Consider the following 72,089-nt stretch of genomic DNA (forward strand, 5'->3'; position numbering starts at 1 on the left):
ACATCCAGATCTCCAAATTAGAGAGGTATGGATTTGATGGGCAGATCATTCAATATAAAAGGAGTTGTCTTGAAGGTCGCACCTTCATAGTGGCTCTATGTCCCGGTGGAGGCCGGTGATGAGCAGTGTCCCGCAGGGGCCATTTCCTGGGACCAGTGCTGCTTTATATGTTTATCAGCGACATAGACAATGGGATCGAGTGCACCCTCAGCTAATTTGCAGATGACACCAAGATGAGTGGTGCAGTTGATACAAAAGAAGGAAGGGATGTCATCCAAAGGGACCTGGACAAGCTTGAGAAGAGGGCCCACAGAAACCTAATGAGGTTCAAAAAGACGAAGTACAAGGTACTACACCTGGGTCAGGGCAATTCCAGACTTGAGGACAGACTGGGTGAAGAACTCATTGAGAGCAGCCCCGGGGAGAAGGACTTGGGGGTTCTGGTGGATGAAAAGCTTGACATGAACCAGCAGTGCGTGCTTGCAGCCCAGAAGGCCAACTTCACCCTGGGCTGCATCAGCAGAGGAGTGGCCAGCAGGTAGAGGGAGGTGACTGTCCCCCTCTGCTCTGCCCTTGCGAGGCCCCACTTGGAGCACTGCGTCTGGGGGCCTCCAGCACAAGAAGGATGTGGGGCTGTTAGAGAGGGCCCAGGGGAGGGCCACGATCACAGGGTTGGAGCACCTTTCCTGCAAAGAAAGGCTGAGAGAGCTGGGGATATTCAGCCTAAACAAAAGACTCTGGGGTGACCTCATTTCAGCTTTTCAGTACTTAAAAAGGACTTATATAATAGATGAAGAGCAACTTTTTCCAAAATCAGATATTGACAGGATGAGGAGGAATGGTTTTAAACTAGAAGAGATTTAGAGTTAGAAGGAAATTCTTCACATGGAGGGTGGTGAGGCACTGACACAGGTTGCCCAGAGAAGCTGTGGATGCCCCATCCCTGGAGGTGTTCAAGGCCAGGTTGGAGGAGGCCCTGGGAAACCTGATCCAGTGGGTGGCATCCCTGCCCATGGCAAGGGGGTTGGAACTGGATGATCTTTGAGGTCTCTTCCAATCCAAGCTGTTCTCTTATTCTATGATTTTATGAAAATAGATTAAAGCCTAGAGACAGCTTTCCAAAAGCATTTAATTATCTTGTGATGAAAAAACGCACCCAATGTCTTCCATTTATGTCACTAGTTTATGTGATTACATGTATGCCACTTGTACTTAGCTTCCTGGATGCTTTAAGAAATTCTTTTCCAGGCTCGTTCCCTTAAAATTCTGACTGCTAATACCATAGGAACAGGAAATGTTTATTTGACTAACAATTTCCAAGGGGAAATTTATGAAAATCTTGTGTATATTTTCTGTTTTTATCAGGAAAAACAAACAAACAAACAAACAAACAAAAACGTTTAGGTAAAAAAAAATGCAATACAATTTGAATTATTTTATCAGATTTGGTTTTCCAAAAAGTATTTCAAAGTACACCTGACATTACAGTTGCCATGTATTAAGTTGTTTTTCTAGTTAAAAGGTAGGGTTTTTTTGCTTATATACAACTTCTGTGTTTGAGTTTGAAATTGAAACAGTCCTATAAAACCACAATTAATTAACAGTACTGAAAGACAAAGATTTTTTTCCTCTATTAAGATAGTTTTGTTATTCAAATCAATTAGAGCATACACTGGCTATAAAGCAGCAGTTCCTTCTGTATTTAAGAGTAGTTTTACATGACTAACTTCAAAACATTTCTTTGTTTTTCTGCTACTAATTCTATGAGCTCATTGCCACGCAGCAAACGTATTTATTATGCTGTGCAAAGGTTGCAGCCAACAGAGATTTGTTACGTACAAAGTCCAGGTATCTAGGATCCTAGTAATAAAAGCATGGTGTTTCTTGCTGCTTCTTTATAATCCAAATGGGCTCAGAAAAAACAGCTTCTTTATAACTTCTCTGATAAGGACTGGGATAAACAGGAGGTACAGGCAGACGCTGGTTTCAAGCTTGAGTTCATTCACTTACTGACACTAGTTTTAACCTACATGCACAATACTGATAAACACTGGTAGAGTCAGCACTATTGATAAGACTACTTGCTCCCTGTACAAATACTGCACAGGTTTTGCAGTTGAAAAAATTCACAAGAGTGCTTGTCAAAAGTTGTTTTTGGCTAAGAACCAACTACAGTGTACTTCATCTATACAGCCTGTCCTATCTTAGCTCCTCCAAGTCCATAAAGTCTACAGGAAATACAAGGAGATAGAGTTGTAGTCTCTTTAATAAAAATGAATCTGGAGCATCATATCTAGGACAGTTTAATTGTTCTACCACTAACTAGAGACCATAAGTATTCCTATTACTTCATTCTTCACTGGTTGATTAGACTATGTAAAGGAAAAATACAGAGGAGGAATTACTAATTTAATCAGGAAAGTGAGACAGTAAGTGAACAAGTATACAGTCATCGACAGCTGTTTTAATACTCATGCGTCTGACTAAGACTGTAAAGAAAACAACTGACTTCTGTTCCACTCCCAGATAAAGCCTGAGTGTTACCAGGAAACAGTAGCGATTTATTCAAAATCTTATCATTATTGTGTCCATTTTCAATTTTCAGAACTGTCACTGTGATGCTAGCTAATTGATCCCAGAACCGCTATACTCTATAGGTAAGTGGCATCGAAGTCCTCCTTCTTCCAAATAATAGTAAAATCAGTTATTTACCATTTATACCAATAGTTAACAAAAAATGATGTATGAATCATTCAGGATTTTAGTGAAGACATGCTTTGAATGTTACATTGAATATTTTAATTAAAAATAAACATGAATTACAATGTTCTTAGTAACACTATAGTAACTAAAACCTAAGGTGAGAAGGTATTTTCAAGACTATATTAGTCCTTTTGTTCTGAAAATGAAACATTTTGAAGATGAGTTCAGAACACAGAGGCATTTCTATGACATTATGGGCATTTAAAAACATTGACTGAGACAGCTGAAAAGTGTTTTCAAAAGCTGCATCTTTCACACTTGGAGTATCCAAATACAAGATTTTTTTCTTAGATCTTATATTCTATATGATCTTAGGTCAAATATTATGTAAATTTGTGCCATTAACTCTACATTTCCTTCATAATTTTGAGGGTTTCTGTAGTGTTTTTGTAGTTGAGTTCTTAGTTGTTGTTTTTTTTCATACAAGTTCTCTTGCAGAAAAGTTTAACGATTTTGACAATTTTAGGTAGATATCTTATCTGCCTTCTTCCATCTTGATTTCTGGCAGTAACAGAATCCTAGCAGTCAAACTGTGTATAAGAAAGTCCATCAACTATGACAGGAAGTGGAGCACTGAATGATTGATCCCCTTTTCTGGTCAGATCATAGAATAATAGTGTTGATTAGGTTGACAGGGACCTCAGAAGGTCACCTGGTCCTATCACTTCTCAAAGCAGAGGTGACTTCAAAGTTAGAGCAGGTTGCTTAGGGCAAGCTGACTTGAATAATTGTCCTGGTTTCAGTTAGAACAGAGTTAATTTTCTTGCTAGTGGCTGGTAGAATGCTGTGTTTTGGCTTAGGATGAGAAGAGTGCTGATAACACCCCGACGTTTTAATTGTTGCAGAGCAGTGCTCATACTAAGCCAAGGACATTTCAACTTCTTGCTCTGTCCTGCCAACGGGCAGGCTGGGGGTGCAGTAAGAGCTGGGAGGGGACAGACCCAGGACAGGTGACCCGAACTAGCCAAAGGGGTATTCCATACCATCTGACGTCATGCTAAACAATATATAGGGGTGGCTAGCTGGGGAAGGGGGCCGGACTGCTCGGGGTTAGGCTGGGCATCGGTCAGCGGGTGGTGAGCAATTGCATTGTGCATCACTTGTTTGTACATATTATTATTAGTAGTACTACTATGGATAGCACTATTATTATTATTATTATTATTATTATTATTATTATTATTATTATTATTATTTTCCTGTCTTATTAAACTGTCTTTATCTCAACTCACGGGCTTCATTTTCCATTTCTCTCCCCTGTCCCAGAGAGGGAGGGGGGAGGGGGAGCGAACAGCTGCGTGGTGTTTAGCTGCCAGCCGGGTTAAACCATGACAATAATCTTCAAGAATGGCGATTCTGCAATCTTCCTGGGAGATCTGTCCTATTATTTGTTCAAATTCCGTATTGTTCTTTATATCTCTGGAATATCCCTTGTTGTGTTTTGTTTCCGTCAGCTTTCCACTGGTCATTCCTGAGAAGAGCATATATAACATATATGTTATATGGAGAGCTGGGTGATCACCAACCACATGAAGTTTAACAAAAGCAAGTGCCGGGTCCTGCACCTGGGACAGGGCAACCCTGGCTATACATACAGACTGGGCAATGAGATGCTGGAGAGCAGCCCTGCAGAGAGGGATCTGGGGGTTGTGTTTGACAGCATGTTGAATATGAGCCAGCAGGGTGCCCTGGCAGCCAGGAAGGCCAACCGCACCCTGGGATGCATCAAGCACAGCATCGCTGGTCAGTCGAGGGAGGTGATTGTCCCGTTCTACTCTGCGCTGGTACGGACTCACCTTGAGTACTGTGTGCAGTTCTGGGCACCACAGTACAAGAAGGACATTAAACTGTTGGAGAGTGTCCAGAGGAGGGCAATGAAGACGGTGAAGGGCCTAGAGGGGAAGACATATGAGGAGTGGCTGAGGGCACTGGGCCTGTTCAGCCTGGAGGAGAGGAGGCTGAGGGGGGACCTCTCTGCGGTCTACAACTTCCTCGTGAGTGGAAGTGGGGAGGCAGGTGACCTGTTCTCTGTAAACACCAGTGATAGGACCTGTGGGAATGGTGTTAAACTGAGGCAGGGGAAGTTTAGGCTGGACATCAGGAAGAGGTTCTTCAGCGAGACGGTGGTTGCACACTGGAACAGGCTCCCCAGGGATGTAGTCACTGACTGCACCAAGCCTGTCTGTATTTAAAAAGCAATTGCACTGTGCACTTAGTCACATGGTCTAAACCTTTGAGCAGACCTGTGCGGTGCCAGGAGCTGGACTTGATGATCCTTATGGGTCCCTTCCAACTTGGGATATTCTATGATTCTATGATTTATCTCAAGGATGAGTTCATCAAAGAGGACACAGCACCCCAGATGGCTGCTCTCTTTCTAAAACAGCCTCTTATAAAGCAGGCTGTCATAGCTGGAGGGGCACAGTGCTGGCTTATGTTCAACTTTTCTACCAGTTCCTCTCCTGCAGCGCTGGTTTCTGTCAAGTGAGATCCCAGAATGTTCTATTAGTCTCATTCCACTCAAATACAAGGCTCTGTAATTACCTTTGCCGAACTTCACAACGGTCCTGTCAGCCCACATCTCTACTTTGTCCAAGGCCTTCTCAGTAGCAACCCTGACCTGTAGCTTGTCAATTCCTCCCCTCCATTTGCTGTCACCCATGTACTTGCTAAGAGTGAATTCTGTTCCATCCTCTAGGTTGTTAATGGAGATGCTCATGACTGACTAAAACCCTAGATGTAGAATTGACTCACTGAAAAAACTCCTAAAATGAAAGAATGCTCAGTAGAGATGGGCACAGCCTATTAAGCTTAGAGAGTAATATTGGATGGGGCTAGCCACAGCTGTTGCAAAGAAGCTGACTACCTCAATACCAACGGACCAGAGGGTGGCCTTTGTTTTAGATAAACAGCTATTGACAGTTGAATGGATAAACTAATGGTGTAAATGTTTCTCCCTGAGTTCATTAAGAATGTGTGAATGCATCTCTGTGTTAACCAGACTAGCATGTGGGGAGTGAATAGCTGGCTCAACAGAAGAGTATAAAATTAAAAAAAATAGCAAAATAACTTTGAAGACAGCAACAGGCTTGAGCAGACTTCAACCCAGTTCGTTCCCAGTGACTAGGGATTTCCAGCATTGTGACAGTTGAGCATAGAGACTGATAATGGGAATTACATTTGTAATGTAATGTACTGTGATCCAACTGCACACTGCAATTGCTTGTACAGAGATTTCAGTACATTTATTGCATTTCTAAATCAAAATCTTGTGAACAATCAAGTATCTTTCAAGAAGTAAATCTGATATTAAATGTTACAACCCCCATGAATAGAATATTCAAATGAGTTTCAGTGAGTATTGGACTCTGGCAGTGCTGAATAGTTTCAGGACTGGTACTGAGCCCCAGGGAAAGCCACTAGTAACCAACCACCAATAGTGGACTATATTGTATACTAACTACTCTCTGAAGCTTACAGTCTAGCCAACGTTACAATGAACACACCCAGAACACACCTCCCCAGTTGTGTCTCAAGTTGCTATGGAACATTATTTTGAAACCTTGCTGCAGTCTAAACAAAAAAATAGCCACTTCTTGACACTATGCTAACTTTCTTCCAATCCTTAAGAAGTGACTGAAGACTTATAAAAATCAGCATTAAAATCACAGAGACCTCCTCAAGCAGCTTTTAAAAAAAATAATGTTTGGATGCAAGCACATCCCTATGTGCTTATTTGAAAGTATGCATTGTAATAGCTGACATTTAATATCTTCATTAGTGGCTGTTAGAGTGGAAAATACTCGAGCATGACCTTATTATAGTCACCTAGCATACTTTCCCAAAGTGAAAATAAAATATTTCTATAAAACTTCTGCATATTCTGCATTGTTATTTACAGCATGTCTTCACTGACCATGTTTGTTGTTTAAAACTTCTAAAATTGTAAGTCTCCCAAACATGTTTTTCTCTTTATCTTTTTGCTTTCCTTATGACTTTTCTCTACTTTCTAATTTCTCCGTCTCAGCCATTGCTGTCACTTCATTTTTTGATTATTAGCTCCCACTGTATTTGTTCCTGTTGTATTTTCAATCCTGTGTGACTGTCTGCATTGTGGTTTTCTAGGACCTAGTATGCTATGAAAATATACTACTAATGCTCTCCTATGTACATTTAAAAGTAATTGGCTCATGATTGTTCTCTAATTTTAAGATGTTACTGGAAAAATTATGTCTCCGTTGTTTTGCTCATATTGAAATCTCCATAAAGGTGCAACTTGCTCTCCTCTTAATATAAAATAGCGTTATTCTTTTAAACTCCACTGACAGTAGAAGTTTTGTTTAAGTCAGCTACAGTCACTGCCATGCTTAGATGAAAAGAGCTTAGTGTGAGGAGAATGGGCTATAACAGTCTTATGTGACTATCTGGCCTACTTTTAGTGCCTCCATTTCTGTCAGGCCTCACAGAAGTAGCAGGCTGGATGTGCTGCTAGCTTTTATGTGCTGTTTATTGGAGGTGGATGAAGTCCTCTTTCCAGTCATGTGACAGGCATGTAGGTAGTCTAATGATTAGTGAGATATTGATTATGATTAGTGAGATAATGATTAGTGAGAAACTAGAAACTGAAGGCAAGGAACAGAAATGCTGTCATCAATTCATGCAGACTGCTCCCTGTTTTTACCCAAATTTTAATTTGATCTCATGGAAGCCTCCTACTTCCAGTCACTATCTACGTTACTTTTCTGATATAGGCCTATAGGCAATGAATATATGCCTATACTATACAGTCAACATGCAGTGCACTTCATCGCAAAAATCTGCTGTTTCTGAGAAGCACTCCAAAACTTGTTAGATGTTTTTTGTGTTTGCGGTACGTCTGATCCTGAGATTGATTCATAGATAAACTACGGGGATGAGGAGTACCCACAGATGTAAAGAAAAGGTTTTTATATTAATCTAAAATTTTTCAGTGTAACATTGTTATATCTTTTGATTAGTTATACATTTTATCTTCAATGATTCACTCCCTGAAATAAGCATGACTGACTTTATTGATTCCAAGTAAAGGTTCATGTGAGAACAGTCACATAGACTAGCATAATTACACCTTAGCCTATATTTCTGCAGACCTGTTTGTGAAGCTTGTTTGCAAAATGTATATGACGCTTGTTTTTTTTGTCTTGAAAATTATCAAATCATCCATACCTTTTAGGCTTGTTTGCAAGGATCCTTTTCTCAAGTCACTGTTTTATCAGGTGTTAAATCGGTCTTGAAATTTGGCCTCAATCCATCTGGACCAACAGACTTAATTAGCACATATTTATGTTTCATCATTTTGTAAGAGGGAAAATAAAATAATCAGATAAATATAAATTTCAAAAGCACATAGGAATTTCTTTAATATTTAATCTTTCCTACAGCAGGCATACTTAAGAGATGCTAATTATCAAGTTTCTAAATTTTGAAACAGCTGGAAATAAAAATGTAGAGTAGGATTTTCTTGTTGCAAGTTGCTCTTAGTTTGAAGAAAATGACAGTCACTTTACATGTTACTAAGTATCACTAGTGGCTAATTCTATAAGAATTTTTCCTGTCCAGGCTGAGAAAAAAAAAAAAGCTTTCAAGACAAAACTTTAACTCAGTTTGTCCAGGTGGATGTGTGCTGAATTGATCTTTGAGAACCACTGGTATTCCACCACTGTGTCCGAGCCCTGATCCTCACTTAGCACTTGATTTGGGTGTCAAACTTTCTGATTAAACTCCAAACTATAACTAGAGGCATTTAATATATTAAATATTATATTATATATTATATATTATACATTATATTTTATATATTATATATTATATTATAAATATTATATATTAAAAGCTATAAGTAAAAATAACTTTATCATAACTGGGTGTCTACACACTTGCGCTTTCAAAGGTATTTATGGGACCACTGTTACTCTAAGGCACATAATGTGGTAAATAAGTTTGATGTGGCAGCAGTAAAGAAAAAAAATGTTAGTCTGCTTGAAAAGAACTGTGAAGATTCAAGATGGGGACATGATACCAGGAAGACAGTTTGGCATTTAAAATGCAAAGTAGAAAGGCTTTGTCTAAGAGAAATCTAGGAATTCTACACAGCCTCAAAAAAAATTAAGCTGTTAAGTTTGATGTAGCTTCAAAATCTGTATCAGTGCATTATGTACATTTTCAGTGCTGAAATTTCCTGGTTGCACTCACCTCTATCAAAGCTAAGGACAAAGGCAGATCAGGTCAGAGTTCTGAATCAGTCTCATAGCTAAGGTGACAGAAACATATCAATTAGTCTTCATAGAAAATATAAAACTGGAACAAAAATCCTACTAAGGCTCTTTTTCCTTCATTTAGCTCAAAATCTCCCCAGTCTCTCAAAGCTCTTAGCATTCTTCTGGATTGTAAAGAAAGTAATTACTTTTTCATACTTTTGTCTGATTTTCAATTTTTAATGTTTTAATTGCTCCCAAATATGTATTTGTGTTTTCTACAGAAAACAGCAAAAATATTAATTTGAGAAAAATATGAACCTTCAATTGTTTTTTTCACAGAAAATCTTTTGGTCCAATTATTATTTTTTACCCATTTATGAATCTATAACTCAAAGAACCCAGTACATAATCTGATTTTCAGTCTAGCTATTTTGTGGGAAGTTACAGCAGCTTTTCTCTCATGTATGCTGACACTGCAACTGAAGGTATGACTGCAGTGGAGAATGGTTTAAGCAAGCATCAAATACACTATTTGGAGACTGTGGGTGTCAGAGCAGGCTAGCAACTGAAGTACATGCCTAAGCTCCCCAACGTGATTGCACAATCCATAATGAAGTCTGTGCAATTCTATCCTTCCTACTGTTTACCCATGTTATCACATTTAAAGCTACTATGTTTACAGATGTGCTTCTATTCAATACACATTTACATTCTGATTTTTATCTTGCTGGATATGTGCTTCCATTGGCATACAGTTCTCAAATAATTTCATATTTTGTCAATTGCTTAGTCAAGCCTTAAATGGCAAAAATATATTTTATTTACTTCAAAAGATTCCTGATAAGACTTTTTAGAGGTATTGCATGTTGTGTAATTCTTTGGGGGGGAAAAAACGATAAGAATTATTCAAAGCAAACACTTTAGGGCTCAGATCAACTGATAATGCTCAACTGCAGACCACACTGACCCGTTCAACTGAAAGATCATCCTGACACAGAACACATGAAAGAAAATATTTTCCATGGACCACTATGACCATTTGCATGAATGTGACCTCAAGCTCCCCCTACCTTTCCCAGTCCCTTGCATTATCCCATGTAACACAGAAAACTGCAGTAAACAACCTGTCAGTTAAGCTTCAAAGCAATTTTCTTCAGACACAAGGGAAATTGGGGACCTACAAATATTGAGTCCAACTGCCCAACCACTTCAGGGCTAAAAGAAAAAAAAGCATGTTACTAAGGGGATTATCCAAATGCTTCTTGAACACTGACAGCCATGGGGTACCAACCACCTCCCCAGGAAGCTTGTTCCAGTGTTTGACCACCCTCACAGTAAAGACATTTTTCCTAATGTCCAGACTGAACTTCTGGCAGAGCTTTGTGCTGTTCCCTCTGCAGTCATCAGCTACGGAGGAACAGAGACCAGCACCTCAATCTCTGCTTCCCCTCCTTGGTAAGCTGCAGAGAGCACTGAGGTAACCTCTCGGCCTCCTTTTCTCCAAACCACACAACCCAAGTGTCCTTGGCCTCTCCTCTTAGGACATGCATTCCAGCTCTCAATACCAGCTTTGTTGCCCTCCTCTGGCCACTTTCAAGTACCTTAACAACCCTTTTAAACTGAAGAGAACAGAACTGAAACCAATATTCAAAGTGAGGTCCCACAAGCACTAAATACACTGGGAGAAACACCTCGTTTCACCAGATGGCCATGCTGTGGTTTAATACAACCCAAAATGCAGTTTGCCCACTTGGCTGCCCTTCTTTTACATTAGTCAGGGTGGTGACAGTGCAGTTTGACAATGAAATACCTAGAAAAGTCACTGTGTACCTTTTCTTGTGGGAATTAAACTATGTCCTTAGATATCTGCACAGAGAGTCTACTGTGCACCAAGCATGTCAAGCAGGACCTGAGATTATTGTCTGCCCCTGCACCCAGTTGCTGTAATTCAGTTGCACCCTCATTACTGAAACTTTCTCAGTCTCTAAACCAGGCTGATGTCCATCCAAATCTGTTGCAAAATAGTCCCAAGACGAGTCTATGATCACGCCTAGGACTTTTTTGAAAGAGTGTTTGTTGACCCGTGACAGAGGACTACTCCACACATAAGAATCATCAAAAAATAGTCAGACCTGTGATATAAAATTTGGACCTTTCTGAATGTAATGAATTTAATCATTTAATGAATTTAATCATTTAATGACAGATGAATCTGTCACTGATTTCCATTAGGGTATTTTTTTCTCTGCCTACTGAAAATAACATGTACACATTTCAGAAAATATTATTTAAATTTAACCTTGAGATAACATCTTAATATTTCAAACATAACACAGGTAATGAAGCATCCCAAAAGATGTTTAGATGTAGAGCTTAGTGATATGGTTTAGTGGAGGACTTGTTAGTGTTAGGTCAGAGGTTGGACTCCTTGATCTTGGAGGTCTCTTCCAACCTAGATGATTCTGTGATTCTTGCTTTTAATTGTTAAAGCTCCATCCACAGAATAGATAGAACCATGTAGTGGCCCTGCTACATTAAGTATGTCAAGGTATGATCGCGGATTACATCAAATGCAAGTAAAAGCACTTTAGTGATATTGATGTTTAGCAGTATGTGGGAATTAAAGAAAAATTAATTTTGTGCACATATGGCCTGTACATGAACTATGCACAACTTTCCCTTGGAAATGTGGTCATTTTGAAGATGACTGTCTCTCTCTGTATTTGGAACCCGTTCTTAACGTAGAAGTGAAACACGTTGTTAATGATATCCAGTAGTGCCTTATGATTTCTTAATAAGGTAACAGGGAATGTTCTAAACTAAGAAATCGATATAGAAAAAAAGTACTATTGTAAGAATTTATATGAAAATCCATGGGGTAGTACTGAAACCATGTTTATTCAGCCTTTTTAGCCACTGTTTTAGTTGTTGCTGTTTTGAAACCAAGGTACAATGCACTGGTAAACCTCACAGCACATCTGTGAAGAGCATAATGAGACCAGGTTTTGCACTGAGGCCATTGAGCTGGTACTAAAAACCTAGCATGTACATGGCCTGAATGTGTTTTACATGGCTTAGATTGCATGTAAAAGTAAAGTATATGAAGCAGAAATCTACACCTGCCCAGAAATACCACTTTACATGACAGAGATGGGAAAACTTAAGAGTAGACTGAATGCTGGGAAAAGAGCTTAGCACAAAGTCTGGACTGGGAGGTGCGACTTACATAATTTCCTGAAAGTGGCCAAACTCTGGGTCAAGAGTGAGCGAATTTCACATTAAAAAATCATGCTACTGAGTACATTCTATCTTTCAATAATGTTACTGTCATCTTTTGAGTCTTGATCCTATATTCAAATTTGCAGATGAAAAATTCAAAGAGATTCATCAATCTGTGCAACTCTGACTGTGTAATCAGACATTGAAGTGTTAACTTCATATCTATTTTTTGTGCTTTAGGGGACAAGAAACTCAAAATTAATCTGTAACAAAAACAATGAAAAGCCAATCAGATACCAAAAAAAAAAAAAAAAAAAAGAGAATATATTTCACTTTCCACACAGTATTAGTAACACATGTAATACTTTTTTTGTTGTTCCTTAAATATATGGAGTGAAATCCTGGCCCCAGTGAAGTCAATGGGACTTTTGCCATTGGCTTTAATAAGGACAAAATTTTCCCCCGGTGCTGTTGTGATTTTCAGCCTGTCTTTGCCCCTTTAATACTTGTGATGACAAAATCCTGTAGTTGAATTCCAAGGATGGATCAGCACCCTGCAGCAATTAAATCTGCTGTAGTATATCATCCTTTTCCAGTATTGTCTGAAAGACCCATCATGCAGAAATACATTTTGCATTATGCTGTATAACTAAAATTTAACAGAGAATAATTAAAGAACAAAAAATGTTTTAAGATGTTTTAACTTAAAATCTATGTCTAAACTAACCTCAGTGGGTAAAATAACATATGCAGACATTTCAGGGAACAGTATGCTTCCTGCACCTATCCAAAGGTAAGATTTGGCCACTCACTAAAAACAGAACTGGTATTAAAGGCCACACACATACATGTGAACATCCTGGTTCTAGTATGAGAGAACAGGTTGTGCAGAAAATATGAAAAGCAAGTACATGTTGTAATGACCACTGCCATTGTTTGCACTTTGACTGCAAATTTCATGTAAATGACTGATGACAAACGCCAGAAAACACCTTTAGGGAATTCATTCTGTTTGTAAACAGAGACAAGATAGAAAATATTTAACAAGATGGATATAATGATTAACATTGAAGTCTAACACTGCAAGGCCTTTAAGAAAAAAGAACAAACATGGAACTAGCTTAAAACCATAGATCTCGGCTTCAAAAAGATGCTGAGCACTGCTACAGCAGGAATTAGAGATGATCAACATTCCTGAATAAAAAGGTCTTTTACAGATTATAGACCTGAACCAATGAGATGAGGAAATTTAAATAATCAAAGCCTTTTCCTTTATTATTTTATTTTATTTTGTTTTATTTTATTTTATTTTAATTTTTTTCATGTTTTAATGAAAAGTGTGTGCAGAGATTACAGGTAAAACTGCCATCCTTAAACTTTATGCATCCAGTGGATACCTTCATAGACAGGGTCTGAGCCAAAACAATTATTTGGTTAATACTGTGGAAAGTTTGATTTTAACTTGAATGTGTAAAATTCACACACAGGTCTGCTCAAATTTTAAGTGAGCATGAATTAAGACCATACAAGTGTCGTCAGACCTGCATAACCCAAAACATGTACCTCTTCAGACACCCCACGGTGTTCATTAAATTCTGCAAGAGGCTAAACTTCCTTCTTCATATCCTGCTTGTAGGGCTAGAGCCAGAATTAGTTAATCGATATGGACCATAAAAATGAATAATGTTAAAAACCTGTTAGATCATTCGGTTTGTCTTTTTAGAGAAAACTAGACGACTGAGAGGGTTCTTTTCTACCTTATAGTTCTTGTGATCCCACGACTCACAATTCACCCATCACTACATGCAATAGATTGTTCTGATTGCATCAGAATTATTATTATTACTCAATATTTCTGATGCATTTCAATATTTTAATGTTAAAATATTATTCAATAATAAGAGAATTGCCATCACACATGCAACATAATTCTTCCCTCAGATAAAACTGATCTCAGTATATAAAAAGTCCCAGATGTCTTGATCTACATGTTTTAGAAATGCAGAATTTACTACGAGAAATAGAACTTTTGAATCTGAAGAACTAAAATCATTAAAGTTCTATTTTGAAGCTGATTACTCCTCTTCCTGTAGCGATATTCAGCCTCTCCATTAGCCTTTCTCTTCCACTGCCATGATGAAGAACTGGGAATTTACCCACTGGAAGCTAAATGTAGATTCCCTGTGGGTGCTTCTACATTAAATTTAGTTTAAAACAGGAGGTGAATCTCCATCCCCACTTACCTCAGTTTTATCAGCACTGCAGACCTGTCTCAGTGTGTGCAAACTTGAATGCTTTGGAATGAAACTAACTCAAAAAATTATTTTCAAAATTCTAGTGGGCATCCAGTCTATGTGACCACACTAGGGCTTACCTTAAGTAATTCCCCTGGCTTTTAAATCTACTTGATGTGGATACTGGGTCATCAGCACCAATCACCTCTCTTCATAGATCTACTCTGAGCATGCCACAGGAATTGCTAATGTAGATGGAGACTGAGATTCTCTCAACCCGCACAGCAGATTAAGTTAATGAGGTTATGTGATTCTCCTTCTATACTTCGCCCCCGTGAGATCCCACCTGCAGTACTGCATCCAGGTCTGGGCCCCCCAGCCCAAGAAAGATGAGGACCTGTTAGAGCAGGTCCAGAGGAGGGCCACAAGGATGATCAGAGGGCTGGAGCACTTCTCCTGTGAAGACAGGCTGATATAGCTGGGGAATTCAGTCTGGAGAAGAGAACACTCCAGTGAGACCTCATTGAAGTCTTTCAATATTTAAAGGGGGCTTGTAAGAAAGATGGAGAGGGACTTTTTACAAGAGCATGTAGTGATAGGACAAGGGGCAATGCTTTTAAACTGATATAGATTTGCATTAAATATAAGGAAGAAATTCTTCACTCTGAGGGCAGTGAGGCACTGGCACAGGTTGCCCAGAGAAGCTGTGGATGCCTCATCCCTGGAAGAGTTCAAGGCCAGGTTGGAAGAGGCTTAGAGCAATTTGGTTTAGTGAAAGAAGTCCCCACTTGTGGCAGGGGGGTTGACCTTGATCTGTAAAGGTCCCTTCCAACACAACTATTCTATGATACTCATACACAGCTCTACATTATGTTAAACTGACATGGAAGACGATATAGTGGCATGCCCTTACTACACAGCACCATGGAAATTGCACAGGAAAGAAACTCATCCTAACCACTACTACTGGGACTTTATCTACATAGCTGTACTGGTATGGTGTAGTTAGTACAACAAAACTCATCTGCTTTGGGTGGCCCCAATTAACAGAAATTCTACTTTATGCTTTGTTCCATTGTTCAAGAACAAGTCTCAATTTGCTCTTTCAACTGTAAAATGGTTGTATGGTCTGATACATGGGCATATCTCCTCCTTTCTCTAAGAGTCATTGCCACTGAAAGTAGAATGTGCATTTTAAGAAGCAATAACTACTACCTACTGCTGTAAGTATTTCATGAAAGCTGTCTCCATGCTCTGCTTTTTGATATGCTAAGTTAATGACTATCTTTGTAGCAGTAACTATTCAAGATACATTAATAACAATATAGAAAAAGTATGATGTGTGATTGACATGTCATTTACTAAAATAATTGAAATGAAAGTCTGACTGTGTACTAGGTAAATAGGTATAGCAAATTAAATATATTTCAGAGTTAGTCCAGGTTGCCTGAAAATATTTCAAGTGGTTTCAAATTGTGCAGTTAACGTGATGACCCTTCGAGTGAAACTCTGAAGAACGTGCACTCTCATAGTTCATTATAGATCAGGCTGAATTAATCACTCTAGTGCTCCTTCCTCTACTGAACTAACACAAGCATATTTTCAAGCATTCTGCTAAATTTGTGGTTGTTCCTGCCACCTAGTGGATATCACTCGAGTTAACAAAAACATAAAAAGGACCCATTGAGGATACACTTTAAGAAGAAAATAGAAAAAAGTGCACAAACTTTTGTTTTTAGATGACCATTTAGAGTCCTGCTTAAAAAGTCTGCTCACTACTACAAAAACAAAACAAAACCATAAAAACTTCTGGATTGATTTCAGAGACAAAGAAAGAACAAACAGTGGTATACTGATCTTGAAGTATTGAAGGTTCTCAACAACAACCTCACCTTTTCTGGAAAAGCTAACAGAATGATGTGATTATTTTTATATCACCTGTTTCTAATGTAAATTTAATAATTTAAAACAATAATCCTGGGTTTACCTAAACTGGAAACAGTGCTCCATCTTCTGTGCGATTAATCTTAAATAAAAAATAAAGGGGTTTTCTTCATTTTCAGAATTTTGTAGTATCTTGTATTTCTGCTGTTGCCACTACCTGTCTGTCACCTACATATTCCCTTTCAAAGACACTTTCATAAAAGACAATCACAAATGCTATTAACAGGAATGCTATTTTGCCTTTTGAAAAGCTTTTTTTTTTTTTTTTTTTTACACATACAATAAACAGACATCATTGGCTGCATTTATTTTATTATAAATGCTGTTTTATTTTCAAGTTTTCATGAGACTCTGAAATCAGAGGGCTGGAATCAAACCATGCAGAACAAGTTCCTCCACCCCTAAACTTTAGTATGTAAACTCAGTAAACAAATTCTATAGAAGACAATTTCAAAGTGCTTTGTTACAGCAAACTGTCCCTAAAAATGAAAAAGTGTAACAGTCATATATTCTAATAAGTTCTATGATATTATTATTCAGAAATAATCATAACAATAAAGGACAGGTCCCAGAAAACAGATTAAAACTAGAATGTGTATTTTCTAATTCTCCTCCTCTCCCCCAGTGGAATCAAAGCAGTTATGATTTTTACGTAATTCTTGCTGAATATCAGGTGCTTCAGAATGAGATTCAGTCCAGTCAGCATATAATTTACAGAATCATCATCCGAAAGGAAATGTTAAGTATAGGATGAAGTCTTAAAACATTTTCTTCCCTTCAGCTGTGGACATATTCCCCTCTTCTCGTAAACCATAATAACTCCTGCCTTCCACAGAGGTAGGTGGTTAACCAGCTCTCCCCCCCACTCCCCACCCCCCTTTCCTCCAAGGAATTCAGTGAGGTTCACTCTTATTTTAAAACTCTCACAGAAGAGAAGCTGACAATTCCTCACCTCTTCTTATGTGGTATCCTCCTGATGGCAATGTATCTCCAGGATTTTTCCATCTGCTCAAATCAAATCAAATCAAATCCACATTTACCACCCACCAAGGGTGCTTTAGGAAGGCTGCAGACTACTGAGACTACTGTTGGTGTTCAGACTGGGAGATGAACGTCTATGCCATCCACAAGGCATCCTTAGGGTAATGTTTCAGCATCCATGTTATTTTTTTAATAAAGGATAACATTGTTTTATGTTCTGTCCCCTCCAGGGAGAGAGAGTTCTGAACAGTAGAGTATTTTCAGCTGTTGCTCACCCCCCGACATTGTTCTCTGTCTTGGCAGACAGCTGGCAGTAGAACTTCATTTATGATATTGTGCTAACATGTAGCAGGAAGAACAGGTTTGCTTTCTTTATAGCACACTTCCATCCATCCACAAGGAAAACTAATATCCAGTTCTTCACAAGAAACCCAACATGAAAGCATACGGAACACAGTAAAACAGTCAGATTGTCATCTCTTACAGAATTAAAAGAGCGTACATACAGCAATCTCATACCATGAGCACAAAAAGCTTTTCTAGTGAAAAGCTTTACTTTTTCATTAACTGTTTTTAGGGCCTATGTAACAGTAACAGCAAAAATTTCCTGAAGAGAAGACTAATACTCTGGCCTTACATGAGGTGCTTCCTTGTTAATTACTTTGATATATACAAAATACGTGAGGCTCACGTCAGGAGTTTCATCTTATAGACATTTTTTTATTCAAGACTTGTTAACAAAGAAAAGCCTCACAAGTAAAAGATAACGTTAATTCTTCTTTCATATTATTTTACATTGTATTATTTTACTTTTATTTCTGTCAATGTGATATAAATAAGCTCGCCAGAATTTGTTTACTTTCCATACTGGATAAAACAGCAAAAATATGGTTACCTCACAATAACAATGAGGAAGGAAAGCATAGCTTTTTGTGGGAATAACAGCAATACAGCATTTGTAAAGATCAACAGAGGAAGAACTGAAAACGTAGAGCTGGATGTTCCACTTACACAGTAAACAACACTGGGAAAACTACTTCAGATTTAGTACCAACTGACATGCAGTTTCAGCAGTATTTTAAAACATTCTCTACTCAAATGTAAAAATTCAGTAGATTTTGCAAGTTTTTCAAAGTTCACTGTAGGGATGTTATGGGTTGTATCAATACTGTTATTTCTGCTTTTGGCCATTATATGCTTCCTGAATGCTTACAAAGGCCTCTAGTGACACTTCACGTCTCAGAAATGTTATTGGAGGAGCTAATTTTTGAGATTTTTAAATGTTTTATGTACACCTGACACTTTTCAATGTAGATACCAAGTATAGGAAAAAAAATTATACCAAAGCAAACCAAAGAGCTATCAAAAAATGCCACCCTATATCAGAAAAGACAATTCCTTCACTGGTTGAAGTAATGCAAAGAAGTTCTGTAACAAAGGCATAAATAGCTGTTTTCTGTTCCCATAATAAAGGTGAGAAAGCTACATCATCTAATCTGCCCTGACAGATTGTCCAGTCATCTTCTCTTTTCCTTTCCTCCCAGCCACAATGGCACAACTTCAAAAAGGAGGGACAAACTGCATTCCACCATGCATAACTGCACATGGTTAAGGCGCTCTGCAGGGAAGTGGCACACAGTTTTTAAACTCAGTCATGCTGAAAGAATCCATTTCTGACTGTTCTAGCCCTAAGATTATTATATTACAGCTGCCATTGCCACTGTAATTTAAGTAAGAAAGGGTGTAGGTATTGCTGCCTTTACAAAATAAAAAATTGTGATAGTGCTATGCCTTTAGGAGTGAATTTTGGATTGTAATATGAGAACAACACTGACTTCAGTTTAAATTACAGATAAAAGCATAGCACCACCTCACATCTCTTTGTAACATTTAGTATTCATAAACTCAAGATTGCTCCTTGCCTATTGCCATACGGAGGCAGCATTCTCCCTTTGCACTGAAGAGGAGGACTAGATGCTACCTTGGATTGTAAATTTCAGTCTGAGGTTTATAATCTTGCAGTAATATAAATTATTTATAAGTTTCAGTCTTACCTTTGCTCCCTATAAACATGATACTAATGAACTCCATTCTTACCTAACTCAGCCTAATTAGACCAATGTGATGGATGTGAAATCTGATAATCTAACACCAAGTAAAATACTTACATTTATCTAGTTAAACTGCTTCCAAACACCTTAGAAAAGGGAAAATTTCAGTACTGTGAGTCATTAATTCATCTATTACTATGCTAAATATAGTAGTATTCTACCTTTAGAAATACACTGGACATCCATCTCTAAAACAGCTAAACATGTGATAATCTTTAGAATAAGATTCAAGAAACCTTAGACTACTCTTAAAAGAACACCCCAAAACTCTTGTCAGTATATCAATGCAAAATGCAGTACCTGCACATCAGCAGATAAAACAGTATTTGCAAATTAACAGATTTATATGAAAAAAGTGCAGTATGTACTTAGCGGTTAAAATTACTGTTCCAGATTTCTTGAGCTACAGACTCATTTATTTGCAAGATTTGAGAATTTTCCTTAAATTTGCACATCCTGTTAGAGGTGTTCAGGGAGGGTGAGATGCCTCCTGCAGGAAAGCCTTCATGAGAAACTACCTGAAGACAAGTATGGATGTGAAACCCTGCTGCTACCTCAGATTGTCAAAACCAGTTTAACAGCATATAGGTTCTGTAGCTGAAAAGAGACAAAATGGGAAGACTGGAGTACAGAGAGAGTGCATAGGGCATTTCTGCACTGCATTACTTAAGACAGTAAACAACCTTACTGTTCAGAATGAACACATATACCCTTATTTTCTATCAAGGAACAAAACAAACTGCACAAAATTCATGTGCAGTGACTGAAGCAATGAATGCTTCTTCCAAAGCAGTCTGCCATTAATGACATACTGTGGGGGAACATAATAATTCAAAAATACACTAGGCATTCTCTCCAGGTTTAGAAAGATAAAGGTGTAGCAATGATAGACCTGTACGTTCTTCATTCTGAGTAAACCTTACAAAAAAAGATAGAATTTCATGGCCACGAGCACTTACCTGCAAAATTGAATTGAGAACTACTCTCAGTTTTAGGGCTAATTCAAGTAGGTATAACACATTAAATATATACAATCCAGACTTCACTGTAAACTGTACTTGGAGATTACTGTATCTAGATTACTGTAAAAGCATCTTTTCTCTCCTGCCAGTTTAGAAAATATGAACTACAATGCAAGAACCCTGACCTGTGGCAAAAAGCTGTAAAAAGTGAAGGTAAGCCCTTAGAAACTATTACACACGTACAAATTCATTCAAACTGTGAGGGAGAAGCACTGTACACCTGTTGATACTTGCAAGACTGTTCTTCATACCAAGTTTCTTGTTGTGACCACCTTAGTAAACTTGTGTTCTGAATAAGAAACTTTAAATAAATAAGCAAATGAACAAATAAATAAAAGCTCAGCTTTCTTGTAGAAACCTACCCAGGTTCCATGCACCAGATCCTGCTGATGCGGGACATCTAAACTTCCTATTAAGATGCACTCAGTTCTATTCTGGAGAAATTCTTGATGATGGGAAAGACTGAAAGCTCTCAAAGCCTCTTAAGGTATTTCCTGAAGATTCGATGACCCACAATTCACAGACATCTTTAAAAAAGGTTAAAGACTGTTATAACAGACAGCTGCAAAAAGCAAGCGTAAGAAAACAAACGAACAAAATAAACTAACAACGTGACCCTGAGCAACAAACTAAACCCCAACCACCTCCTTTCCCCCTCCCCGCTCAGCACAAGATGGAGGCTGCACCTCAGCTATGCGCTGTGCCGATTGGCTGGAAGCCTTTAAGGCGCTCCTGTCAATCAACTCTAAGTCCCGCCCCCGGCCCTGAAGAACGTGTATATGTGTGTGAGGCTGTGAGTACGCCGCCATTTTGTCGGTGTGGGAGGAGCGGCGGCAGCGGTGTATCGCTCGTCGGTCTGGTGTTAAGGTGGTGGGAAATGGTCGTGCTGTGGTGGTTATGGCTCTCCCACGTCCCTTTCATGCTTGTGAGTGTTAAAGGTGCTGCTGATCGGGGGTGGCAGTCATCTGCGTGTTGTGTGTGTTGTGAGTTTGAGCCCTGCTTCACGTTCTGCTTATGTCAGGTTGTCAACTAGCCCTGTGCAGAGCTGCTGCTGTTATGAATGTGCAGTTCCCTTAGACTTTCACTCCTGTCCTACCTTCGGTTGTGCTTTAGAAGTTCTTTTATCATTTTTTAAATCCGCATTGTAGCGATGTGTAATAGATAATAGATTTTTGGCTGGCCGAAGCTCAGCAAACGAGTAGCTGTGTGACCAGTCTTGCTTAGCAAGTATTTGTAGTGTTCTGGCTCTGTTTTTTGTTGTTGTTTTTTTTTTTTTTTTTTTTTTTTGGTTTGTTTTTCCCCTTTTTTTCTTTCTAACTTCCAATGAAGAAAGGTCTTTTATGGTTTTAGGAAGGTGGGTTCAGTCTTGTAATTCTGTTTTTTGAAATATTAACACTTTAATTAAACTGGGCATAAGGAATTTCTTAAGGGTGTTTTGGGAGGGAGGAGTGTTCAGAGGAGAAGAAGAGTTGTACTTTCTGATGAATTTATTATCTTTTAGAGAGGTGCAGAGCTGCTATTATAAGGCCTGAGGCTTCTAAGAAGTATGTTCTGAAAGTATAAGCCATACCTGGTATAGAAGGTGAGTAAAGTTTTTGTGAACTTTAAAAATCTGATTGTTTCAGTGCGATGCTGCTGTTTGGGTTATGATAACTGGCAAAAAAACCATAGATGCCTAAATTGTAACACATAAATGAAAACAGTGGAAGTAATGAGGTTCGCAAAGCATCGGTGATGGCACTTTCTATGATTTGATTCTCTCTGTTGTGATCAGGTGTTTCTGGCAGGTAGAAAAGACCATTTTGTTTTATTTTTTTTTTTTACTGGGAAAAGTGCAAGGCATGGGTGCAAGAAGGTGTAGTCGGATCTGGATTTGGTACTGTTTTTACTAAGAGTGTTGGCTTTTTTGGTTAGTTTTGACTTTTGGTTGTGTTTGTTTTTATTTTCTGAAAAGTCAAGTATCTACAGTGTCATCTCATCCTGCTTCAGCTGAAGATGCTTATGGCAGGGGGATTGGGATTAGATGCTCTTTAAGGTCCCTTCCAATCCAAACCATTCTATGATGGTAAGCTTTACAGTGGAGTAAAGAATGACAGGGAACAGTATTTCTTCTGAAGATGTATGATCATTAGTTACTTCATATATGCTTGCGATAAGAGCTTCTATTCCAATTCTGTTGAAAAATCTTTTGCAAGATGAGGAAGGTCTTGTTCTGATAATTTGTAGTTCAAATGGAAAGCTTCACTTTTAACATTATGTAAAAAGTCATAGATCAAGCATGTTTTGCCCAGTTCGTGTGTTTATGAGCTGTCTTTGCATTTGACAGATGTTGACTGCCATAATTACTTGGTTAGAACAGTGGCTTAGTTCATGGAGTTTCTTGGTTAAATTATAGGCATGTATTGCCTTTTTAAACAATGTGGAATTGCAGATCCATTGAAATGTCCAAATTTGGATGAAAATGGAAACTGATCTTGAAGACCAAATTATAGATGAAGGTTAGGGCATAGTTTGAATGGTTTGAGGGTATTTAAACTGTCAGAACCAGATGTTACAGAGCAGTACAAGTTAAGACAGTACAAAACATATTTGACCTGATTGTTGATGGGCATGGCAGAAATGTTAGACATAGATAATGTGTTCTGTATGTCCTTGAAATTAAGAAAACATAAAATAAGCTAAAGCTATATGTGATAGTGTAATGAATATGATTCAAAAGATGAAGTAAAAGGTAAATCAGAGCATTAGATGTCATTGGTTTGAAGAAATATTTCACATGAAAAGTTGCATAAAAAGAGCACAGTGTGAGAAGTCATTCTTGGTAATTCCTATATTAAAAAGAAAGAAATACACTAGAAACACTTTTGCAGGTAAATTTAATGAACTGCAGGTCTAGTACAGTGATGCTCTGAATCTCCTTCGGAGAGCACTGTGGTTGAATTTATTAGATATAGATCAGATCACCAGATACTTATAAAGGACATGAATTGCCTTCCACTTCTTTTGAGCAGAAATACTTTTCTTTTCCAAAAAGAAATAGGTATTTTCCTGGTCTTATCTGCCCCCTTCCCTTCCTACGTTTGTGATTCCCCTTACCAAGGTATCTGGTATCTTTAGTTCTCTTTATCATTTTGGGATCCACTTTCTGATGATAAATTATGTTCAAGTGAGAAATGTAGACTGCAGCAATGAGAGCAGCTGTAGAGGTACTTTTTTCAGTTATTACCTGGATATCTTTGTAAAAAGAGAATTGTGCTAAGTACAATCACAATGGCATAAAACGTGACAGTTACATGTTCAGTATATGTTCTAGCCAGAACTGTAAAAATATACCATTAAAACATTTTAAAAACAACTTTCATATAAGGAATTAGTTAATAAGGAAATAGGAAAAATTGTCAGGCTGATCTTGCTCCTTCTTTTTGCAGACAGAATGAAATCTCTGACTCCTTCACCAAATGTAGTTGATATGAATCTGAAGATCAGTCATATAGAGTGCCATCCAGAATGCGTGGTCATAGTATTCAAGGGTCAATGCAAGGTGGGGTGTGAACTTGACTACTACATACTGCAAAATGAAATGCAACGTGTATTCAAAGTGAAAGATAACGTTGACATTGGTGGATCTTGTTTGGTGGAAGATGCGGATGGAAAATGGCATAGAGGAAAAGTTTTGGAAAAGAAAGAGAACATCTGTAAAGCCTTTCTTATAGACACTGGACAGGTGCTAGTGGTTGAGGAAATACATATTGCTTCTGCTGGTGATGATTTTTTTCAGCTGCCTCCAAAAGTAGTTTGGGGGATTTTTGCTAACATACTTCCTCTTGGAGAAAAATGGAGTCCAAAAGCCATAAACTATTTTTCATCACTGGTAGGACTGCAGATTACAGGTCACGTGAAATCTGTTACATCGTACCAGCTGTTTATTCTGGAAGTACCAAAGGTCATTAGTGATATTCTTGAACTGCAGTTAGGAAAACTTATTGATGGAGATTCCTTTTGTCTTATTGTAGAAATGTTGAAAGTGTTTCCACCAGAAACATTTAAGAGAATGCCACAGTTGTTGCAACAGAAATGTCCAGTCCAGGAATTGCTTACTTTTACTAATTCAGATAAACCATCAGACTTTTGGCCAGTTCCAGATCTCTTTCCACATCTACCAGCTGGTAGTAAAGTAAATGTAAAAATAACTGTTGCAATAAGCCTGAGTAAATTTTACTGTCAGATACAGGAACGACAGAAAGAGCTGGAAAATTTGACAGAAGCTATGTCTTTGTACTATGAAGCTATTAGTACAGAGAATAATACATCTTTTGATAGTTTAGGGCTACTTTGTGCTGCTAAAAGGCAAAATGGACAATGGCATAGAGGAGTGATAAAACAGCTTCTGCCCAACCGTGTGGAAGTCTGGTTTATGGATTTAGGTAGTATCGAAACTGTGCCATGTAGTTGTGTTCAGAAACTTACAGTAGAGTTCATGTCACTGCCTATGATTTCATTTCCATGTGCACTGTCTTGTTTTGGGAGTCAGGATGAAGCAGTAATAAATCTTCAGCTGAAAAAATTTATACAGGCCTTGACAGGACAGACTTCTGTGTGTGTTTGTGTTGATTTATTCAATGCCAGTAAACACTTATATTATATTACACTGAAAAATCAAAATTTTGGAATTAATGCTAAGCATCCAGAGAACTTGAATGAGGCGGCTGCATCATTTGTCCCACCTTTGGAAACAAAAATCTCTAGCATCGGTGTAAGCTACAAAGCAAGTGTCTGGAGTTCGTCTAAAAATCGCACTGGAAATAAACAGACAAAGAACTGCTTACCTGAATGGGATAGGTCTTTATCAAGCCATTGCAAAAGAGTAAAAATGCAGATGAATACTTCCTATATTGCTTCTGTGGTATATGTCATAAATCCGTCCAACTTCTGGATTCAGACATGTGCATATCAGAAAGAATTTCGAGCCCTGATGAATAATATTGCAGATGCATATAACCAATGTGGAGCTGATGACTGGGTCCTTGAAAACCCGGAACCTGGATTACTGTGCTGTGCCAGGTATAGCAAAGATAAGCATTATTATCGGGGTGTTGTCACTGAAGTGCTTCGTGTAAGCATTACTGTCTACTTTTTAGATTTTGGGAATACAGATACAGTACCCTGTTACGATGTGAAAACATTGCTTCCGGAGTTTGCTGCTTTGCCGGCTTTAGCTGTGTGTTGTGAACTTGCTTGCACTTCTCCTGTTGAAGATGTGTGGGTTAAAAAGGAAACTGATTTCTTCAAACAAATTGTATTTAACAAACTGCTGCTGTTTCAGGTCATTGGAAAGCAAAACAACAAATATATTGTTAATGCACGGTATAGGAATGCTTTGCAGGAAAGTAATGTTGCCGCACTTATGGCTCAGGCTGGATATGCAGAATACTGGGAAAGAAGACCAGTTTCTGCTCAAAATCTGTCAAAAAAACACCAAGCCCAGAATCCCCTCCAGTTAAAGCAAAATTATGTAAATGCACGGTGCACCTCTGATATTTATAAAAATAATGTATCACAAAATAGACAGGTATTTCAAAAGGAAAAAACAGTAAGCACATCTTCTAGGCTGAGAAAATCAGTGATGCCGTCCTCTTTTGGAAAAGATGCTCTCTCTGAAAGTCATCAGGTCAGGTCTCAGTCATTTTCCCAGGTCCCAGTACCTGAAAAAAAAATACTTTATAAAGAGCTTGTGTTTAGACCAGGAGCTGTTTTTGAAGTGGTGTGTTCTTACAGTGTTTCCCCAACAGAGTTTTCATGCCAGTTGCGGAGTAAACTGCCAGAGCTAAATACCTTAATGAAGCAAATCCAGACTTACTATAAAGAGCATACTATTCCTTACAAAACCGGACAGGTTGCCTGTGTTGTTAAATGTCCCAAAGATGGGAAGTGGTACAGAGCAAGTGTTTTGCAGCAAGTGTCCACAAATGAAGTTGATGTGGTTTTTGTAGACTATGGTTATCGGGAAAGAGTTCTACTTAATGATCTTCAAGCTGTCCTTCCAGATTTCCTAACTCTCGAAAGTCAAGCCTTTCAGTGCGCACTTAAAAATGTACCCTTACAAACTGATGCACTTAATTGGTCTGAAGAAAAGTGTAGACTTTTTAACGACTTCGTTTCTGCTGCTGGAGGACCATTGACTTGCACTGTCTATGCTCTAATTCTTTTAAGTCCAAACTGTTTATGCAATATAGTTGACTTGCAGACTCCGTTTATTAGTGCGGAGGAGTTTCTCAGGGAATGTGGACTCAACCAGTCTGAATGTATTGGATTGCAAAGACTTGCACCTTTGGGTTCCATGTACAGTTTTTATTACTCATCTTTTAATATAGAAATTGGGAGCGAGGAGGAGGTTTATATAACTCACATACATAGCCCTTCAAAATTCTATTGCCAGCTTAACCGAAACAGTGCAACTATAGAGGCATTGTCGCGAAATGTGACTGAAATCAGTAAGATGGCAAATCATGCAAAATATGATACCATCAGTATGCGATTATGTATAGCCAGATATTTTGAAGATGGTCAGTTTTATAGAGCTTTGGTTTCTCCTGTGGGATCAACATCCTATCTATGTGCTGACTTTGTGGATTTTGGAAATAAGCATATGGTAGAGAGAGACCAATTGATGCCTATTCCAGACTCTGCCACTGACCTAATACTCACACCCATGCAAGCCATTAAATGCTGTCTGTCCGATCTTAAGGACACAAAATTTCCAGCAAGAGTTATTAGATGGTTTGAGGAAACTTTCCTTGGCAAGCTGCTGAAAGCTGTAATTGTATCCAGAGAATCAGATGGCCAGATTGTTGTTGAGTTGTATGATGGACAGCTCCAAGTAGGTCAGAAAGTTGAAGAAAAACTATTGGAAGAATTGGCTTATGTGACAAATTATACAGAACAATTTGTTGGAAGTTATGAAGTGATACACGACATAGAAAATAACGGTGAAGTAAGTTTTGAAAGTCCTGAAAGGATTCAATTGAAAAATAAACTGAAATTTCAAGTAGACAATGAGTATTACCAGGCAGATAATGGAGAGAATTTTGGAGATGAAGAGCAAATTACACGTAGAACACAAGACCAGTGTTGTGGGTCCTCAAAGCTGGTAACTTCAGAGGGCAGTGAAGAACCAGGTTTTCTAAAACCTTACAGTGCTGCTACGGAACACAGAGAGAAACCTATGGATGGAACGTCTGCTTCTCAATCACTGTGTCATCCTTCTTTAAGTTTAAAGGAAATAACTGTAAATGCTCTCTCTGAATCTTGTACTGAACAACTAAATTATACAGGTCAGCAGGAAAGGGATAATGAAAATATTCCAAAATTAATCAGTCTTCCTCAACGTGATATTCAGGTGAATTCTGAAGTAGCAGGGTACATTTCTCATACAAATAGTCCATCGAGTTTCTATATTCAGTTTGCAGAGGATGAAAACTTAATAATTCAACTAGCAGAAGAATTAAATGAAAGCATGGTGAATATAGGTCATGAAAATGGCTTAGGTGAGCTCATGGTAGGGGATCTCATTTTAGCAGAGTTTGCCATTGACTGTTTTTACTATAGGGCAGTTATTAAAACTCTGAAATCAGGAGACTCCTTTGAGGTAGAGTTTATTGACTATGGCAATACAGCAGTTGTAAGCCTTTCCAAAATCTGCAGGATTCAGAAAAAGTTGTTAACTTTGCCGAGGCTCAGTATTCATTGTTTCCTTAGCACAGTGAACAGTGCTCCTGATGAAAGCTGGACTAACGAAAGAACTTCCTATTTTGTAAACAAAACAAATAATAAATTAGTCACTTGCAAATTCTTAGAGCAAGATGGAGAGCAGTGGAAAGTAGATATAATTTGTGATGGAAATTCTATCTCTGATGGCTTTCAGCAGAAAAGTGGCAGGACAAGTTTGCAAAACAAACCAATGCAGAGTTGGGAACACGTGTCAAAACAAATTCTGCTTACAAATGGTAATCCTCAAGACGGAAGGTCTGTGAGTGACTTAGATGGTCAAAGGAAAAATCAGACTGCTAGGATGGAAAATAATTCTAAAATGTGCTTAAATGTCCCTCCTCAGGATCTAAATACTGAACAAATAGAAAGAGCAGAAATAATTAATGCTTCAGCAGGTGGAGAATTTCATGTACAGTTACTTAAAAATCTGCAGATATTAAATGGTTTAAATGCCATGCTTGTCGAAGAAGCACAAAGAAGTGGTTTACTTATGGCGGATAACATTGAGGAAGGGTTGGAGTGCATGGTAAAATCTGAAAGGAACTTAAAGTGGTATCGATCGAAAGTGATAAAGATGTTTATCAGGGAGAGGTTAATGCTAGTTTTTTTTATAGATTATGGCATCTATGAGATGGTGTCCTTAAATAATGCAAAGATTCTCAGTGATGAGATTAAAAGCATTCCTAAACAAGCTGTGCTTTGTGAATGGGTTTGGTTAAAAAAAATGAGTAAAGTTCCATTTGTCCATGTAGTAAATACACTCCTAAATGGTGGAATAAGGATCTTGTTTCTGAGATACTTGGAATCTTCTCATATCTGGGAAGTAGATATCTTAGTAGGGAAAGTTCTGCTTCAGAAATACTTGAATCAGCTCTTAACAATTGTTGTTGAACCGGAAAAATCCAGTAATACAGACTGTATGGAGGAGTTTCAGGAGTCATTCAGGATGAATTCAATCACATGGACACTGCTGCAGAGTGGCAGAAAGTATTCTGGGTTTGCAACTGCAGTTACTGATCCTTCAAACTTCAGCATCCAGTTTGAAGACTTATTTGATTCCATGAAAACCTTATCTTTGCTGCTCTCTGATGTTCCTGATGACTTGCCAGCTTTGCCAGAAGAACTTGTGTTTCCTGGTAACAGCTGCTTGATCCAGTTTGGACTGGAAGCACAGTGGAACAGAGTACAAATTAGTGAAGTGACAAGTCAGTCTGTTCTTATTACATTTATTGATTATGGCTTTCTGAAAAGCATCCCCTGCTCGGAAATCCATAGACTTAAAGTTATTCCAGAAAGTCTGTCTTATTTACCACACTTGGCTTACTCTTGCTCTTTACATGGTATAGTTCCTGCCACAGGGGAATACTGGAGTGATGAAGCCAAATTTCTGTTTCAAAAGCTTCTTAGTAAACCAAATCTCATATTCCATTTTAAACACTATGGCTCTGGAATGAGGTTAGAGGTTGATATTCTGTATGAGGAGAATAATCTAGGTTGTGCCTTAGTTGCTGCTGGCCATGCAGTCTACTCTGCAGGTAGGTGCTGTCTCAATCCAGTTAATGGAGTTGAATCAACCAAAACATGCTTGTAGCCTGATTATCCAAATTCTAAGTGTGGTGGTTTTCTTTGTGAACCAGATTGTAACTAAACAAAAATAAACTTTTTTGTTTGTTTGTTTGTTTTTTTGATAGACGTGAAGCAAAGAAATAGGATAGGACTGCTTGTGATAAAAGTTCCAAAAAAGGTGTCTGGAAAGAGAATGCTACATCGCTAATAAAGGATCTTAGTTCTTATAACACTGGGGGGGCGGAGTAGGGGGTGGGGAGAAAACTATGAAGTCTTTCAGCACTGTGATGATACAAAAAATTAAAATTGATTTCACACAGAGTAGATCTACTATCAGAAGTACCGGTTGAGACTTGTCATTCTGATGAACCCCAGTCTCTAAAGACAGTGTGAAGATACCATCAAAACATTTATTTGAATAATAATTAGGCTGCAGATTAAGAAAAAGTACTTCTTTACTGCATGAACAAGCTCACTCAACTCACATTGATAACTCTATATTTACTTCATGGAGTTATGTTCTTTGTAGTGCCAAGTAATACTTAGTTTTAAGTGCCTCTGCATAAAAGTTTTAAGGTTTAATTAACTGTGATTCTAACTTCTGGCTATCATTTGGTTCTAACAGCACATCTTGAATGTCTGTTTTTTGTTCGTTCTGTTTTTTTTTTTTTTTCTTTTTAAAAAAAGATCATCTGAATACCTTAAATGGCAGTTCTATTTGTGTAATATTAATGTGCAACTAACATTTTTAAATTTGATTTTTGCTAATGTAAAATAGACTGTCTTAACTTAGGCGGTTGTACAATACTTAATGTTACAAAATGGAGCCTAGTAATGACAGGTGGTTTAAAAAGAAAAACCAAAGAGCTGTTAAGAGTATGATTTTGATGTTCTGCTAATTGCACATTAGCTTTTTGCAAGACTTTTTATTTTCAACATGTAATGAATCTAGCTTGAAATTGTCGTTTCTTTTCCGAAGGTCTGATGACCAAACTACTTAAGGTAGAAACTAGATAATGGGAAAGTATTTTCAGGATTATACTGTAAATGAAAATAAAGATGACAGCTTCAGTCATTGCTTGTATGAATTATCAGAAAGACATTTTAGGGTTATGTTACAATTGTTAAATGAAGTTGCTGGGATGTCTTGCTAAGATTTTATTCCCAGTCTTCTTTCTTTGGTGTGTACTTCCCCTATCCCCAGCCTCAGCCATAACAGCATCCTCCTTCCAAGCAGTAGAAGAGGCTATGTGTGTGACCTAGTTGAGAGAAATTGTCAGAGGATTTGAGAGTTTAGATTACTTATGCTATTTGTCTTTGGGCAGGCATAATTCTGAGTAAAAATAATGCTTTGATTTGGTAAAATTTAATTGAAAGCTATTGCTTATCATTTGGTTGTATTTCCTAAATATTTTTGTGTAAATTATGCATTTGTTTATACATGTCATTGATTACTTTGTTTTTTTTTTTTTTTAATATGTAAAAGTGATAAAGAGCCAGTTGCAATTGGAATTAAAAATGATGTATTCACTATTTTGCCTCTTTGTCATGAACAATAAAATGCTTATCTTCTGTGTGTAACATGCCTTGCCTAAATCATTCTGAATGTTTTCAAACTTTCTGTGACCTCTGTGATTGGTGAATGCATTAGAGAGAATTCAAAGCTACATCTCTACTTTCTTTGTGGAATGGTGCCACGGAGCAGTCCTTGCCATCTAATCCAGCAGCTGTGAAGCAGATTGTATTTGTAGTTTGCTGAATCAAGGTTTGCTTCTGAATGCTGTACAAATGGCACAGACTTTCTGTGGGCTCACTTGTAAGCTTGCTAGCATGAGATGCATGCCCCGCTCACCCTGCATCTGCTCTGTGCTGCTCTTGTACTTTTAACTCACACCTTAAAGGGAGCCAGACCTCTTGTGGCAGATAGGTAGCCATGCTTTATATCCTATTACTTGCAAAGTAACTTGCAATTACTTTGGGAAACATTTTGCATTATTTTTAAAGATGTACATTGTGTATTGATGAACATTTGAACTCTGTTAAAAAGATTGTGATGTTTCTCAAATGCTCTGACATTTTTCAGTGTCCCCTAAAGCCTACCTGGTATTTGTGGGAGTGGGTATCTTTTTCTTGTTTTTATTTATGTCTCAATGTAGCTGTAAGATGTTATAACCATACAGCAAGATACATCTGAGTTTGAAGAACTTACTATGCAGCACTACTCCCTAGAGTAAGACTACCTCTTGCTGATTTTGATGCTCCTTTCTGACGGATTCAGCAGGAGCCCTATACTATCTCCAGAGGGGAACTGTCAGTCACAAGAAATTGTGGGTGTGAGAGAAAGAGTAAGATGATTAAGAATTCATCTAGCAAGAAAGGCAGATGGAAGGAAAAAAGTTCTACTGGTGGTCTGGGGTTGTGATTCAAGACTATTGAAATGGCATGCCAGTTACTAGATGTTTGTATGGGCCAGGAACCATAGCTATTTTGATTTCTCAGGCATAAATTTAGGTTTCAGTGTTCACTGCACCTGTGAAGATTTTTCAAGTTTGCAAATGAATAGATATGAAATATGAGTGTAAAGCATGACAAAGAACTCTTAAAAACTAAAAAGTGATCAATTCTTCCATAAAAGAAATCTTAAGGATGCAGAAGAGCCTCTGACGTTGCTTTTACTGACTGCAGAGGATTATATGTAACCAATTTTGCAGTGTTAGAGGTGGCTTGTACCTAATTTGCTGATCAGCGTTGAGGAACACATACTTTATACTGGAAGAGTATGTTTCTTTCCAAGCTGTGGAATAGAAGATTGATTAGAGATGGGATCATCTTGTTACTTATATACAGTTATCTTTTTATGTATTTGTATTTAAAGTTGAGTCAAACTGGAAATCAGCTTGATAGCTGATTTCAGCTGTTGTCCAAAATTATGCTGAAAAGGTAAGACATCGTAAACTTAAAAAGACAGTGTTTTTCTTAATTGTGTACGCTATATTTGGGTTACTTAATTTCTTGTAGACCATTTTATTCGTGCATTCCAATTTTTAGTGTCATGTTCAATGTTGTTTTAAGATCTTTAAGAAATAGTCTGTTCTCTAGTTACCTTAATGTTTTCTAACATTTCAACGCACAGTTTTTCTTTTATAGACTGATCTTCTAATGAATGCAATCTTAGTTTTGCAGGCTGTTAGTTTTCTCTGATGCTCACTGCTCTTACTCCAGCATTCACAAGTTGCTATTCTACTGACCAGTTTCAGTGGTCTCGGTTAGAAAGGAGGAGTTAATGACATTGCATCTTGTTAATGCTTGTGAGAGGAGGAACAAGTTTTGCTTCTTTACCTCAGGGAAAGCACCATGCACCATGTAGTATGGAGTCAGCTGATGTTTCCTTTAATTCAAACATGACAGAAAACTGAGGGTGCAGTCAGACTCAAGGGTGTGGAGCTGGGGAGGATGTTTAAACTGCCAAATATGCTAACAACCATACTACTTTGCTGAGCAACTTTGTGAATATAAAAATCTGTTTTGTATTGTGACATTTTCTTTGACAAACCCAGTAATGACAGAAACAGTCATTTTCACTTGATGTGAAAAGAGTTTGTGATTTTTAGCTTAATTCCTCTTCGGATTTATTTAGGAGATGTTTGTATGGTGACGGTGTCTCTCAAAGACAAATTCTGCTAAGCATGTTTCAGAGGCTGAGGAGGCTGCTTGATCCTGATTAACCATGTTTGAGCTGCACTGACATCTTGTGGCTCTGTGCATGGTTCCTGGTAGGCATTTTCAAGGTGTTTATTACAGAAGTTTCTTTCAAGTGATGATCTTACTGTATTAGTTCAGAGAAAAAGTGAAATGTTAGATTAAGCAGAGAAGGAAAGAAAAAAAAAAGTTATTTTAAGGGAGGTCTGATATAAGAATGTTTGCCAAATGGCTTCTCTAGATATATAGATACTTTATTTGCAGACTGGGTATGAAAAAGAACTTAGAAATGCTTGTTCCCATTAATGCCCAGTACATTTCCATTTCTTAATTGTTTAGACACATCTGAAAACCTCATTGATTTGTCTCTAAGGAAGATTTTTTTTTTTTTTTTAGAATAATAAACATTGTGAAACCAAAATCATGAAAAAAACCTATCCAGCTCTGCAGTGACTTCAGGTAGAGCCATCTTGATTCCTGCAGATTTAATAAGAAGGTTTCTAGGACTACCATGTCTAGATCTGCATAATGAAGGAATTAAAATTGTGACTGCAGTGTAATTTTTAGTGAGCAGTAAACATCAGGAATCCAACTGGGTGACCCTTGAGTATAACCAGACCTAGTTCTGTGAAATTATTATGCTGCAAATAAAAGGAAATGGAGTAAAAGTGGGGTTTAAATGAGTTTAATATTTTTTTCTACTTTAAAGGAATACCAGGGTGGTGAGAGCAAAAACACTATTTGACAGACTTTGATTCTGATTAATTCTTTAGTGTTTAATCACCCTGATTTCATAGAAGTTTGAACTTAACACAAAATATATGATCAAGCTTTTTAATTATGTTCATTTTGTTTAAAGCTATGGAACCACTGATCTCCTCTAATCTGACATTCCATGTTATGTGGAATTTCACTTACTTTTGCATTAAGCCAGTATTCCCCCTTTCGCCTCCAGGGGTTCAGACCCTCATTTCCCACCTTCAGGTGATAAGCATGCTATTCCCCCCCTTGAAGCTGTTTTACTGTACAAAAAGTATTAAAGAGCTGCAATATGTCTCTTTTTCTCCAGCCACAGGAGTCAAGTCTAGGAGCTAGACAATTCTTCGGGCAGGGGGAAACCTGTGCTCCAATTTCTGCTCGAATGAATTCTTAGGCATTTGTATGTAAAACACTCCTTGATGAAGCAGCTAGGGGAGCAGACACTACGACTTCCATAATCCGGTCATGTTCCCTGTGTTTTCCACCCTTTATTTTCCCTAATTCATTTTGCATCCTTGCTGCAAAGCAGGGTACCTCCAGCAAGAGAACTCGAATGACTGATAGCTCTGGGCCTAAAGCACACACCCAAAAGAATTGAGGAAAAAAAAAAATCAACTTTGGTCTGATATAGAGAATAAACATTGTATTTTCTCCAGTTGGATTGAATGTATCAGCCTACTCTATAAAACAGTTTATCCTCCTTACATGCTTTAAAAGGTGAAACTTCAGTATGAGACAAATTAGGCTTCTAATTTCATGAGGAACTAGAGGATGGAAGAGCCACCTACCTGCAGCATAAGGTGGCTGAGGAAGGGGTGGCATTTCGGGTGCCTGTGCTCGGTGTTTCAGGTTGGCTGCTTTAGGCAGTTCTCCCTTCAGACTCAAGAGTCATTTGGAGCGTGTCCTCGAACATCTGTGTCTTGTCATGGTGTGGGCTGTGGAGTCTGCTCTGACAGCCAGCTGTCTGAAGTTGGCTTGGTGTGACATCTAAGTCGGCATTTCTCTCGATGCAGTGTATTTTCCTGCGCTATGTCTACAGATAGCTTATTCAACATAGTGAGCAGTCATTCATAAAACAGATAAGATAATGCTCATTTTTCATCTAATGTGCACTGTTTACATCACTTGTTTTGATGTTAGGAGTTCCAAGAACAAATTCCTACTAAACCACAGCCACAAGTAAAAGTTCCTGCACATTGTATGGCATTTTGAAAAAAAGCGTTTTCCCTTCTTACTGAAGCTGCGTAGCAGTATGGCAAGGTACTTGGGACAGACAGAAGAGAGAAGGCACCGTCTTATAGCTTAGCTGCTAGGGCACAGAAATACAGGGGTTAAGATAGGTACTCTAAAGCACTGCTTCTGTGATGTGTTCACTAATTTATCCACAATGAAACAGTTTTGAGAGGAAGGAATGAAAAATAACCTTATTGTTACAGCTTGGTGATGGAAGGTATGGCTTTGGACGCCCTCAAATTGAAAGTGTCTCATGTTTCCTGGTTGGATGATTTAACAATTAAGCTGTTCTTTTGCATTTGCTACTGTGTTCTCTAACAACTTTTGGAGGAAAAATAAAAAAAGGCTAAAAAGCACTGTCCCATGCTGTTTATATGGGGCGTTCTCTCAGAGTACCTTTATTCTAAATGTGGACCCTTAAGAGCTAGAAGGTAAGAAAGAACACCTGTTTTGAGTGCATGGCTCCTAAGGGATGTAAGCTGGAAAAGGCCCTGAGTTGGATTCCAGCTGGGTGTATATGGGAGATAAGCACTGAGGCGCTGAGATTGAAATAGTTCAGGACAGGCTTAGTAGCATAGCTCTGGGTGCCTGGGGAGTTGGGATATCAGACAGGAAGGCAGCTTGTGACTGCAGGGGCCTGCAGGTACAGCAGCTGCTGAACAAGGGTTTTTTAAATAACAAGTCTGAACCTGGACACTACAGTTCTGCCTAATGCCTGCTGTCAGAATTTGTTAAAATTAGTCCATGCACGCTAATTCATGCTGTTAGTTTTTGTCAGAAATATTCTGGTGTATTGTAAAAGTTAAACCTATTGCTCACTTTTTTGTTTGTTTCCATGAAAAGTTGATGCTTTCTAGTGGATCTACCTTGTACAACAGTGCAAGCTGGGGACCAACTGGCTAGAATGCAGCTCTGCAAAAAAAAAAAAAAAAAAAAAAAGTGGGGTGTATCCAGTATCAGGTGTTTGGGTTTCTGATGGACAGCAGGCTCAATTATGAGTGAGCGGTGTGGCTGCGCGGTGAGGTGAACTCTGCCTCGCTATAGGACTAGATCACTCTTCAAAGACCTAAACTGAAGTTAGAAAGAAAACAAACTCTTCATAGGCCATGGCATTTTATGGAAGAAGGTTGAGGAATGATGGACACAAATTGCAGCAAGGGAAATGCCAGTCAGATACAAGAAAAAAAAAAAAGGATTTCCAACAAGACTGGCAGTTTGCCTGGAGAGGCTCTGTATTTTCCATTCCTTAGAGATCTCAGGCCTTGACTGAACGAGGCCCTGGACAACCTGCCCTCACTCTGAAGCTAGTCCTACACTAAGTGGGGGATCAGACAAATCTGTTCCAACCTTAGCTACTCATAACAATTATTTTCTTGGATTATGCACAGTGTATAATAGACATACCTGAACTAGTTCAGGTGATAAGTTTGGGGAGAGGTGGTTTCATTGTGGAGAGCTTGCTCCAATCTGGGCAGTGGTGTTAGTGCTCCATACCAGACTTTGTACTGCATTCAGTCTAGGTAATGTATAGCAATGCACATACATGCTTGATGACATAGTGGAGATGGAGTATAGGCACACCTAACTTATCTCCATGCCGTTCTGTAGGAACAATTCAATTTACAAGGGCTATCAGCTCTAGGGTACCATCATAATGTGATTTAATGATGACAGACAATATACTACAATACCCCAAACCACTTTTCCAGCTTTATTTCCTTAAATTTTGTCTTTTTCTATCATGGCTTTTTTTCCCAGCAGGTGCTTTATACAGGTATATGTGCTTAGGAAGGTACATTTGGCTGAGCTAAGTAGGGCTTATTAATAAACCAGGAGTTTTTGTCAATGACTGTTTATTCCATCCAGGCAGTAAGAATTTTATGGCAAGTTTCTGTCCCTTTCCACTTTCAAGATGTTCTATACTCTGAATCTTTTTCAACAAGCAGGGTTTTCAATTTAAGGGAATAGACATACCTGATATATTTCTTTAGTACTAATAACTCTAATTTTGGAGTGGGTTACATTTGTAGAACATTACAACATTACCTGTTATATAGATATAAATAGAAAACATTTTGCTCAGTTCTTAGTTTGGAACATTTTCTCAGAATGAAATTCATTTGTAAAAGAAAACTCTGAAATCCATCAGGTTAATGATGGTGAGGGTTAGCTGTGTTTTTGTTTTTTAAAAAAGGCTATTTAAGTATTTCAAAAGTTTATAAAGTATAATATAATACATACAACTAGAAGTAATGGGAGGAAATTAAAAATAATTTAAACTTCCTGAAAATGAGTTCTATTAGACTGTAGAATAAGTTCCCAGGGGAAGCTGTAGAAGCCTCATTATATGGCTTATTTAAAACTAGATTAGATGAATTGCCTGAAAGGAACAAGCTTAGTTTGTTTCCTGTGAGGCTGAAGGAGGTGACCTCAGAGGCATATTTTGCTTCTGAAATACTTTACTCTGTGATGTGGTCCATCTGGGAAAGTCCTGTTCATTCTTATATGTGAATATTTTGTAGGTACTCCCCTTTTTATAATACTTGGTTCATGGTTTGGATGGGTACACAGGGGAGCCTGAAGGTTAATTTCGAAGCTGTGCTGTAAAAATCCAGACATATTTGTTGAGTCTGTTGTTCTCTGCCTCAATGGCTATATACGTACTTCATAGGAAGTGGAAGAGCCCCAAAACAAAAGGATATAGGAGACCCACCTCAGAAGACATCTATAACAGTGTTCAGAAAGCTCATCTCAGCAGTAATAAGCCTTAGTCTAAATAAATATTTGAGGTGTTTCCTAGAGCAGAAACCGCAGCTCTTCCAAATTTCCCTTCTATAAACCGAGCCTGGCTTGACAGTCATCTCCGTGTTTGGCTACTCCCATGAAATGGAGTTTCACACTTTCTGAAATGGATGTGAAAGAGTTAAGCTGGAATGCAAACATCTGAATTTGAAATTACCACAGGGTTTTTTAATAAAATGGAAAGAAACAGACTTTTGTGTTATGCGATACATCTCGCTCCGAAGTAGATGTCTGAAGTAGGTTGGGTGAATTGCTCCCGAAAAGTGCATGTTTCTCTCTGTTGACTGTCAGGGGAGCAAACACCATAAGGTGTTTGCGATGACTGCAACATAAATGATCTAATCTTGATTAGACCCCTTATCCTTCTTGTCCTACTAGCAGCAGTCCAAATCTAAACTGTGCTGCTAGATTTGACAACAAATTAATTTAAAAATCAATTAGACAGTATGTTCTTCCACTTTTGCAAGCCCTGGCAAAGCAAGCGATGTTCCTGCAGGCCAAGAACCACCCAGCAATGTGCAGGAAGCAGTTTCACATGCATCAGTGACTGCCTGAGATGGCACTTTGGTCTTCTCACCTGCTGTTCTGGGAAGAGCAGCATTCTACAGTTACACAGAATTTCTCTGTCCCATTCACATGAAAGCTCTATGGTACCTTTTTTTTTTTTTTTTTTTTTTAATTGATCCCTACATTAGTTTCCATAGAAAGCTCATAAGGCATGTATGAGCTGCGCTTTCTTTATTTGTAATGTTTATGGAAATAAACATTAGAAAAGAAACAGTTTCTTCTAGAGTGGCTTTAGAAAAGATTTTGTATTAAATAAAAATGTTTAATGCTTTTTACAGCATTCTATCTTTTTTCCAAGTTGGAGTATAAACTCTCAAAATTACTAAAAGACCCATAGGCTATAAATTTGCAGTAGTCCAATGTGAATCCACAGTATCTGCTCCAAGTTATGATTTGATAGCCGATGCCAAAGGGAGTGTAGACATTTGTTTAATTTTGGATCATCAAGTCCAAAGCTGTCCTGGTGATTATGGCATGCTATTATTTTTGTCCCTGTCAAAATCAATGAGCAGTTGTACAAGTAATGGACTTAGCTGAGCAGAGATGCTGAAAATATGAGGTTAATGATGAAGAGCTGGATCAGGCACAAGAGTGTTTCAAAGAAGATTTAAAGACGGGGGAAATAAAGTTGTTGAAAATACAGTTTTCTAATGTTTTCATTAAGTTTACAAAATAGTTGTAATGCTTTCAACAAGAGTAAACTGTGGTTTATAGTATGTTTAGATGATGACAATGTTTTTTAAATTCTTACATGGAATGGATTTTTTTATTTTTGCCAATAATTATTAAACTTCAGTCCTGTAATACAAAATTATCTTCCTCACCAGACAGTATATTGTCATCTGCTGTGGCACTCTGAAGTGACCATTCCCACATGGCAAATTGGAGTCCACAAACAAATTTCTTTACAATCACAATTAGATTTTGTCACTTTCATTGATGCTAATATATGAACTTTGAGAGCTTTCTTTGACCAACTATCTTCTCCCTCTAATTACAATTTTATTGTTTTCCTTTATTTTAGAGGGGATTCCATTTCTTACCTCCAAATGTGCTGTGAAATTTTCAGTTTCTCTCAGGAGATATCTCTAGAGTTTTTCAGTTTGTATTATGTACCACACTTTTTTCTCTGCCTGCTTGGGCTCCTTGAGGACTGTGCATATAAAACCAAGTAACAAGACACAGATAAAATAGTGTACTGATCAGAATGACTGCAAAATTATAAATGTGGGAGGCACCTGTGAATATCACTGTAGGCTACAGATGATACTGTATCCACAAGCCATTTTTGGCCTCGTTTTATCGGAAAAAAAAAGTTGAAAGAATGACTCAAGTCGGTAAGATATTGAAAAAGTATGCTGGACAGGTAGCACAGTGTTCCTATTTCACCAAAATACGGTTGGCCACCAGGTGGAGACTTTTCATTAACTATTCCTGAACTGAAGATACAAAAGACAAAAGAAGTTATCAGCATAAGAAGCCATTTGCACAAAAATAAAATAATCCCATTTATTTTTCAGTTCTTCTTATAGATAATTTTTGCAGTGAAAAGTTTTTCAAGCTGATCTGAGGAGGCGAAGTCTTAATTCTGTGGGGAAAAAAAGAAGCATATAGTGTCAGATGTAGCAACATAATGCTGAATTGTTTTATGAAGTGATGGAATTTGCTAAAATTAAATATGTTCCATCTGCCTGATTTTGCTCTTTAAGTGGCAGGGAATTGACCAATCTTGAATTATTTTCATTTAAAATGACCTAGTTATGAAAACTCGTTGGCCTTTGGAATTTGCAGCGGGTTTAAATAACATTTATCTTCGTGTAACATAGTTAATAGCAAAGACATAATTGCATGCTTTTCTGTAAGTGGAAGTCCTTAAATGCACATACTAATAGGCAGCATCATCTATAACAATCTGCAAATTTATGGAGGAAATTGGTTTTCCAAGCTATTTATGTATTAATATGGAGGAGAATAATACTAAATTGGAATTCCACCATTTTTCTTTCTATTTTTATGCAATGAATAGGACTTGTTGCCCTGTAACTAATCTGTCTGTGGACTTTCAGCAATGGGGCAGGAAGATCACAGAATCACAGAATTTCTAGGTTGGAAGAGACCTCAAGATCATCAAGTCCAACCTCTGATCTAACACTAACGATAAAACTGCTCTGTTCCTGTCCGATCAGCAGTAATAGAATCATAGAATATCCCGAGTTGGAAGGGACCCATAAGGATCATCAAGTCCAACTCCTGGCACCGCACAGGTCTGCTCAAAGGTTTAGACCATGTGACTAAGTGCACAGTGCAATTGCTTTTTAAATTCAGACAGGCTTGGTGTAGTGACTACATCCTTGGGGAGCCTGTTCCAGTGTGCAACCACCGTCTCGCTGAAGAACCTCTTCCTGATGTCCAGCCTAAACTTCCCCTGCCTCAGTTTAACACCATTCCTGCAGGTCCTATCACTGGTGTTTACAGAGAACAGGTCACCTGCCTCCCCACACCCCCTCGTGAGGAAGTTGTAGACCGTGATGAGGTCCCCCCTCAGCCTCCTCTCCTCCAGGCTGAACAGGCCCAGTGCCCTCAGCCACTCCTCATATGTCTTCCCCTCTAGGCCCTTCACCGTCTTCATTGCCCTCCTCTGGACACTCTCCAACAGTTTAATGTCCTTCTTGTACTGTGGTGCCCAGAACTGCACACAGTACTCAAGGTGAGGCTGCACCAGCGCAGAGCAGAGCGGGACAATCACCTCCCTCAACCGCCTAGCGATGCTGTGCTTGATGCATCCCAGGGTATAGTTGGCCCTCCCGGCAAATAATACCATAATATCATTTTTCAGCTACAGACTGGTTAGTTGCAAAGGGATGAGAAGTGAGTAAATGTGGATGCTGAGTGGAAGTGAATGAAGGGAACGAAGGATAAAACTGAATCAGATGACTTAGTTTGTGCTGAAGATTAGTCAGAAAAATGAAGATGAGGTGATCTTGGATTTAAAAAAAAAAAATCTGTATAGACCTGGTATAAATGGGTGCATAGGAAAGAGTGATGTGAAAAAGCAGTGAAAACTACAGGCGGGTGAGGAATGAGGCTCTAGTGAGAATGGAAAGCAGAGGGATCTCTTTGGGGTTACAGCTCTGTGTGGTTATTATACATGTCAATGTGTTTTTTTTTTATTCCCAGCGTTTCATCCTGAAGGAATTTAGGCTTGGTATCACTTCTTACTCCCACTAGTTCTCGTGGCATATCTCACTAGAAGATTTTACTTTTAAAAACTGTTCATTCAAAAGAAAGAGTAAGTGAAGTTAAGGCTCAAGTCTGGGCCAGTGACATCTGCTTTGGGCCTGGGGATAAGACAAATGTTTGGCTTTAGCAGAGGGAGGGAGTCATGGAATGGAAGGATGTGCTCTGGAAATAAAAAGATGATGCCAAGGAGTTCTTGCTGCCTATTGTTGGTTGTAGGGAAAATGTCTTCCATTCTTCCCTAACCATCTTCTCAGGAATGCTGCTACACTACATCTAACTCCGTCCTTGGTTAAAGTATTATTTGCAGCTACATATACAGACAACAAGCGTGGATTTACCTCACTGTTTCAAAAGAAGGAAAAATGAAAGTGAAGTCCACAAATATTAGAAATCCGGTTTTGAAGATCCCAAAGGACTTCTATGATCAACTGGTTTGATTTCTGGTATGTGGTTGCTGGGAAGTTAAGGAATTTGCTGCAGATTTTAAGCATCTCTTAATGGGATATGAAAACTGCAATTATTTTAAAATTGTGAACATGTACCTGGTAGGTTCTGCTGTAGGGTTGCTACTAGATCTAAACATGATGCTACGTCGCAATTGTCCCTTGTGTGCTGTTGACAAGAATTGGAGTGCCTTAAGGCAAGCAGGTCTGGATGGGCTTCCAGTTTTCAGCATTTTGTGCTGTACAACACTAAGAACTTTTTTTTTCTTGTTATCCACATCAATCTCATAATTTTCTCTTGAGAAAATTCAGAACAACTTTTGAAAGGTATTCCATGCAGTTGTCAGATGACATCATTCAGTGTAGTTAGTTGGCCATCTGCCATTAGAAAGGTATGCTTTTATTTTTATTATGAATTTATTTTTTTTTTAAGTTTCCAACCACTTGGTGCTTTGCAGTTTGGCTTTCTAAGCACTTAATTGTGAATTGTGAATGCTTAGAAAAATAACCAAAGACTTTAAAATAAATGCAGAGCTGTGTAGTTAATGATAAAACAATGTACTGTTTGTACATGAATGATATATAACACTCTAAGGGGAGGTTCTCCTGTTTTTATTATTCTTTATCAGTATCTTAGAGTGGGTCACTTGCGCAGTAAGACAATTCAACATGGTTAGAAGGAGGATAATCTAGCCCTTAAAAATAAAGGTCTGAAAATGGCCTGGTTTCCCTCATAATGTTGTATCTGAAAAGCAATTCCTTTGGTGCCAGTGTTGGTGTGAAATTTTAAGTGAGGGAAAGCCTGTGCTCATGACTATAGGGTTCATTCTCTTAACCAATTTTAGCTTTAAGAAACTTTCAGTGGTAGTGCAATTAACAGTTCTTCAAGGTGAGGTTTTTACTCTTAGGTAAATTCAGGTTTGGATGTTACAAAAATGTTCTTCAGTAAGAGGGTGGTCGGGTACTGGGACAGGCTCCCCTGGGCAGTGGACATAGCACTGAGCCTGCTGGAGTTCAAGTGTTTGGATAATGCTCTCAGACATGTGGTCTGATTTTGGGTGGTCCTGTACAGAAACAGGAGTTGGACACCATGATCCTTGTGGGCCCCTTCCAACTCAGGATATTCTATGATTCAAAGATTCTCTTAAAAACTGAGATTTCATTTATAAAAGGAGACAGTTACGTAATCTGCAGGTTGAATTGGCTGTCTTACTCTTTCCCCCTCTTTTTAAATTCTCACTATTTGCTTCTGCGTATTTCAGAGGAAAAGACTTTCAACAGATTCCGTAAAGGGCAGTGAGATTGGAAGAGCTTATTTAATGATTGGACAGTGTGCTTAAGCCAAAGAAGAGCATTAATTGCAGCAAAATATTAAACTACTTATTGAGATTATTTTTTTTTTAAATATAGCTTTTGAGATTTGTTGAAATAAATCAGAATAACACAGACTGTCATTGACATTATTTGCATTTGATGAATGCATGTGCTGGCCTAAGCTCCTGAACTATTCAGGCTGAAGGTTTCCACCATTGTCCTTGTTGCTGTAGATATCACAGAGGAGAAGATTAAGAGCATTATAACTTTAACATAAAATTCAGAAATATTATAATAGGAAAAGATAGTCAATGTACAACAAAAGGCAAATTTGCATAGACTTACTTTTATCCAAACATTTGACCTCCAGCTTAGATGGCTTAAAAAGGAAGAAGAAAAACCTGTACCCGTTTGTCTTCTTGCAGTAATCTGAAAGTTAACACATTGAGAAACATTTCTCACTAACTCTGAACTGGATATGCCAATTATTTTTTAATTAAAATCTGCATTTCTCATACCAGTGCTGTAATGGCCAACTGACCATCCTATTGGAAAATAATAATATTTTGCATGTATTCATCTTTCTTAATTCAAAGATCTACAAATTGCTTTTCCCAGTTGTTTCATCATTCAGTCCTTGCACTAGCTTGCTCTTTAAGCAATTTTGAGTTTGAACTGTCATCACAGCTCTTGACAGCTCTGTCTCTGGTTGTAACTTGGATTTTGTGTTCCAGCAAGTCCCCTTGACCTGGCTCTTTAAACCTTTTGGAGGTTCAAACACTGTTTTTGCTGCAGCTTCCTCACAGTAGTTGATGATTTTATCCTGCTGTCCTTTAGGAGAAGAACTTTTCTCTTTCCTCAATTCACTTGACCACTCCTCTCTCTTTATTCAAAGACTTAAAATTTGATTTTTTGACACATATACTAGAACTTAGTCAATAGTAATATAAGCTATAGGAAAAAGAAATCTTAAATCTGAATTACCTCAAAAGTCTTGAAGTATAGCAGCCTACCACTTAAAATAAATAACATCTCTCTTGTTTTAATGAATTGTCTGATACCAAATGAAGAATTGGTGGCTGTGGAAATTGCTTTCACCTGTGCAGATTTTGTCATTGGTGGCTAGAGGCCACCAAAGCAGAAAGGGGTGAGGTGTCAAAGGCATCATTTTCAGGACATTTATTATCTTCACTATTATTAATTAAAAATTTCAATTGCATGGGTCCCATTTTTATTTAAATTTTTATATCCCAATAATGGGACTATTTGTTTCAAGAAGGACTGTATTAAGTAAGGTGGGTCCACAGGAGTCTGTAGTTAAAAATACTCAGGCAACACTTCACAGTCATCTTCCCTACCCACAAAATTGGATCTGCAGGGATTTGAATGTGCTCACCGCATTTCAATCTGTCTTTATTTGAATCCATTATGTATTTTATATTTCTTATTCTGACAAAACAATCAAACAGAATAGCAATGACATATTTAAGGCTGGTTATAGTAACATTTAAGGCAGTAGAAAAAAGTGAGATGGTCTGGTTACTAAATCATTCTAATAAAGGACAACGTTGCTTAGTTTTATTTTACAGTCTCCTGAACAGTAACAACAGTAGCTTCTCCACTGTTTTCATTTTTAGTCAAAGCAACTGGAGAATAAGATGGGAAAAACATCAGAAGTATTGAAATAATTATGCTACTGCTTGAAACAATGATTTGCAAGTCACTGTTATATAAGAAATGTTTCCTTCTTTTTCTGATTTTGTTGTTGTTGTTTTTTAATATGAAACATCTATCAAGTAAACAGGAAAGGAAAACTGTCTTTTCTGAGTGGTTTCATTTCCAGTGTTTCTTTGGCGTCCCCTCAAGGGTCAGACTCAATAAACAGCTGTGCACTATGTGTGAATAAAATCAATGTTGCAGAACTGCATAGCACACCAGCAAAAAAGGGTTTTAATTCTTTTCTCTCTGAGCGTAACTGGGACACTTACGAGTTTAACTTTTCCTATTCCAGTATTTACTCTCGGTGCTTGCACCAAGGAAGAATTCAAAACAAGAAACAGCTGGAGCCTTTTCTTTACACTTCACCTGCTATTCACATCAATAACCCTTCAAAACACAAATGTGCTGGCAACTCGCACACAATTTTCACTGCACCCACTTTTGTATGGAAAAGAAAAGTAACTTCATCATCTCACTTGGAATTATAAATATCAGAAATCTACGTGACACCATTTTCTGTGAAGGCTCTTATTTCCTATATTAAAGGACAAAATGACTTGCACAAGAGGGATATTCAGATCTATAAAGACACATGTATATGCTTCATTTATCTGCATGAATATATATACTTTTTTGTCTCCTTGGATCGCAAAGAGCAGGATAAACCTTATTATTAGGCATGAGATGTTGCAAGCAGCACCATCTATGCAGACAAAGGGTGTTTTGTAAATGAGTTTGTTCTTCCTGAATGGGTGCAAGGCATTTCTTGGGCTTGGCTGGAGAGGACTGCAGCCCACTTGGCTGAGAGGGAAGCATTTGGTTTATAAGAGTTGTGCATCTACATTGGGTGGAAGTGCCTTAGGGTAGAGCAGTAGCAGAGAGAAGGAGAATGGTAAGAATGGTAGGTGCTTGCATTGTGCACATATCTGTGTCAGGGATACTTAGAGCATATTAAATGTGTTTTTGATTGCTCCATCTTGTAGCAGCAAAGATGTCCAGGGGTTCCTGCAAGCACTCAGATCTTCTGTTGCCTGTTTGGGCTTCCTGAGTGACTGTGAATGTGGACTGTTTATAAGGACACTATGGACATTTTGGAACAGATCTTAGGGAGTTTCAGATTTCATACAGCTTGTGATAATGTACTAGCTTGTTCAGAGTGAATGTATCCTACAGGGTCTGCAGTGAGCAGTCATGGAAAATACAAGGATAGGAGAAGAGATTGCACTATGTCAATTTTTGTTAGGAGAGGTAATAAAAATGTTGGCTATATACCCGTTTTTTATATAGGTCTCTACGTTGCTTCTCAGGTAGTTGCCTGTGGAGGCCTTGTGAGTGGGGCGAGGACACAGAGATAGATGGGTGATGGAATGTTGCAAATCCTCCCAGATTGACTTGGGGAGATTTCAGAGTGTCAGAACGGATCCCATATTTCATTGTATGCCTGGCTAGCTTGGAAACATGGGCTGAATGAGCCTTTCTTGATCATCAAATTTGTCTTTGGGCTGTTTCAAGTCATCCAAAGAAATGGCAATGTTTTTATACTGATCTTGCTGATGTCCTCCTAGTGTTACAAGCAATGTCTTCTCTTCTAGTTCCCATAAGCTCTGATGTAACTTCAGTTACACAGCAAGACCTTTTTTTAGGTCCGTGGAAACTTTTCAGGGATTTTCTGCAAGTCTAACAATATTATTTCCTTTGCACACCTGTCTAAATAGGTTACATGGAGTAGTGGTTTCTCTATTCTTTGAAAACAAAACCTGGGATACTGGCATTTTCATGTCTCGTGGTTAAGATTTTTAAGTAGAACTTAATAATGTTCCTGTACATGTCGTGATGTATGCTATAATATAACTTGTCCTGCACACAAATTGTAAAGTAGGAAGGGCAAGTCATTTTGTGACATGAGGTAGTTCTGAAAAACTAAGCTGCAAGACGGGGTTCTGACCTCCCATTCACATCTCAGTCTGGGTGGGGACAGAGGGGAGGAAGGGGGCAGATCTGTGGCGTAGCCATTCAGATGTTGTGCTGGTTTGTTTGGGATGACACTAGTGTTCCCTCATCTGCCCCTATAGTGCTGTGTTCTGCGCTTGTAGCTAGAACAGTGTCGGTATCGCACCGGTGCTTTGGCTGTTGCTGGGCCGTGCATGGAGGCTGCCCCTCTGTGTGCCCTAGCCGAAAGGCCAGCAGTCACATCACCAGGACCACCACCCTAAAACAGCCAAAGGGATCTTCCATACAGCATGTTTGGCAATAAAAGCTGATGGGAAGGAGAGGGGGGCGCTCTCATTAGGAAAACGGTCTTTATGAGCAACAGCTACACATACTGAGGCCTGCTTCCCAAGACGTGGCCAGACATTGCTTGCTGAGGGGACGTAGAGAATAAACGTTTTCTCCCTTTGCTTCCATGTGTCTTTTGCTTGGTTTAGTCTCTTTTCCTTTAATTAAACTGTCCTTACCACAACCTGTGAGACTCTTTTTCCATCATATTCTCTTCTTTTGAGGGGGAGTGAGAGCAGCATGGTGGTTAGCTGCACATCAGGTGAAACCACTGCAGTTGACTTAAACTTTCCTCTGCGATAAAGCCATCTGCTCGAAATATGCAAAACTTATTATTGCCTGCTCAAATCAGATAGTTCTCATGAGTTACAATGTCAGGAATACCAGGAATTCTCTTAGAGTGACATACATTGAGGAACACAGAAGAACTTCATTGACAAACGAGAAAAACAGAAGTTGCCTCTTTTGGTCCATGTTAAAAATAAATAAATACCAGACACATACACACATTCACACACACACACACACAAAAAAAAAAAGTGACATCTTAGTACTATGTGTATATATGCAGCTATGTAACTTGATGGAAAATGGGTTAAGCTACCTTTCGTCTCCCTGAAATGTGCACATATGAAAGTTATCCATGCAAGCCTAAGTCAGTGGAGACAAATACAAATAGGCACATCTAGGAAAACACTTCACCTCAGGTAACAAAAGGTAAAAAAACATCCTGCTTTTCTATGTGGATTGTAAAGGTAACCTGGAGACAGACAACTGACCTTAAGATGCCTAAAGTTAGGGAGACATATCCTACCTCTAGCACAAGGAGTTACTGTCTGGGTCTGGAGGGCTCCACATCAGGGTGTAACATAGCTCTGTAAGGGTTGTTCTTTAGGTGTAGTGCTACATTAAGAGACTAAGATGACTAACTCGTACTCTCTGAATCACTATGAAAGATCTCAACATCTTATGTTTAGGTTCTACTGTTCGTTTGGTTGTTTGGATCTGACCTCCAGTCTATCAGTAAAAAAACAATGCCCGATTTTATTTATCTGTTTCAAACTGGTCATTCGTTTCCCTCTAGCTTCAATCTTGGAGGAGGCATGCACCTTCACATGAATTGTCAGCAGATAAAGCAGTGTGACTCCTGCTACATTCCCGTTCTTCAGCAGTGTGTGCTCAGGGACAATTTCTTTTACACACTGACAGCTTGACACATGATTTTTTTTTTTTTTCCCTGATACTTAGAAGAAATGAAAGGATTTTACAAACTTGCTAAAGATGCTGATTCCCAAAGCTCTGTATTGTGAGTTTTTTATTAAAGCATTCCAGCGTCACAGCATCCAGACTCGTGCCCTCTTAGTTGATAGTCAAGGGGGACATTTGCAGGACTGACTGCACAGTGACCTCAGGCTTCCAGCAGCACAAAAAATGCCTCAGGGAGACTCAAGAGATTTATCATAATGCTGTTTGTTTACAGAAACTTTCAGGTACAACAGAGACTGACAGGTACAGTACCACATAGGTTAAACAGTAAAGAGCTTAGCAATAACAATATAAAAAGACAGGCAGTCCAATATTTACATTGTATACAAAATTTCTCTCTGTTGGATGATGTTTGCAGTTCCCCAGAGCTATTTTTCTTGATATGCTGACGTTTTTGGGCCTACAGTTCAACATGCTGTACTGGGTAGCAATTCATGAAGTTTTTTGTTTTTTGTTTTTTTGTTTTTCTTTTTTTCCTGTGATATTTCTCACAGCTGGTCAAATTTTGGAGAAATGAAATATTTTGACGAGGCTTTTGCCTAATACATCCATGCTAATATTTTTTAGAGCCACTGACATGATAGTTTGATACAGAGGTAGAATAAGGTCATAAAAATTTACTGGCCACAATTTGGCTTTTCTGTTTAGCAAGTGGAAAGGAAGAGTCAAGTCCTCACTGGTGAATTGAAAAGCCTAGCTAGCTGGAAGGCAAATTCCAAGTAAGAATCTCAATTTTTCCTTTGATGTAAAATCTCTCTGTGGTACATGTACATTTCTGCAAAATCTGAATAACTCACAGAAATATATTTATCCACATAAACTTTGCTGTAGAAAGGGACAATGGTATCCTTGTTGGACAGATAGGGTTCTGAGACTCTGTGTCCCAGCTCACAGACGTAGTTGCAGAAGTTGTTTTTTAGCAGATTGAAATTAAACACTGAATTCCAAGTATACAGTCATTAAAATCTCTGTATAATCCTCCAGCTGTACAGAGTTTTGCCAGTGAAGTTTCCTTAAATGCTTTCTTAGGCCTTAGGGTGGGATGAATCACTCTGCATGTTCTCCAGTGACTTTGAAGGGAACGTCAGCTTTCAGATTAGACTAGGCACCTGCCTTTCATGCCTCAAAAGATCCATGAGGTAAACCCAGGTATCAAACAACCAAGCCTCCAAGAGACATGATTTCAGGCACAAATCCCACCTTGGTATTTGCTGTTGGTTATGCAGGTAGATCTTTGCTCAGCTATGAATACTCTGACACCCTTCTCCAAGCTATTGATGTTTTCTGGAGCAAAGGTCCTTAAAAGTCAGGCAAGTTCATCTGTGAATATAGATCACATGCTAGACTCCCAGGTTAGCAAATTATTGGAACCTTTTTCCTTCCAGTAATTACGTGAACTCTTTATGAAGCTTGATTCAAAATATTTTGTAGCCATTAGTTAATTTTTTTGCACTTTCAATAGACAGTGAATTCCCAAATTTCAGCTTTGATTAATACAATTCACCATCACAAATGTCTCATATTCAGCTGCTTTTTTTAAAAAAAATCACTTCATTTACTGATCTTATCTGTTGAAAAAGTTTTCATGCTTCTACCTGGAGGTGATACTATTTTTCATTTTATTCTAAATTCTGGAGGGGGTGAATCATGCTATTCCTATGCACATTGTAACAATTCATGAAAAATAAAATACAGGTATACATGAATTGCAACACCCTTCAGAGTTTCTGCTCTCCAAACAAGGAAAATAATTTCATTTATGAGCTAGGTGATAGCAGCTAGAAAGAAAAAAAAAGTAATGCAAAACATCTTGAGGATTTTTTATATATATGTAATATATATATATATGCATATGTGCATGAAAAAACAATGCATAAAGTCTTCTGATCAACCAACCTTGAAATAAACCACAAGCAAAAGGGACAGAAATGACACCTATATAATAGTCTCCAAAGGCAAAAAAATAGCTATTGGTTTTACAAATTGGTGGTTGCTTGAAGTCTAGACTGCAAACCACATTGGATTGTGCAGCAATCAAACCACACAAGGGTGGAGAGTATTATAGCAGCTGTTACCCTGGACGTTGACAGAAATCTGAAAAGTGCAAAGGATAAACATAACCAAAAAAAAAAAAAAAAAGAGAAGAAGCTTTTCCAGATGGCTGTACAGCTTCCTAAAATACACACTGCCACTGAAGGTTGGCTGGATTGAAAAGAAAAGTCTCAAATAAAAAAAACTGTAGAAGCTGCTGCATGTTAAAAAATAGTAAATTAGAAGACTTTTTAAGTGAAAAAAATCTCTACTCTCTGTAGAACTTAAATATATAGTATAAAGTTGCAGATGGGAGTTATAACTAAGATTAGTACATAGATAGTAATGTGAGCACCATTTAAAAAAGAATGGATGGATGGTTAAAGGATAAATGCCATCTAGCTGCATTTTAATAAAACAGACTTAGTGTGGCTAGACTAAGAGAAGCAATTAAAACTGATGTTGACTAGAAAGTCTGCCTGCTTCTTTTCTGTAGATACCTCATCACGCGTGCGCATGCCTGTGTCACCTCCGGATAATACTAATGTAACTGATTTATCGGGGTCTGCTTTTGCTGTGTGGTCTCCAGCAAGCAAAAGGAATGAAGCTGGAACTCATGCATGAGAGCTTGTCAGTGTCTGCAAATTGTAGTTTCCTTGAATAACTGCCTGCTATTTCAGATGAATGGCAATTCCATATATCCTGACACATAGTGAACACCATTAACAGGTATGTTTCTGGATGTCAGAGTATTCCTGATACTACCTTCTACTGAGAAACTTTCACCAGTTTGGCTAAAAGTGTCCAGACCCATTTGTCTGCTGGAAAAGTTAGACAATAATTATCAAAAGTCTTCCAAAATCAAAACTTAAAGGACTTAGGGCGGCATTCCACGTCATCTAAAGTGAGAAACGTGCCACTGTTGCAGTGTTACAGTTATGATTGCTGCAATAAGAGAGTTAAAATTTTGGCAGGTTTCTGCTGTTGTGACTGTCATCAAGAGGTTGTTCTGAGTGAGGACATTCCCTCCAGTCTCTAGCATCAAGGTATTCATGGTGGATTTGCACTTTTTTTTCTCTTACCAACATTAATCTTTGTCTTTCACCATTTTCCCCTTTAATTTCTAATTTCTAATTAGCTTTATCTTTCCACTTAAGTTTCATTTCCTAGACTAACTGAGCCACCTTCTAGAGGTGTACGTAGAGGTGGGCAATTGCTTACCTCTCATGATCTATCTCCTCCCCTCTGTTGGTCAGCCTTACAGGCCCTCCCTGCATTTCTCTGTTTGATCATGGGCCAGAGGTGCTTGAGATATTCCAGTGCACCTAAAAACAAGGAAAGGAACTAAAGGAACTAAAACAGTGCCTGACATCTTAACTTAAGAATTGTTACTTCTGAGCATTTAATTGTGATGTCTTAACACTCTAAACATTTTTAGTACCATAGAGGCATGTATAGAGCAGAGAGTGATATTTTTGAAATAACTATCTAAACTTCCACCGCCTGTCAGTATAATTCCACACTCTATTGCTAATTTCAATCTAAATTGCTTCCTTTCAGGCCTAAAACCATGCAGTCTAAATAATATATTAAACATGAAGGATCCAAATGAAGCCTGGCAGTCACTCAAGGTGAGATTACAGGCTGTTTAAAATGAGCATGTGCCATTTTAGAGGCAGGTGTCTCAAAGGTAATTGTCATCATCTTCTCCTTTGGATTATTCCAGAATTCATCAGGAAGATTGTGTACTTCCATTAGCCTCGACAGCTGGTTCTGCTGACGCCTGGATGTCATAAAAAGTGTTGTTAGAGTGATACATTTCTCATGGAGAGTGCATGGGTACATGGAAGAAATACTGCTGTGAACCAGGTATTTGCCTGAATGACTCCTTCCTCCTATAGGATAGAATAATCACTTGTTATTAAAGAAAAGACGCCATTGAAAACATTGTCCAAGCTATTACAAGTGCCTTGACATGCAACCTCCAGATACAATTTCTTATTGTAAATTCTCTTGCAGGGAAATAATACAAATAACATCTCATTTTAGATGATAGACTTTACTTTCCTAACCATATTTCCTAGCCAATCAACAGAGTAATAATTTTATTAAACAATTTAAAACATATCTATGGCTTTCTGAATGTATGGACAGTGTATACTGTCTCGTGCCTCAGCTAAATTAGGAAGTTATGTCCTGGCTCGGTAAAGTACTTGCATAAAGAACAATTACTTGGAATATTTATAGCAGTTGCTTAGGTGTTCCCTAGCTGTTTTGATTAATTAAGCCTCTAGAAAGGCTCCCTCCCCAACATCAGCAATCGTTGTTTATTAAAACCATTACACTGCTTTCTCAGGATCTTCCTGTTGAGCTATAATTTCATTATCTCAGTGACTGGCTCCACTGGGGTGTTTCTGTTTGAATGCAAGAAGATTAGTGTGTTAACCCTTTGTTTTGTATATTGTATACTATCTCTGACACACAATTATAAGTCAGTCATTGTAACTGCACTACATGCAGTAGCTCTGAGCGAAGCAAAAGAAACAAAACTTAGCTCTAAAAAGCAAAGCTTAGGTTGCTCAGCGTGACAAAATCCAGATAATCTCCATTCTAGATTACTGAAGGAACTGGTGTAGGAAATAACAAGTCCAGCAGCAAGGATTTTAATTAATGTTTTGGGTGCAGTATGATCCTACGATTAGAGAATACCAGTCTTTTCAAAATTAGTCTCGATCATCCCCCACCATATACTGTTTTTGTACTTCTGTCCAGAGCCATCTCAGGGCTTCTTAATTGTGAGCAAAACTGAGGTTTGCCACTGCAATGGGTGAGGATCAGGGAAATTTATTTTGTCCTCTTTGCTTGTAGGGATATTTCAGTTTTGTGATCACGCGAAGGAGGGTTTTGGGAGGTCAGAGTAGACAATAATGGGGTGGAAGAGTTTTTTCAATTTTCATTTGAAATAGAGACAACTGAAAGAGATAAGGGAGATTTTGAGTGCCGTAGCTCTGAGGTGGTTTTCCTCTTTCACTACCCTTCCAATCAAATCTCTGTTTTTTCCCTTCACCCCACAGAAAAGATACTGGTGCAGGCTCAGCATGGACTATATGCTGAGGACATTGCCTGCTTTACCAAGTCTATGAATAGTCAGAACTAGGCTTTTCACCTCCTCAGAGACTCATCTCTTTTTTTCATTTATCCCATTCATACAAAATTTACTCCTGTGTCACCATCCCTTTATATATTCCTTCCTCTCCCTTCACTTTCTCCAGGATAAGATTTATTTTTTTAGAGTATCCTTCTGGCTGAGCTTCTGCTTCTCCAGTCTATAACAGCACAGGACACAGTCTCCCACTTCCTCTGAAACCACCCTCGTATTCTTTCCTTTATGACCGGGAGCTCTTTTCATTTATTTTTTTTCTAATTCTTTGCTCAGTCTGGCCCCGTTCTGCTTTCTTCCTCTACCTCCATCTCTCCACTATCACTGAGAGCAGGAGCTAGACATGACCCATTCTTGCCTCCTGCTCCCAGTGCTGTCAGGGAAGCAGAGACAAGACACAGAGGACGTGGGGGGCAAGGTAAACAGACATCAAAACAGTGGCTCCCCTTGGCAGCTGCCACCCCAGTCTATACCTAAAATCAGCCCTCTTACCAGGCAGAGAATTAGAAAAGTGTTTGAAAGAAAAGATAATTAAGGAATAAAGGCAAATGGAAAACTAGATAAATTACTGCAGAGTTTTATCAAAGGTAATTTTTGTCAGATTAGCCTATTATCTTTATTTTTTCTATTTCTTTTCTTCCTGTGCAGGGTAATGCAGAGGCTTTATCTATTTAGATTTCAGAAAAGCACTTGCTACAACCTTGCATAGGAAATTTGTACGGTAGGTGGGATGATGACAATTAGTAGAGAAAGTAGGGTGGATTAAAGAGCTGTTAAAAGGAGAGGATATGCGGAAAGGGGATACTGGGATGGAGAAAGGCTACTGTTAGTATCCTCAAGGGATCAGTCTATGACAGATCCTGTTTAATGTATTCATTAATGACCTAAATGTAGGGAGCTAAATATGCACTTCTGAAATTCATAAATGGGTATAAAGCTGGGAGGTAATGCTGAAACAGGGAGTGGGGTGGGAATCATCCATTAAAAAAAAAAAAAAGGTGAGTGGAGTATCAGATGACTCGAGCAACTGAAATAAGAAGTATAAAACTCTAGAGGTTCAAATGACTGGGCACTCAGAAACCAGTAATAAAAACTTCTGCTATAAATAGAGGATTTCTAAATCAGAAGACAGAAAAGATCATTCCTTAGCTGGAAGATGGCTATGAACTGTGAAGGACTTTACTCAGTTTCACGTGTTTTCCATTTTAAGATAGCATTCATTGGTTAAACCTTATTTGGCAGATTAAAAAAAATTGCCTTTTTAACCTAAACAAAAGTATCAAAAGGAGTAAGGTAACTTTCTGCAAATACTTTCAGAGAACAAATATCGCATAGGACAAAAGTTTTGAAGTTAAAAGATAAGATGTATACAAGATCAAAATCGATCTTCAGTAAGTCTATGAAAAAGAAATTGAGTTGCTGGAATGGTCTTCCACATTGAAGACTGGAGAAGGAATCAGCGTTGTTTTAAGATGATGCTTGGTAAACTAATGAAAGGAATTGTAGATCAAAATAGTAAAATGTAAGGAGCCTGGAAATGAAGTTTTTGATACAAGTCCTTGGAGATTTGATGTCTTTGAAAACGAGACCAAGTCACGTGGCCACACTGTATATTAATATCTTTTTGGGTTGAAGTTGCTTAAAGGAGGGTGGATTTTTCCCTGATGATCCACAGATAACTTCTGGGGACTGTGCAAGGAGAGTTGCTTTCCTTTGACCTTTGTGCAAGAGGAGAAATAGGCTGTCCTGGTTTCCCTGGAGCCATTACATGTTCAAGACACAATGGTATGAGTCTTCAGCTTAGATTGACAGGTACTAGTTTTCACCCGCTCTTTCTACACTGTAGGGTATAATCTGCTTTCTGGATTCATAAGATTCATCTGTTCTTATGCATGATTAATTAGATGAGAGTAGGTAAATGGCAGAAACTGAGCTTGAGTCACAGTAAATCTTTATTTATTGAATACCAAAAAACAAAAACGGTGCAGGACATTGGGAACATGTTCAGTTTCTTCACATTCCCTTCAGAGGCTCACTGTAGGCTTTGAGTTTTCTACTGTAGGTCATAAGGTTCTTTGAGGTTGTACGAGAGGAACTGCCGATGCTTTATGTGAAGCACCACACAAAGGAAGGACAAGTGAAATCAATGTGCAATGGATCTTTCATCTGATGTCCCGTTGCAGAAGCAACATTCAGTAGCACAGGTGATCCCTTCTAGTCCCACATTCCTGTTAAAAATTGGCTGAAATGTGAAGTCAATAATCAGGCAAAACTTTTCTTAGAACTCTACTTGAATAGAAGTTCATTGTAATATTTCTTCTATGTAGGCTCTCTGCCCTCTCAATCATTTTTTTTTCCTAAATAATAATCCATTTCCAATAAAAACATCACAGTGTGCAAAGACTCTACAGTCTCTAAGAATTTTCCCAGCAAGAGTCATCTAAAATAATGGTAAAGGACTATGATGATAAAGGAAGACATTAAGAGATAGGAATTGAAAAAAAAATGAAATTATCAAAGTAAATTGATAAATAATTTATTTTGTTCAAGATCTCCACCAAAATTTATTTTGTTAATATGTGTTTTGCATCAAAAAGATTAAATGAGAAAGAAAAAAAGTAGAAATCACAGAATCACAGATAAAATATTACTGCTCAAAATAAAAGGAAACATTCAGTTTTGCTTGAAAACCAATATTTTGAAAGAACTGAAAATTTTCTATTGAAAAATGTTTCTAAGGAAACATACTTTTCATTGGGAGTGTTTTTGACAACCCATAATTATCTTTATTTAGTATTAACAAAACCAGAATTGTGTTTGATTCAGACACAGACTGGACATAGAAATAGGCAATGAGAGCACTCAGTACACCACTGATAAAAGTGATCTGAAAGATGCATTTTGAAGCATAGCTCAAGGTTACAGTATATAAAAGGACAAAGTCTATCAAAATAGCTTCCTTCCGTTTTTTCTTATTCTGTTTTGGCATCTATTTGAGCCACAGACATCATTCCCTTCATCTAATTCAGCATGTCTCATGATTGTAACAGAGTGTTTTTAAAAGAGATTTTAAAGCATAGAAACAGTAAGTTCACCATGATCTGAGGAATGCAGGTGTTTTAAATTATTTCTTTTTAGAATTTGTTTAGATTTTTGGAATTTAGAGTCATGCTGTGTTTCAAAAATTTTCTAAAACAACCTTTGTTTATGGGCTCCAGACCAAGGATATCATGCTGAATGTGGCCCTCTCTGATTTTATGTGAAGTAAACCACTACCCACTGACTCTAATTCCCGTAATCTATATTCCTTGTTCAGGTACATTTTATGTGAACAGATATTTCCTACTATACATTTCTCTTAATGAAAGTCTATAATTCTTGAGACCCCTGTGAACAGAAGAGAAAATAGACCTTTTCACTCTGACGAAATAATTTTGGACTATTTGGTTTCTAGTAAGTCTATCCAAATACTTGAAGAAATCAAGGTCAGTGGCACAGATATTGTAACTTGACAGTTGTATATTCCTGAGGATTCTTGGTATCCCTCTGGCCTGAGGTAACATAGTCTCCCAAGCTGTTCCTTTGCATGCTCCAGAAACAAGCTTGTGCCAGGGAGCATTCCCTATTGGCAGTGTAGATGTGGCCGATGTGCTGAAGAGTTCAAGCGTGGGCATGAAGAGGATTGTCATGTGTTAGTTTATGAGTGGAGAAGGGGCCATGGCATCCTGTGCTAGAAAGCTAAAGAGTAGAGATTTTGTCTGTTTCAGACAAATCTTTCTTTATGAGCCTACCCAGAGAAAGAAGTAGGTGTAAGATGGCTGGGTAGCAGACGGTGATGTGGGAAACAAGACCAGCTCAGGTAGAACAGTGAACTTATGCTGGCAAAGAATGTCACAGTAGAAAGTGTTTTTATCACAAGCACATAATAGCTGTGGGGCTACAGGAAGTGTGATTGTGGATGAAAGTGCTAATTACATGAAGTTGTGATTATGTGGGAGTGGGGGTTGTAGAATGATGCATGGAAAGGCATCAAGAATGTTAAAGAATAGATATTTTTTTTTCAAAGGCAATTGAGTTAGTTGAGAAAAACATCAACCTTACGGAAAAAAAAATAAAGAAAGAAAAAAGCTATCTTACATTGAGTTTGAATAGACCACAGAATAATTTCTCAGGGAAAGCAGAGAAACCTGTGCCACCGGCAACTTGTATAACTAAACTGAGTAAGGACTAAAGACTTACTGCCTGGGAAAGGCTGCCCTGAGAAACTTGTCTGGAACTGCCAGTCAATATGGTACATTCTTAAGAAGAAGTGAGAAGGGAAGAGTGGTGAATAAGTGGAACCTCAGAAAGTTATAAAACCTAGGGGATTATTACTCCCAAGCATGGTATCTGGATTATTAATATTAGTATGTACAGAGAGAGACAATTAGTATTGAAGGATAAACTACTGCAGATTTCATAGGAAGATGAAGAGACAAGAGTGTATTCATCATTGAGTCGTGGAACATTAAAGAAAAGTAGTATGTTATCAAAAGCTAATTATATTGCTTCTACAGAAGTTCTCACCTGTTGTAAATCAACAGATTTTTTTTGAAGTGGCAATTCTGTTGGTTTATAAACAGAGGAGAACTTGGCTGGCTGCTTGTGTTCCCATGCTGTCCTTGTAACACTTTGGACTGGAAACATTCATGCTCATGTTTTCCTGAATTTTAAGATACTATGGATTGTGAAATATTTGGCAGCCTAAGAAGTGCCATCTATCACTGCTGTTAGCATAATGGGAAAGCTGTTTGACCACAAAGCACACTCCACAACGACAACAAAAGAGAAACTCACTTGAAGTGTCGGCAAACTGGGAGCAATGAGCCCAGTCTTGAGAGGTACAAACCAGGCATAGCTCTCTTTGGAAGCAAATAAGGCAGATTTTGAATGCAAGAAAGAAAAAAGTTCTCTAGGGCTTATTCCTAAAAGGAACTAAAAACGTCTGGAATACTCAGTACTCCATGTTGCCACTGAATTCTTATGATTCTGTTCTTGCTTCTTTATTACATCTTCACAACAAAATGTAGAACATTGTGCTTCTAAATCTGGAGGCTGTTTTTTTTATTTTTTTTTCCATAATGAAGTTTAGTTTTATTTTCATTTCAAAATACATGCTCTTAAAAACCATAAGAAATTGTGCTTTGCAAGTTATCTGACAAAATGAAACTAATAATTTTGTTTGCTGCTAGTATCCTCCAAGCGGTAATGTGAACTGAGGTATCAATTATTTAGGACTATGAAGCACTAATATGGATATGGTGATTTCTCATTTCTACTAACAACTTCAAAACTAATTCTCATTAGCTTGAAATAATTATTTAGCTGCTTAGGAAGTGATTAAATTCAAACAGAAGTATATAATGTGTTTACAAAAAAGGAATTGGTTGACATTACAAAATGTTAATAGCTTTATTCCTTAAAACTGATTATTGGATTGGCCCATACATTTAAGGAATGTTCTTAAAACTGTGTACTGCCTTTTTCTTTCATGTAGAAATTGCATCTAATTTGGATTTAAAAAAAGAAAAAAAAACTTTTGGGGGCTATCAGCTACAAATTAAGCAACAATCATTAAAAACAACAAAAAAAATCTAGACATATGTAATTCAGATTTTAATGGAAAAGCAAAATTATTTGCCCGTAATTGCTTGGCTAAGATTATTTTTGTTTGTTTGTTTGTTTTGTTTTGTTTTAATATTTGTTTTTACAGCACTTAAAGATGGGAAATACAGTAGCAGAAAGAAATTCTGTCACCCATTCAGAGTCCAGAAACTCAGAAGTAGGGAAGACCCAGATTCCTAGAACAGACATGAAGTTTGGGTCTCTGTGTTCCTAGCTTGAAATTCTTGAATTTCATTCCTGGAACGCTGGAGGCTTCCTTTTGAGGGAGGTACCTTCTTTGGTTTATCTTCTTCACTTATCTTCCAGGTTTTAAGATTACGTACTCAGCAGTAATGAAAAAGTACTGAGAAAAAGTGTAAAAATGAAGTGATAGGAAATGTTCTCTCTGCATTATAGCTTCCATCTTGGATGATGCACAGGGAGCTTAAGTGAGGAGCTCAGAAGCAGATGCATGGATGCTATTAAAGCTTATGTGCCAAAGCATTAAAACTAGAACTGTTCTTCCCCATAAAGGATAGAAAAAAGAGGGCCCTCTAGCCATAAATTCGCCAGTAAAGTGCATGTGCACTGTATCATTTGGCTCAATAAAAAATGCAGCATGTGGCAAAATTTTAGACAGATAGATGTAATTAACACTGAAAGGCAGATGGCAAGGAAAAGGGACAAGGGAAGAAAAAATATTTAAGACTGGGATACAGTGAAACTATATAACATCATAAGTACATTAGGAATTCCATCCTCATAGCAATATTTAAATGCTTACTTAAACAGAAGAATATGCCACAGATTTTTTCCTGAATTAGATCCTAAGTTTTCAAATGAGGGTCAGTATATATTGGTTTATGCATTCACTGTTACACATTGTTGTTATCCAAAGTATAAATTTCAAGCATCCTGGAGTTAAGAAATGTGTTTAAGGGTGGCAGTTATACCATTTCTTAGAGGTATGATAAGAAGTGTCAGTGCCCTGCATAACAAATCATGTTTATGTTACAGTAGAAAGTAAACATTTGCATTTCAAACCCACACAAACTGTGGGTAATATGTTTAGGTTGCTCAAGTCAGCCTTGCAAAAAGTTCTGGAGTCTGCATTCTGAGCAAGGTGACTGTTCTCGAACTAACATGCACTTCATTTCAACCTTTGCAACCTATGGTTAGGAGTGTCAAACAGTGGGGGGCTTTCAGTACTTGGATTTAATGGAGAGATAATGGCAAAGAGCGCATTAGAAAAAAGGGAGGAGTGAGGTGGAATTAAACTGGGATTTTAAAAAATGGAAAATCAAAGTATGAGGTTTCAGACCTGTCAAAATGTTTAATTCTTCTTGTTCAAGCTGCAGATGGTTTGAGTCATCTTGTGCCAGAATTAACTTGGTGACACAGTAAAATAACCTTTCAGAAATATGTTTCCCATATTTTATTCATTGTTGCACTTTAGCTGAACCTATTCTTTGCATGAATAAGGTATTTGAGATCAGATGCCCTCTTCATACTTGCTTGGTGGGAATTAGAATGTGACTTGTTAAGAGCTAAGCCTAATTATGAAATGAAGGCATGAAATGTTGCTTTTGCTTACAGTGTGTTGTGCATCTTCATCTGTCTATGCAAAATACTTACGAAGTGTGCTAAAAATGAAACCCTTGTGTCTGCATCATGCAAACAATCTGGAATGCCACCTTCTGTTATATAATAAACGCAGCCTCCTTAATTATATAGAAGAAAAATAAACCAAATGTAATATCCGTACCATTGAACTGGCTATTTAAGATAAAAGGGTCTGTTCTACTGTTTGGATGCCAAAACATACTGTTTGTCAGATGCCAAAGTCAAGTAGAAGTTACAGTGTGGTTGCTACAGTGTTTGCAGAGGTTTAGCAGGTCAAGGTACCAAGTAAAAAGCTGGGAATGAGTATTAAAAGTTGCCCATTTCTAAGTTTTTTTCATTGTCCCAGAAATTTCTTCTGCCTTCTACCAGCCAGTCCCTTTTGCTGACAGACGCTGTAGAGGGTCCTTTGCAGAGTGGAGACCATTAGAGCAGGACTGTGTGCAGGATCCAAAAAATGATCTGTATATCTGGGAGACTGATTTTGAATGTGGTTTTGATACTGCACAAATCAGTCTTATTTAGCATAATGTGTCCTTTTAAGGTGGAATCAAGCCTTTTTTTAAAGACGTATGTAAAGAAGAGAATTCACTTTGAACTCTATTACAGGTTCAATGGCTGACAATGAAATATGTGTATATATTTTCACAATACACATATCTCATTATACAATTAATTGCAAATAAAATATTTGTTCAATGCAAGCTGCATACATATTTAAGTGGTTTCAGTAAAAGGATTATTTTGATTTTTAAATTAATTTTGGATTTTTTTTCTATCTGAAAAAGTTATCCGTACTTCCTACAAAGGACTTTATTGAAGCAGATGACATCTTTCAAACCAGAAGAAGCATTTTAAGTTCAAGTGCTACATTTTGGTCTGAGGCAGGTGATTACTTTTATAAATCAGCTGTAAAACGTAATCCTGAAAGCTCTCCATAAATAATAACCAGGACTGAAAATTTCTGTGTAGTGTGTGTGTATAATGGGAGGAAAATAGAGTTGAGGGAAATGGAGTTGAGGTTAAATGACTTTCCTTATGTAGCTAAATGGGCGTTTCTGCCATGGAAATCAAATGAGGGGTATACATATGGAAAGAGGGCAGGATCTGGTACAAGCTTTGCAAATGCTTCAAAAAATTATGCTGAGCAGCCCAGTCTGTTACAGCTTTTGAACAAAATCTGGAGGAGTGTTCATAACAAGTATAGAGCAATTTACATATTTTTCAGTTGTCAGACACTGTGCGCCACAAACTAACAGAGATGACTGGGTAGTATGGAAATCTGCTGCTGAAAAGTTGTCCAAATAGATTTCAGTTCAGCATGTTCTCCCATTATTGTCTGTGAACATTTGTACAAGTAAAACTTTGTTTAGAGCTGGTGAATTATAAGCCCGTACAGAAAGTTTATTTAATCAAAGCTGTATTTGTGCCAATGTGGAAAGTGGTTTAGCACAGTTAGGTCACATGGTCAAGAAACTAATGCTATTTATTGCATGATTTGGATAGCTGTTCATGAAGCTGCAGTAGGGAATTCGTAGCAGTAAGGCTGATACAGCCAACATTTGCAAATAGATATAGCTCAAACACCTTTTAGAAGTAATTTCTTTAAATTTTCAAATAAATTATTTTCCCAATTCTGGAGAATGTGTTGCTTTTTTGTTTGTTTTTCAAATACCAATATTTTATCAAATTATAAAAAAAACCATACATACTTAATATAGAATCATTAGGGCTTGGTCTCATTCAGCAGTATGCTGAGTAAGTACGTATAAAGTAATCTGATTTTTCTGGTGACTTCATAGGTAGAAGAAAGGACAAAATTTATTGAATTAATAAATTTAGCCTTGAATTTGTAGAGCAAATATTTCAGTTATTGCTACTTACACATGAATTTAATGTTTCTTTTTAAAATTTAAAGAAAAATATAAAAGTACTGTGTTACCTTGTCATGTATATCTGGATGCAGTTCGGATGGCACTTAAGGGGAGTCTTGACACCGTATATAAGTATTGCCTTATAAAGGAAACTCTGAATAGTTCCCATAAACACAGGAGAAAGTTCTAGCTCTATTATATAAAACATATTTTTTTTTCACACCGAACAGAGTAGTTGCCTTTAACATTGTCAGTTAAGGTCTGAGAATTGAGAGTGTTTTCAGTTTTACCCTGTTTCTGTTTGTACTTACATAGTAGAAAGATCCGAAGATTGTTGAAAATGCTCACTTTCATGTTGTAGAGATTTGTAAGAAACAGAAACCATTTTTAAACGACAGAATGTTTATTACTAACTGATGACTGATGAGAAAATGGAAATTATATCCCTTGAAAAAAATGTTTAAAATAATAAGCAAGATGCGAAGGCAAGCCCCCAGCATTTTTGTGGCAAAGATTTGGTGGAAAACTCCATTTGAGAAAACTGCAGTGGAATTTTTCAGCTTTCCAGCTGTGGCCATAGAAGCGTTTTGTCAACTGGGAGAAAGGGAAATGGACAAGATCCTTCCAGTACAGCATCTGGGAAGCCATCAGTTTGGTTTTCCTAAAGGAAAAATGTTCAAAAATTTTTCCAATGGCAAGTTCCAAACCTGCTTGTTTTGTTATTGTTGCAGTCACTGCTGTCCACTATAAAAATTCCTTAGTCAGGCTGAAGGATGAATGCAGGTCCATTTTCCTAATACCTATTTGATTTTCTAGCTGTATTAACCTCTTTGTTGTGCAAGCCTTCAACAACATGCTTTTTTTTTTTTTTTTCTTCCGTTGTTTCTCCTTCTGAACCCTTTACCCATCCATGTTATTGCTTTTGATCAGCACATTTCTTTAGTTAATCCCCTCTAGATTTTTTTTTGTTCCTGTTACAGCTTTTCTTACCTGCAAAGGTAACAGCTTCACCACAGCAGCTCAAATATACTGCAAAAAATCATTAAGAATTTTCACTATAACCTAACATTTAAAATAGTGGTCAATCTTAAACTGTTTGTCTGTGCACTGTAAGTTATTAGCTCTCCCCAAGAATGTAAAAATATCCTTGTCAGAATTTATCAGAATTTAATCAGAATTTATATATTATTGAAAGGGTCAATTAGATCTATGCCTGATGGAAGATAGTATTGTTTGGTTAGTAGATTTTAAAAACTCAGGGAGACAAACTGCTTGCAGGTTACAGAAAGCTTAACATTATCTCCGTATTAAGAGGGAAAGGAAGGGAAGGGAAGGGAAGGGAAGGGAAGGGAAGGGAAGGGAAGGGAAGGGAAGGGAAGGGAAGGGAAGGGAAGGGAAGGGAATAGTTCAGTTGGAAGGGACCGACAAAGGTCATCGAGTCTAACTGCCTCATGACATCAGGGCTAAACTAAAGTTAAAACGTTATGGAGGGCATTATCCAAATGCCTTTTGAACACTGACTCTCCTCCCTAGGGAGCCTGTTCCAGTGTTTGGCTACCCTCATGGTGAAGAGGTTTTTCCTAATGTCCAGCCTGAACCTCCTCTGGTGCAGCTTTGTGCCGTTCCCGTGTGACCCTGCCATCAGTGACCAGGGAGCAGAGACCAGCACCTCACTCTCCACTTCCCCTCCTCAGGAAGCTGCAGGGAACTCTGAGGTCACCTCTCAGTCTTCTTTTCTCCAAACCAGACAACCCAAGTGTCCTTTGTCTCTCTTCACAAGATGTGCCTTCCAGACCTTTTATCAGCTTGGTTGACCTCCTCTGGATGCTTCCAAGTATTTTAGTATCCTCTAAACTAGTGAGTTAATAAAGACAAAGGAGCATACAGACATCTGAGCAAAATGACTTTTAAATTATTTTTCATGTGTGGAATAACATCTTCTGGGTGCATATTGATCAGAGGACTTGTTCTGTCCTTGTAACAATGTGATTTTCCTGTTTTAATGTCAGAAATGAAGTTCTAATAGTCTGAATTTATAGTTTCACTGTCAATTCAATGCTTTGTCAGGTGTCAAAATGATGACTAAAAATATGGTGTATCCTATAATGCAATTATTTTGACCAGTGGCTTACACTTGCTCTTTAATAGCAGCAACCGGTCATATATGTAGTAATTAAGGGCCTAAAAATTGGATATCTTTCTGAAACACTCATTTAGGAACTTGACATTTTTCATGCTTGTCTGTATCTGGGAAAATAGTATATTTGAGGAGCTGATACAATTGGAGATACAATTCCTTTAGCTATTTCTGAGTTATGGGTTTATGTCAAAAGAACACTTTTTTCTATTGTTTAAAAATATATATAACTACTTTTTTATTATTATTTTGAACAGAACTGCAGCAAAATGTTTGAAGCTTGAAACTCAAATCTTCACACATAGATTCTTTCAGTGCTTTTCTTGGTTTGAGGGAAAATAAAAATAAAGAGTCATACACGATTGAAAAAACATTTTCTTACTTACCCAGTTTAACACAAAGCTGACAGAAAATGTAAATGTACTCACTAACATTCAACTCAGTGAATGATGAACATCAAAGTCTAAATGGAACATTTAAAAATCAACTTATTATGCAAGGGCTCTTTCCCCTTTCTTTTTCTGAGCAGAGGAACAAGAAACTCAGTAATCTGCTACTATTAACTTTTAAGTTCTTTACCACTTAAATGTCAAAATATGACACAAAAGGAAGTTTCTAATAGCTGTTCCAACTTCTTTTTTTTTTTTTTTTTTTTCCTAGTGAAATACAAAGATTATTACTGTTTTAAGTTGCAAAAAGTAAGAAGTAAAGCTGTTTGGGAATTTTCTGATAAAATGCTTCTTGGTAAAATACGTCAATTTGTTGAAACAGAAAGTTTTGGCAGAAATACGTTGGCTTTGATTAATCTTTTACTAGGAAATGGTTTCTTGGGCTCAAAATGGAATCTCTCATCAAAAAGAGAGACTGAGTGCACAGAATAGTCGATAGCCCAGACACCTGTAGAAGATGCACTTTCAAGTCTTCGCTGTGCTTGATTCAGGCTACTGGCTTGGATAGGAATGTGTTTTCTAAGGTAAAGGCCTAATCCTTGGTCTTGCTTGAATGCCAGTCCTGTTCTCTCTTCTCTCTTCCTCATGTAATTTTACGTTGTCCTCATATGAAGGTGGAATATTTTAAAATATGAAAGTATTCCGTGGGAAACAATGATTTCCACCAGAGCCCTTACAAGAAAAATTGCAGAATATTCATGATGTCTGAATTAATGTTATTTTTGGCACCTTACCATTATATTAACACTATCTTTCTTTTTTTTTTTTTTTTTCAGTCTCTGTGGTTATGTATAACAGTAACGTTTAAAGCACCTTAGAGTTATAAATCTAATTAATTTTCAGTGGAAGTCACAACTGGAAAATTTATTATTTTGTGATAGAGAGTAAGCATACATTTAGGAGAAAATGATAATACTTGAGAATAGGATTAATCTGTCAAGATGGGCATCTGTAGAGCATTGACCTATTTTAGGAGTGTGCTTCAGGATCAGATGAATCAATCCCTCTAAGAGTTACTTCTTTTCATTAACTCTAAAGAGAACATGGAGTTGAGATGTAGATACCTTCACTGTATACATCTAAAATGACATGACTATAGGCACCAGTGGTAGGGGCTTTACAAGTCCATAAGTGAATCAGGGACATCTGGAAATAATACTTACGATCTTAACTATGGGAGTGTGTTTTCTGGAAATTCCTTCTCTACAGACTTACTGAAGCACCGAAATAAGAGTAGACTTATAAATAATGCTAGAAAGTTTTTAACTCCTCCATCAGCTCCCATAACCTCACCATGCTGGTAGTATCATTCGCTTCCTACCTTGGCAATGTGATTTTTATAGTCTCTACACTGGGAATGCAAAATACATGGGACTGAGATGTAGGAGACACGGAAGAATGGGGAGTTTGAAACTTTCCTATATTGTGGCACTGGGCTGATGCCATGGGGGGGGCCATATCAAAATATTCTCAATAGTCATGGTCATTCTGCAGAAGGCCCATTGTGACATTAGATGCATTTATAATATTTGTACTAACCATAATGGACTGTAAGTCTTAGCTTTTCCATGACAATTGCTGGGAAACTTTTAACACATAAGGACACAACAATTGAATATTTGAAAAGAGACTTCATACTTTATTCTTCTGTGGAAGGGGTTCTATTAACGTTTATATATGCAAGTGAATTCTATATGTACAACATTGCATCTAATCTACTGAATATAGGTTAAACAAATGGAGTGAAGGTCAAATATCTGCCAAACCTTAACGGTGTCCTATAGCCATCTCTTAGCCATTCGTGAGTCATGATGTGGCAAGTAATTTTCCATTGCTTTTCATACATGACATCTGCTGCCTTTTGTGCCAATAGCCCAAGGATATATACACATGTTGCTGCTGTGCACACAAGGCTCATAGCCTTTACTTAGACTGTACTTGCATATTGTTATGAGGATAGTTACCCCCTGGAAAATAATGAGAAAACAATTAATCTATTGCGCTAGGGGCTTAGGGCTGGAGCCAACCAACTGTTGCGTATCCATAGAATCACCCAGCCCTAAGAAAGAATGTCTTAATGATTTAATTACTTTTCTCATCTGAGTGGATATTGTAATTCTGATTACAGAAGCTGAGGATGAACACGCTTAAAACTAATAAATACAAAGTGCATTCATCTGAAATGAGCATCATCAGCACTCACAATGAAATTTCATTTATGGGCATTGTTTCATTAAATGTAACCTCTGGCTTATTACAGATGCATTATTTTTCATTTTTTATGCATGATGTCATTCCTTTATTTAAACAGACCATTGTAAATATTTTATGAAACCATTAAAGGAACAAATAATAAATTGCTGCATTAAAAAATGGATCTGTGAAAGAGTCTGGCAACTAAAATACAAACAAACAAATAAACAAAAAGAGTGGAATTATGTTGCAATCTGTCAGAAATTCTCCTGGAGTTTTATCTGTGATTTGGCTACTGTTACTCCATTTCTCACTCAGTTGGCCTATTAATATGAGATGTGTAAAATGGTAGAGATATGTGAGCTACCTGGGGGCACAATATGATGATCTTGCTTTACCTCAGACTTTACAGGATGCTAATTGTATGCTGGGCTTTTTGTTTCCCCCAAAGCCCTATTTCATGTATTTAATTAGAGATTTTTAACTTTTAAAGCATTTGCTGTGCACACTGGCAAGTATTTTTAAGAACCATGTCCTACGTACTGAGGCAATTGTGCAGATTAGCTAAAAGAGTCATTAAGCATATCTGCTTGCACAAGACTGCCATAATCCATTCTCCTAGAATAATTTTATGGCTACTGCAAAAGGCAGGGTACAGATGGGGTGTTGAACTCACAGCTTAGCACCTCCTTTGAATTGCATTGATTTCAGCAAAACTGAGAAATTTTTTTTAATTTGCAAAATCTGGCCCCTCAAAAGATGCGAATTAATCTAAAGTCAAACCCCACAGTCTTTATGCAGGTGAAACTCACATAGCTTATTGAGAGCTCAGTACAATTCTAATGAAATCAAGAGTAAGGTTTGCATCGACTTCATAGTGAGCTGGATCAAGTAACTAATTACTAAAGATGTGATCTTGCAGGAAGCTGGGCCAAAGCTTCGTTATCTCCCAAAGGGGATGATTGTGGTGATGGTGGGAAAAATTCATAGTACTCAGCATCTTCCAGCACTGCTCAGTACCTGAGAGGTTTGAATCTTAAATGAATGAAATTCAAGAGACATTCTCTTACCACTTCAGAGAAGAAAAAAAAAAAAAAAAAAAGCAACAAATCTGCATACACAGATTTGAGTTTCAATACTAATGTGTCATTGGCAGCTATTACTTTTCAATTTTCTCCTTGAAGAAGGGAGTATTTTTGTCAAGGTCATGCCACAAATAAATCATTTCTGTTTCAGCAAGGTCTTGGTAAACCAACAGTAATCAGGACTGTCTGTAAATTAGGGCTTCCTTCTAAGGAATGGATTCTTATTTCAAATGACTCCTTGCCTCTTTTTCTTTTTCTTCTTCTGTTTTTAACATCTAAGAGATTTGCAAACTTCTTGTATTTCAAGGACATAATTAAAAATGCTGATTACATTGACATCATTCTCAACACCAAAGAATGTGAACAGGAGTTCACTCACTGCTTTTAAAATATTTTTGTCCTGTCTTCTATAAATAAACATAATTAATAGAACTTGAGCAATAAAACAGGGCATGGTCTCTCCTCAAAAGGTGCCAGACTGGGAGTGTAGATATTTATGCATCAATAAGAGAATGTTACCAGTGATATGTTGTCTTTAAGAGAGAATAACCTGTGTTTTTGACAAGGCTTGGGCTTGATGAGAGTAAACGGATGCTACTCTGATACAATTATTTCTTCAAATTGCACATTAATGTATTTTAGATGCAAGTCATGGCTCTCATTAATGCCATTATTATGGATTACTAAGACCTCCATCCATTAGTTTGGTCATAATGTTATTAATTAATAGGTGACCTATATTTAACCAGATATCATATTTTACATAGATTGTCTGCTGATAACCTCAGACAAATACTGATGCATAATTAATTTTATTTTTCAATTAATTCTCAATCTATGATGCTGTATGGATTCAGAAAGAGAAAGGTAATAATTAGAATTTTCTTTTAATTAGCTTTGCATATGCTAAGTGTATTCTGCAGTGCTCAGTGTAGCAGAACTGGTGATGAGGAGGATGGTTTAAAACTCTTGATGTTGTTAGAAATACAGCTCAATAGCAACATAAGTGCTGTCAGTGGTGCTCAGAAAGGGAAATTGCAAAGCCATTCTCCAATGGTCCTTCTCCTGGTTGTGCAGGGTCCTGTCTCCAGCTTTGATCCTAGAAGAGTTTCAAATTCATAATGAGGTGAAGAGGTGTGGATGTGTAGTTGGCAATGAAGATAAGTGGCTTTTCACCCAACCATAGCTTACTCTACCACTTGTAAGGCATTGCAAGAACTTCTGTGTGCCCCTTTCTGTGAGGTGCCAACTAGCAGATGGTGAAATTACCTGTAAGGATGTTTTGAATCAGCTAAATGCCCCAGGCTCTTCTAAAAACACCTGGATTGTGGCTCTGCATGTAATAGTCACTAGAAGGAATTCTCTCAGAAGCTGGCAAGGCAGCCTATGGCACGTGGTAAGGCACAACGCATGAATCAGGGTAACACATCCAGGGACCTTCTTTATATCTCCCAGACTTCTTACTTTTTCTCTTCATCTCTTGATATTTTTTTTTCCATTTTGAAATGTTCATAGGACCCTGAATCATTTAGATGGGTTGAAAAACATCACCTTTCTCTGCAGTGAGGATCTTGATCTCTAACTCTGAGCAGTTTCCTTCCTTCTGCTCTTTCACAGAGCTCCACAGAAGAAAGTTTTTGATGCATTTTTCCCTATTTTTTGGCAGAGCCACAATTATGACCTTGAAAACCATCAATAAAGGCAAGATTTTGGCCTGCCTTTTCTCTCACTTTCCCCCTCTGTTACGCCCAACTGTGCCTCCAAGCCCCATTGTGCTCCATGACCTGGGCCTCCAGTGGTTGTCCACATCCCTCAGACCAGCCCTGCTTCCCTATTATTGTGGGAAGGAATCTACTGAAAACTACCTGACTTGGACGCTGATAATGAAAGCTGTATAAGCAGCAATCTTTCCAAGGCCTTTTTTTCAAAGTTATAAATGTTCAGCATATTAAGAGTCTGTATATGGGAACATCTGTTGCTACAACATCTCATTCCCGAAATCTGGATTAGGGAAACAGTTGCTGTCAAGGAAAAAGGACTTGCTGGGAGATTTTCAATTTGTTTATTTTTTTTTCTTTTACTCTATTTGTCTACTCTGTAGAGCTTCTTCGAGGACTAGAAGTATTTGCAATTATACCAGGCAAGTGCTCCTAGCATTGGATTAGATGTCCTCAGCAAAATAAAAATAAATAATGCAATACTAGAAAAGTAAGGATGGTGAAGAGCTACATATGTGGAATTAAAGTAACACATTGTGGCATTCCAATTGAAGATTTCCATTCAGTGTTAAAATAAGCTTATACTGTGGACGGGAAAAGCAGTCACTCAAGTGGCAGTATTGTTGTAAGCTTTTGCTTTTGTATTTCTTTTCAGAATAAAAACACGTATCTCTTAAATTTCCGAGGAAAAGTTTAGTAATTATTCAGAGTTAGAAATACAAAAATTTGCTTTGGGTGACAGCATAAATTGTTCATGCTAAAATTTCTAATTTTCTCAGTTTCATGACTTTGTGCTTCGGTATACATATTTAAGAAAAATAATGATTTTCTTATCTACTGTCAACCAGATTCACCTGTTTTTGTGTTAGGCGATACTGCAGATACTGAACACAGCATAATCTAAGTCTTTCTGTGTACATTAAAACTGCAGCAGATCAGAGTTAATGGAGGAAAGAAAAATGATGCTTGTTATAATAGCTCTCTGCAGAAAATATGGTCATATCCAATTCATATGTA

General features: G+C 37.8%; 1 protein-coding gene across 1 annotated transcript; it reads left to right on the forward strand.

The window, feature by feature from the left end:
• Nucleotides 1-22,971: 22,971 nt before the first annotated feature.
• TDRD15 (tudor domain containing 15) lies at nt 22,972-30,073 on the forward strand. The gene is made up of 2 exons (XM_032184501.1): nt 22,972-23,008; nt 23,939-30,073. The coding sequence occupies exons 1-2, from the start codon at nt 22,972-22,974 to the stop codon at nt 29,866-29,868; spliced, it is 5,967 nt and encodes a 1,988-aa protein (XP_032040392.1). The 3' UTR covers nt 29,869-30,073.
• Nucleotides 30,074-72,089: the final 42,016 nt, after the last annotated feature.

This window comes from Aythya fuligula, chromosome 3 (genome assembly GCF_009819795.1).
Source record: "Aythya fuligula isolate bAytFul2 chromosome 3, bAytFul2.pri, whole genome shotgun sequence".
Lineage (NCBI taxonomy): Eukaryota > Metazoa > Chordata > Aves > Anseriformes > Anatidae > Aythya > Aythya fuligula.

Bases quoted from the DNA above. Each gene is read 5' to 3' on its own strand.
- TDRD15 (XM_032184501.1), top strand. From the start codon at position 22,972: ATGGAAACTGATCTTGAAGACCAAATTATAGATGAAG. The intron at 23,009-23,938 runs GTTAGGGCATAG...TTCTTTTTGCAG, and splicing joins AGACCAAATTATAGATGAAG to ACAGAATGAAATCTCTGACT.